General features: G+C 36.9%; 3 protein-coding genes and 2 pseudogenes across 6 annotated transcripts; 2 read left to right on the top strand and 3 right to left on the bottom strand.

Annotated features, from left to right (window-relative positions):
* Positions 1–7,624: 7,624 nt before the first annotated feature.
* On the bottom strand, positions 7,625–9,270 carry LOC115951460 (annotated as a pseudogene).
* A 6,555-nt stretch (positions 9,271–15,825) lies between these two features.
* LOC115952927 (disease resistance-like protein DSC1) lies at positions 15,826–24,172 on the top strand. Of its 4 annotated transcripts, XM_031070287.1 has the most exons (10): positions 15,826–15,886; positions 16,075–16,605; positions 16,869–17,967; positions 18,080–18,355; positions 18,446–19,918; positions 19,983–20,772; positions 23,186–23,259; positions 23,338–23,413; positions 23,509–23,853; positions 23,984–24,156. In XM_031070287.1, exons 5-7 carry the CDS (start codon positions 18,659–18,661, stop codon positions 23,248–23,250), a joined length of 2,115 nt encoding a protein of 704 aa, XP_030926147.1. In that variant the 5' UTR covers positions 15,826–15,886; positions 16,075–16,605; positions 16,869–17,967; positions 18,080–18,355; positions 18,446–18,658; the 3' UTR covers positions 23,251–23,259; positions 23,338–23,413; positions 23,509–23,853; positions 23,984–24,156. The 4 variants fall into 4 exon arrangements, with proteins under 4 accessions (XP_030926147.1, XP_030926149.1, XP_030926146.1 ...); XM_031070289.1 differs by having other exon boundaries at positions 23,536–24,172; XM_031070286.1 differs by having other exon boundaries at positions 23,509–24,172.
* On the top strand, positions 16,097–18,088 carry LOC115951459 (TMV resistance protein N-like). The gene is made up of 4 exons (XM_031068664.1): positions 16,097–16,605; positions 16,869–17,649; positions 17,731–17,967; positions 18,080–18,088. The coding sequence occupies exons 1-4, from the start codon at positions 16,097–16,099 to the stop codon at positions 18,086–18,088; spliced, it is 1,536 nt and encodes a 511-aa protein (XP_030924524.1).
* Positions 24,173–33,307: 9,135 nt separating the features above from the next.
* On the bottom strand, positions 33,308–42,580 carry LOC115951458 (annotated as a pseudogene).
* Positions 42,581–58,363: 15,783 nt separating this feature from the next.
* On the bottom strand, positions 58,364–58,720 carry LOC115951457 (calcium load-activated calcium channel homolog). Its single transcript, XM_031068663.1, has one exon. The coding sequence runs from the start codon at positions 58,718–58,720 to the stop codon at positions 58,364–58,366; it is 357 nt and encodes a 118-aa protein (XP_030924523.1).
* Between the last annotated feature and the right edge of the window lie 2,228 nt (positions 58,721–60,948).

The following is a 60,948-nucleotide window of genomic DNA, read 5'->3' as shown; positions in this document are numbered from 1 at the left end:
CAAGGTGGCCAGGTCTTTGCAAATAGCAAACTTTTCTTCTTCTTTTCTTGTGGTAAATTACATTTTTAAACCCATATTTTATATTGGTTTTAAATTACAATCCTCCAACCAATACCGAAAATTTTACCAATTATTTCACATTTGAGATGGACTGATGTTGCTCAATTGAAACGCCACAAGACAAAAACACAAAGTAGGTTGTAAGAAAATCAATGACACTTTTAAAGTTGACATTTTATTTTTTAGAATCTTTATCCAGTTTTACCATCTCTTTCCGAACTTTTGATTTGCTCAATTATCCCCCAAATTTGAGAGAACTGCCACAATATTCACCCTTTCGTCCAAATTGAGATTATCTTGGACAAAAAGGCATAGTTACAATCACATGCAAAACATATGATTCGTGGACCCACAACACCAATTAAATTGCCCTCATTATTGCAGTTTGTTATCTAATGCGTACAAAATCGATATCATACCCAAATTGAAATTGAAATTGAAATAATCTAATATGATAATATTGTAGGGACTAAATTGTAAAACACACCCCTAAAGTTTAAGGTTATATTTATTTTGTTTCCTAAAGCCTTAACATTTTGATCCTCTCCCCTAACATTAGGGGATCATTTCGATTGGCAACCCCTCCATTAAGAATTATATTAACATCAGGGGATCCTCTTCTAAATCTACTAAAAGTGAGTGTTTTGTACACTAGGTTAAAACCTTTTTGGTTGGAGTAAATTCATCTTTAGTCACTTAGGATTTTAAGGGTGAGTTTGGTTCAGCTTTTAAAATCTGGGCTTTTTGAAAAAGTGGAGTTTTCAAAAAGTGCGGTTATGAAAAAGTGTTTTTAAAAAAAAATGAGTGTTTGGTAAAATCTGTTAAAAAATGCTTTTTGAAAAAATTGAGTGTTTGGCTAGCACTTATAAAAGTGGCAGTTTGAGTGGTAAATTACCAAAAAAGACAATATATATAAAGTATTGTGAAAATACTTTCTAAAAAATTATTCTAAAAAGAACTTTCAAAGTTTCTAAAAAAATTATTTTTTTCTCACCAATATTAACTAATAATAACCTACTACTTAAGATTTATTGTGAAAATATTGTGATAGCATTTCTCAATTTTAATTTCTCATTTTTTATTTTATTTTTCCTTTATTTCTTTACTTTTTTTTCATCCATATTTCCTTCTTCTTTTTTTCTTCTTTTTTTTCCCTCATTTTTTCTCCTCCACACACATACCCTTCTCTTTTTTTTTTCTTTTTTTTTTCCCCCCCCTTTTTCCCTACCACTTCCTCCAGAACGTTCTAGTTGCCGCAGAGCTCTCTTTCTTTTTTCTTTTTTTTTTCTTCTTCCTTTCTCTCTTTTCTCTTACCACTTCGTCTGCAAGTTTCTTTCCCTCTATCCCATCAAAACACACAAACTTATAACTCTGTTTCACCTCCTCTAAACTACTACTTCATCAAAGAGGAGAGAGTGAGAACTGAGAAAGATCAATGTCGACGAAGTTCAACAATGACTAAGAAACCCAAAGAAAATGCCGCTAGGTGAAAGGTCAGGGGAAAAGGAATCCCGCTTCTGCAGCGTAGAGACGGAGTTTAACGATGACATGCCTCTACTCTTGTCTCACAATCTCTCTTTTGTTGGCTTCGACTTTGTCGTCGTTACTCCGGTTCGTATAATCGCCCAAATAGACGAAGTTCAAACTGTTACTGTAAGGGATTGATTTTTTTTTTTTTTTTTCCTTAGCTGATTTGGGAATTTGTTATAGATTTTTTTTGTGTTTGGATTTGGAAATTTGTTATTGAATTGAACCTGGGTTTTCAATAAAATGTGAAGGGCAATTTGGTGATTTCTTTAGCTGATTTCCTCAGCTGAATTGAACTTGGGTTTTCAACAAATTTTTTTTTTTTTTTTTTCCTTAGCTGATCTCTTTTGGGTTTTCAATAAAATGTGAAGCGAAATTTGGTAACTTCACCTAGAGTCCAATGGTAGGATTTATCAACGCGCACAGGTTTTTGGAAAATGCTCCTCACAACTCCATTGGCAGAACACGCATTCTCTTCACATTTGCAAAATGCAACTTTTTCTAAAAAGTTGCTTTTTAGACATCACCAAATGCATATATATTATATTTATAGTTTCAAAAAGTGTTTTTTGGGTTGGGAAAGCTGAAACAAGCAGGCACTAAGTTTGGATGAAAAGTATATTTCCATAATGGCTTTAAAATACTAAAATATAGCAAATACTTTTGATTTATTTTGTAACGGATACAACTATGTAATCTAGTGAAATGATTCACAAAGATCAGATGGTGAAGAAAATTATTTACTGATGTGAGAGGTTCTAGTCCCTAGACATTAGTATGGACTAGTTCTAAAGGTGTAGAAACTTTGAATTCAGAATTGTGAAGGGAATTTTTGCATTTGGCCACTAAGGCAATGTTTACAAAGATGTGGGACATTTTGAGAGTTGAAAAAGGGAAATTTGGGCAACTCTGGTATTGGTAATGCTTATTATAGAACATTTCTCGGGTGACAGCTCTAATTTGGCATTCTATGGCACTTGCATTAGCACCAATTAGTGGTGAATACCATTGAAGGAGCTTCAGTAACTACATTGCCATTGTTAATACTTCCAAATTTGCAAAAATGAACTCAAATAGATTACATCTGAATCCGCTTTACTTCCTTTTACACAATATCTCATTACTGATGAAAAGAGATGGATTATTAGTCCACAATAAGCAACTATTAAAATGCCTTGCGTTACCGAGTGTTGACAACTTCTAGTAGAATTTCTAGTGTCTATGCTCTTCCTGATTCAAAATTCTTTGCGTACTCTTTATTAGATTTAGTTGGACTAAAAGCAACAAAAGAATTCATATTTGAAGCAAACTTGGAAGAATTTTCTTCTACTTCTAAAGTGCCAAATAATTCAATCTCAACTATTTGATTATTGGATAATCTAATTCACATCATCATTAAAAACATTCTTTTTTCTGTTTAGACTAGGTCCCCACCATGATAGTATTTTGAATGTGTTGAGATAGGTTTGGCACATGACATAAACCCAAAGGTTCAGGGTTCAATTCACCACATTATTAATTTATGAGGTTTGAGGGTGTTTCCTAGACAAGTAAGAATAGTTTGGTCAGAGGTTGAGATATTACTTCTTTATATCGAGAGAGAGAGAGAGAGAGAGAGAGAGAGAGAGAGAGAGAGAGAGAGAGAGAGAGAGAGAGAGAGAGAGAGAGAGAGAGAGAGAGAGAGAGAGAGAGATTATGTGTCTCAAAGTAAAACCAGCAAAATCCAGAAGGAAACATCTAATCTTAATTGATGCAGCGTAGGCGTGTAGAAGCAGAATCTGTAACACACAATTACTACAACTCTTCCACAAAACCTAAGTTTCACAAGAACACTAGGCTAGTAGGCAAAATAATAAAGAAAACATCTCTAACAAACTTTTATTAATCAATGCATAACAACAATATTCAACCCCTCTATAAAGAGTATTTATAGGAATAGAATTTTTCCTACTCCTTTTAGGAAAAGAAATAATAAACCTATTTCTACTTGAGAAAGAAAAAACAATGTAACTAGGAAAAGAAAAACAATAAAAATACTAATTCAATTAGGAAAAAGAAAATAACATAAAATATTAAAATATTTTATTCTTCCTTAACCAATCTACATCATTCTCTCGAGGTTGGGGAAAACTCGTCCTCGAGTTTTATGGCAATCTTCCACGATCAATTGGAACCCCGAATAATCCTCACCATCCTATTCTTTTGTGCAAGACGAGACGAATCAATATGCTACTTATCAATCTTTTCTCACTCATAATAAATCTTGATGTACGAATTTTTATTCTTGACCTCTTTTGCCATGGCGGGATATATGAAGCAAGTACTAAAAAAGAATCCATGTACACATCCAAAAACTTCATATTTCCTCCTCCACAAAGATTACTTAAAATCACTCGTTCACACCTCTTGTTGACCTCTATCAATTCTAGTTCAATAAAATCCTCCCAGAAGGGATCAATAACCTTTTGTTTTTGAATGTCGAAAATCTCATCAACGATGTGAGTTATGGGCTCATCTCGTATGTATATGACTTTATTTTTATCAAGCTCAATCTTTTCTCCTTAACTAAAATCTTCAAGATAGTCATTATAAATTGGTGGAGAATCCCAATTTACTACACAGACTCTTTCAATGTATTCATTCTCCTTTTTGATATCGTAGTCCTCCTCCTCGACATCAAAATACTCCTCCTCCTTCACATAACGTGGATTTGGATGGCAGTTTTGAGGTCGATTTTCAACGGCTAAGGCAGTGAGCTGCTTTGAAAGCGCATCAAACCACTCCTCTATTCGTTGAAAGAACGCTTCTAATTGTGCATCGCATGCAACCTTATCGCATTCATACACGTCATCTATGGCAACAAGTTTTCCCCCATGTACTCCTCTTTGCACCATAGTAGGAACCTAGCCTGGCTCTGATACCAACTGATGTAGTGTAGGGGTGTAGAAGCAGAATCTGTAACACACAATTACTACAACTCTTCCACAAAACCTAAGTTCCATAAGAACACTAGGCTAGTAGGCAAAATAATAGAGAAAACATCTCTAACATACTTTTATTAATCAATGCATAACAACAATATTCAACCCCTCTATAAAGAGTATTTATAGGAATAGAATTTCTCCTACTCCTTTTAGGAAAAGAAATAACAAACCTATTTCTACTTGAGAAAGAAAAAACAATGTAACTAGGAAAAGAAAAACAATTAAAATCCTAATTCAATTAGGAAAAAGAAAATAACATAAAATATTAAAATATTTTATTCTTCCTTAACCAATCTGCATCATTAATTATCCATCTCATTTCTCAAAACCATTTTCTATACACAACACAGTTTATTATCTATATTTTATAGAAACTACCTTCCATCTTCAAAAACCACATTTCTCCACACGAGTAAATCTAGCACCACACCAATTTCCACAACTTTGCCACATGACGACTCGAGAGTGGTGGAAATAAAGTGGTGGGTTCATGTGGGTTCATAACTCCACCACTCATGAATTGCCATTTGGCAAAGTTGTGAAAATTGGTGTGGTACTAGACTTGCTTTTCTCCACACACACAACCATTAAACTTGATATTGCAACCGCCAAATAATGAAACAATGACATATCTTCTGGCTCACCAAAACTTAAACATTAAAAGCCCACAAAACATTACACTTCATTAGTAAGAAAACCTTCTTCAGCCTATATGGTTAGTCTGCCAAAAGCTCTGCCTGCTTCGTCACAAAAATTATCAACACATTCCCTTCTGAAATATTCTTTTTTACTTAAAAACCTTGAAATCCAGTACCTCTGATTCCAAGATAGCTCACACAACCCCTTAGTAGCCATTCCTACAACGAACAACCACAAAGACCAGTTAAATGGAAACAAGTGTTCAATACTGACATTGAAAATTTTGATAAACTATAGGGAAAAAAAGTATATTGCATTTTTCAAAAGTGCCAAACATAGACTAAACTCTAAAAGCAAAAGAGATAATTACAATACAAGTCAATCATCAAAGAAAAATGAAGATAAATTTACAAGTCAAAAAAAAAAAAAATTATCTTTTTGCAAAAAATGGTTGTTCTTAAGATTTGAACTTTTACACCTTTGGTTAGCCAATCATACAATTAGGAGTTAAAAGAAACTGAGTTAAGCCCAACTTCCTACTACTCAGACTCGGCTCTTGCAAAAAATTTATAGAACTCAATATTGGCTCGAGCTTCATTCCAGTTTCAATATTCTAGTTACTCTCTTCCAAGCTAATTGCAAGCTCCAAAAAACTTCTAAATGCTAGCTGTTTTGAGTATATAAACTTCAAAAGTTGATGAGCTCTACATCAAGGGTAAGGTTATTGCACAACTTAGGAAGCAACACCTGTGATGGCTTTTTATTACAGGAATGGCTACTCTTTTCATCTTTTGTTTGCAAATGGAGAACTAGAGAGAGCAAAATCCGTCTTATACATGAAAAGCTCATGGCATTTTCGATGTGGTGCTCCAATCCCACAGAGAGATAACAAAATAATGAAAATAACAAAATTAAAAATAAAAAATAAAAAATAAAAAACAGATAAGTTGAGAAGAATGTGATGTACTGCTGTCTATGCATGATTCCTAAAATGAAAGCATCAGATCAGTTTGAGAAGAAGAATATTCCCTCAGATCTATGATGGAGAACCTCTATCAAGCCAGTGCACAAGCTGAGCATAATGATGCTTAAGCTCAAAATTCAGAACATAGTTCAAGCACAGGCCATCTTGCTTAATAAATAAGCCAAGAAAACTTTGATCAAGCAGCTTGGCTTTTTTTTTTTAGCACTACAGTATCTTGAGAACAGCTCTTCACATGTACCTATCACAAGCAAGAAAAGAGTTGGAAGAACAGGTTTTCTAGCATTAGTTAAAATAAAATCAGAAAGATCAAAGGTAAGAGACACTAAACACTTCAGAAAACTGAACCCCAACCAAAGGCTAAAAAAAATCCCTACATCAAATATGGACAAAAATTCCCTAAAAGAGAAACAACTTAAATGAGCTAAGGATAAAAACTACAAAGTGTAACTTCAGTGGCATTTAGTGAAGTTTCAATGAATAAACAGAAAAACCAAAGAAACGTCTGCACTAAATTGCATTTAGTTCTCTTCACTAAAAATGTCACAAAATTTAATTAACAAAGATTTTTAAAAAATAACATAGATATAAATCTCCAGAAACACTTTCCAATTGGTCAACCAAAAATTAGAAACTCATGGGAAAGAAGCTTCAATGAGACAAAGGTTTTACCACTCCCATTTCCCGTTAAAACAAAAGAAGCTAAGGGAAAAGAACAAATGGTCTCCTTAGTTACAGTAGCCACTAACTTTTTCACCAGACATGCCAAAGGAAATCTTTTAGTCCGTGTATGACTTACAAATAAAAAATAAAAAGAGTGAAATGATTAATGTATTATATCTATTGCAAAGACCTAAGGTTTTGTATGAAACAAACAACAAAATTAAGGCTCAAACAGCCGGTGTGGTGAGCATGACAGTCACAATGCTGTAGAATAAATTGAGCATGTCAACATTAGATATTTACATAGAAGAAGGCAAGAAGGCACCACAAAAATAGTTTTAAGGAAAGACATGATTATCATATTGAAAGGATACCTAAGCAAGGCACAAGGACATAATTTTCATGGACAAAATGGTTTTGTAATCCTATTCCATCATATTAAATTGAGCAATGAGATAAATCAAGTGCTCAAGGTTGGGAAAACAAAGGATGACTTTCACAAAAACCTGGAGAAGTTACAAAATAACCATCCAAAATCCTGGAGAAGTATTGGATAATGACTACTTGAATATGTTTCTCTATAATGTTTGATAATAAACTTCACATGAGGATTCATCACCACAAATGACAATAACATTAGTAGCCAAAAAAAAAAAAAAAATCAATAAAAACGCAAACAATTTACACATCACCTACCTGGCTTCATTTCAGAAAAGAAATACAGAAGAATTTTTTGAACAAGGTTCAGATATTAACAGCCACCAGAACCAATGCCAATTACGTAGAAAACTGCAGCAGAACAAGCAACATTCAGTCCACATCCACAAACGAGGTGCAGTCAATGTCTTGAAGGGTGATATTCCCCATATATAAATCGTTTATGTGATGAGAACAGAGCGGGAGGCATTTCTGATTGAGACTTTCATGAATTGCACCCATCCCTGTGACCCACTTGTCCTCAACAGATGGGTTCACATTCAAACGGTTCTGCAGTAACTGTACCCGATAATAAACAGTATCCATTCTGTCACAGAAATGACCGATACAGGAACATGAAGGCTCATCAGAAGCCAACCTGATCAAAGCCAAAGATAAAGCCCCATCAACAGGCCTTGGATCCGAAATATTTTGATCTCCCATCATTTTAACCTCTCTTTCTGTGGGGAAGTACACGTCTTCGTTTCCATTAAAATCAGAGACCTTCAAATCTTTAGTGTAATGCTTAATGGCTTCACGTTTGGTTGACTCATGCTTCTCTGCTAGTGTCAAAATGCAAGAGAACCTCAAGTGATAAGTTACTACAGTTTTAACCATCTTGAAGTTGTGACAGCAGCAGAAGAAATCAAGCCACCTTCTCGCTACTCCTGCATACCACTTGATAATATCAGTATCTTCAAGAGCAATGAGTAACTTGATTGGCCTAGGGCGACACCCGTTATTTGTAAACCAGCCATCTTAACTGCCTTCCTAACAAGTTCTATTGGTCCATATCAACTTTCATACACAGCCTCTTCAAATCCTCAACCATGCTCTTAGCATATTTCTGTTCCTCTTCCTCCTCCACTCTCTTTTCTTCTTTCTTTAAAGCCTTTCTAGATTGGACCGGACTCAAATACTTGTCAACTTGCTCTTGGAACTTATCATAAGCATCAACCAGCTCTTGGGGTAATTGATCTCTAATGTGCCTTAAAGAGAGAAAATCGCCTGCTGTAAGCATCCGATGCCATTCCCAACGCTCTTCCAAGGAACCCAAGAAATCTTGGACCACTTCATCAGTCCAAGTTCTGAAGATTTCACGAACCTCATTGTCAATTTGAAAGTCAAATTTAAACCCTTCACTTTGCTTCAATTCCCACCACCTCACACTCAAACAACCTCTTTATTAAACCAATCAAAGAAACATCTTTTATTTTTTCTTCAATAAACAAACACAACTTATTTACATGCCTATCATCAAACCTGTCTCTATCAAATGTGACACTAAACCACCAACTAGGATTCTCTACCGAGTTCTTAAGGGACATAATGGCGGTGTGGCGTCCCATACCGACACGCCCACCATAAGAAAAAGTTACAAACCGCTCATCATACACAATTTCTAATACCAACCTAATAGCTTCAATCAAAACCTTTAATTTCAAGTTGGGCAAGACCAAGGACTCACCTTTCTTTCTTGAGGGTAGCATTGTGACACAACAAGCCTCAATATCGAACCAATTGACGCAGAGCTGACTGCCCATTTCTTCGATATCGAATCGCTTTGAGACTTAGTGGAGAAGGGATTGCGAGTCAGTCAAGGGAGTTCAGCCTGAAACCATTGTTGGGTTTTGGAGTGGCGATGTTTTGGCAGGCAGTGAGGACACTGGGCAAAGCGATGACGTTTGAGAAGAGGGTGGAGAACTTGCCTTGAGAGCAGGGGTGGAGCCATGCAATGGGGGGGATGCCCCCCAAATTTTGAAAATTTTAAAATATATATATATATATATATAATTATTTTAATGTTTTCAAAATTTAGTCTACAAAAATAAAAGTTGCCGTCCAAATATTTGAATTAATCCAATGATACTCTTATAAAAAATAATTAATTTAATAGTTATAGAAATATAACTTTATTTTTTGCAATTCTATTTTTTATTGTTAAATATGCTCTTATATCTATTAAATATTTGATAAAGTTTGACACTAAACATATTTGAATCTATTTTTTTTAACTTGTTATGTGGCGATTAACAAGTTATTGACTCATTTTAAAAAAAAAAAAAAATCTTGTCACTAAAACTACGTATGAAATGTCTCTTTAGTTAACTTATTCTTCCAAATTTTGGATTATTCATGTTTTTTAAAATTTCATTAGTTCAATTAAAAGATTTTTTTTTTTACTTACTTTAGTATAAAATTTGATAATTTGTACTAAAAATGAAACTTTTTAAGAATTTCACTATGAAAATAATGAAATTGAATTTTATTTTATGAAAGATCACCATCAAACATAATTTTGATTGAAAATACTAAGTTTTTTTTTTGGTTGGGTGTGTGTATATATATATATATAAAACTTATCAAATAAAAAGTGTGTATATATATATGTGTGTGTATATATAATAAAAAAGTGTGTGTATACATATATGTGTACTTAGGGTTGTCTTGATAAATATATTAGTATCACAATTTGACCCTTTAAATAAAAATTCCTAGTTTCGCCCTGCTTGAGAGTATTGGGTGAGAACTAAGGGTGCGTTTGTTTTGGGGGAAAATGATTTCAGGAAATCATTTTCCCCTAAACCTGCGTGTTTGGTAGCAACGGAAAATAAAATTTTCCGGAAAATCACTTCCTGTTGACCGAAATTTACTCCTTTGACCCGGAAATGATTTTACACTCTCATTTTCACTTCAAATCATTTCCAGGTCACGCAAAACACAGAGAGAGCGAGAGAAAGAACAACACAGAGAGAGCAAGAGAAAGAATGCAAAACATAGAGAGAGCGAGAGAAAGAACGAGAGCTCCAATCCAACCACCGAGAGCTCCGATCCAGCCAACGAGCGAGAGAAAGAACGAGAGCTCCGATCCAGCCACCGACACCGATCTACCTCACGCCGGTCACGCCGAGCTCAACTAGACGATCACCATGCAAAAACGCCGTAGACCCACAGTGAGTGATAGCTCAAACTCACACCGATCCAGACCAACGCACCGGTCCAGACCAACGCACCGGAGCCAGCTCAGCCAATTGATCACCGGTCCAACCACTCCGATCACCGAGCCAAACACAGACTCACGGTGAGTTTTCCAGAACTGGTTGACCATCCACACACTCACCTCACCTCCGATCCACTCACCTCACCGGTCCAACCCATCCTCCCGACCCACCTCCCGATCCGATCTCTGCATTATATATATATATTTATTTATTTATATAAATATTTATATAATTATTTATATAATTATTTATATAATTATTTACTTTTTTTTATTTATTAATTTTTTTAATTATCCATTTTTTATTAAACTGTGTATTTATGGGTTATGCATATGAAATTTTGGAGCTTTTCTGGTTGCAGGTTATTCAGGATTGGTTTTTGGTTTGATTTTTTTTTTAGAATTTTGGAGCTTGACTGGTTATGCATGATTGGTTTTTGCTGTGATTTTTTTTAGAATTTGGCTAGTTGGGTTATGTGTAGAACTTTTGCTTTGATTTTTTTTTTTTTTAATTTGGCTAGTTGGGTTATGTGTAGAAATTTTGGAGCTTGACCCATGCTTGGTGTTATTATGTTCTTGCAGTAGAATATGTGTGTGTTTAAACCTTAATTGAAGGTGCTTTGGATATATAGGTGATTGTAAATAGAATGCAATGTGATGGTATTGTGATATATCAATATCCAGTTATCAATGTGATGGTATTGTGATAGTGTAAATAGAATGCAATGTGATGGTATTGTGATATATCAATGTGCAATTGTCAATGTGATGGTATTGTGATAGTGTAAATAGAATGCAATGTGATTTGGTACTCATTATCAATGTGGTTTGGATGTTTTATGTTTATGGCTATTTTTATTTACTGTGTAATCAATAACATGCTTGTTTACATACCTCTTAGACCATAGTATTTGTTATTTTGTTAGATGAAGAAAAAAACCAAAGCCGCAATTCTTGTCTCAGTTGCATCTATCCTCCTTGTGGGGGTTACATTGTTAAGGAAATTGCGACGGAGACGTAGACGTAGACAACTGCTTAGGGCGCCTTATGTTAACCATGCCGCCGAGAGAGAGGAATACATAAATAGTGTTCTGCATGGAACTGAGAGACATTGTGTGAATCAACTTAGGATGAAGTCTATAGCTTTCCACCACTTATGTCACATCCTCACTGAGGGGAAGCACGTACGTCCGACTATTCACATGTCTGTTACGAAACAAGTGTTCATTTTCTTACACATTATTGGTCATAATGTGAGGTTTCGTGTAATGGGTAGTCGGATCTATAGATCAACTGAGATTGTTCATAGATACTTCAAGGTCGTCCTTAGGGGGGTCCTGAAATTATATAGAGCTCTAATAAGTCTACGTAGCAAAGATACACCCCCAGAGATAAGGAATAGCAAAAGGTTTTACCCATATTTTAATATAAATATTGCGACTTGTGTATTTTTGTAAATTGTGAAGATTTATGTAATTTTAAACCATTATGTCTATCGAAAATTAGGATTGTGTTGGAGCAATAAATGGTACACATGTTCGTGCATTTGTGCCACCTGAAATATGAGGAAGATTTCATGGTCGCAAAGATGGAACCATGCAAAATGTATTAGCTGCCATTAGTTTTGACTTAAAGTTCACTTATGTATTGGCTGGATGGGAAGGCAGTGCACATGATTCACGTGTGTTAAATGATGCATTTGCTAGGCCAAAGGGATTTTCAATTCCCGATGGTATTATACGATTATTTCACCTTTTTGGTTTATTAGTTTAATAAATATTGTGTGTTTTCCTAAGCATAATAGTGATTTGGTTTTATTTTTTAATATATGTAAGTAAATATTATCTTGGTGATGCTGGGTATGGTAATAAAAATGGAATATTGTCACCTTATCGGAGTGTGAGATATCACTTGAAAGAGTTTAGTGATTGTCCTCCTGAGAATGTGCAAGAATTGTTCAACCTCCAACACTCTTCATTGAGAACTACCATTGAGCGAGGGTTTGGAGTGTTGAAGAAACGTTTTCGAGTGTTGGATGCAGAACCATTTTGGTCTTTCCCAACCCAAGTGAAAGTAGTGTTAGCGTGTTATGCGGTTCATAATCACATTATAGGGGTTGAACCAAATGACCATATTATGGAAGATGCAATGAACCAAGTAGAGTCTAGTGACCACCAACAAGAAACACAATCACATCGGGAGTCCGTCGAAGATAGTAGATCGTGGAATTCTAAGAAAGATGAGATATGCCAAGCCATGTGGTCTGATTATACCAGGAGTGGAGAGTAGTTCTTTATTTATATTTCTATGATTGTAATGTGTTTTTTCTTTTTGTTTTTTGTAAAGACAATATATTTACTATAGACTTTTGGTGGTGTAATGAAAAAGTATTTTCAGCATTACATAGTTATTTGATGGTATTACATTGTCATTTCCAATGTTAGCATGTTTCATTCTGTTGTGCACATTTATAAGCGTGGTTGTATGTGTGTTTGATTTGTTGTTTATGTTCCGAGCGTAATTACTAAATGCTACTCTCACTATACTATTTTCATATGTAGTAATGTCAAAGGGCAAAGAGAAAGTTAGCAGCAGCAAGCAATTTAGGTGGTTGCCACCCATGCATGAAATGATGCTAAGGATACTTACAAAGGAGGTTGCAAAGGGCAATAAGCCCTCTAATACTTTCAGGGCCGGCTCCTTCGCTCTTGTAGCGAAGGAGATAACGGCCCAATTCGAGGTTGAGTGCCACCCGTCCTATGTTGACAACCGGATGCGAACTCTAAGGACCATATGGTCCACTATTCAAACTCTTAGAAAGAAGAGTGGATTTGGTTGGGACGATAATCTGAAAATGATAACTTGCGACGCTAAAACATACCAAGAAGAAGTTATGGCATGTCTTCCAACTATATTTTCTTAATATAATGATAATATATGTTTTTGCTTTTTATATGAAATTTATAGTGTCATTCTTTTTAAGATTCCATTGCTTTTATAAGGTTTTTCAAATATAACTTTCATGTCACCTTAGCTATGTATTATATCTAGACATACCTATGTGTTTTCATCTATCTTTATTTGTATATGTGTCTGAGCTATAATTTTCTTTGGTTCTCTGTTTGGTTGCTAATAAAATGTTGGAAAAGTAAAGAAAAGATTGATACTTTCTTTTTTCAGCAATGACTTGGGAATAATAGGAAATTAAGGACCCACTGTTTTCTTTGATTTTTCTATTTGGTTGCCAGGAAAAAGTGAAGGAAAGAAAACAAAGTTTTTGACCAAAAGATTTGTGCTTGCTGTTGTAATTTTTTTTTTTTTTTTTAATTGGGCTCTCTCAGCAGTGAAGTGTGCATAATAGTAACACAATGTATTGACTTGTTCAATCCTTATTTGACAGTTTTCTTGCATTACTTGTTTGATTACTGAGAAAATGTAGGAAAAAGTATGGAGTCTTTGCTTTAATTGTTATTTCGTAGCCTTTTATATTGAATTTATGAGTGAAGTTATTATTGCATTGTTATATACGTTCATTTCTCCCTTACAAGTGCATCGAAAGCATGCAGAATATCTAAACAAAAAAATTGACTTTTATGATGAATTAGTGATTGTTGTGGGGAAGGACACAGCCACAGGTGGCTTTTCTAAGTCCTATGTGGATATTGAAAATGAGCCAGACAATGGGGATAGTGCGGAGTTTGTTGCAGACAATGTGGAGGAAGGTGTGGTTGAGAAAGGGAAGAATGTAATTGAGTCATCCACCATTAGGTCGGGAATTTCCAAGTCCCGCAAAAGAGGGCGTGCACTTTCTAATGCTGATGATAGTGTGCTGACTGATTTGTCTGATCAGCTGAAGGAAATAGCTGTGGCTCTGAAAGAAATCAATCGGGGCCCTATGGATTACACAGCTCTGTACAATGAGGTAATGACTATGATGGCGGATGGATATAGCGAAGATATGCTCGCAACTGCCTTCGACCATCTTTGTGAAAATGAGAAGACAGCTCGTGGATTTCTAGCCAAGAATGCTAGGTTGAGGAAGTTGTGGTTAGACGGGTTTTTGTTCTCACAAATTTGATTTGTTTATTTCATTTTGACTGTGATGGTAGATTTAGGAATTAACTTTTGTTGTAGTACTAGTATTGACCTACCATTGTATTATATATGTAGTCTTTTGTATTATTGGGACGATACAATTGCCCAAATTATGTATTTGTACTGTTCAGATACCACAAATAGGTATCATTTTTGTACACCATGGAGGTGTAATGATTTCAGGTGAACGATTGATGTGGCCGTTTTTATATAAATATTATGGGTATATTCAAATGATTATTTTTGATGTTGAAGTCGATGATTATTTTTGTACTGTTAAAGATATGTCTAGTCAATCCAGGTTCTTGAATTTGAATGATTATTTTTGATGTTGAAGTGGATGATTAGTTTTGTACTCTTATAGGTTTGTCTAGATAATGCAGGTGCTTGAATTTGTAACACATTTTATATTTTCTGTAAAATGATCCACAAACCAAACACCGGAATTGATTTTTTATAAAAAACGAATTTCATTTTTCGTAAAATGTTTGACCTAACCAAACATGGGAATTGATTTTCCGTAAAGCATTTTCCGTAAAATGTTTGGACGAACCAAACACTGGAATTGATTTTCCGTAAAACAATTTCCGTAAAATGTTTGGACGAACCAAACATCGGAATTGATTTTCTGTAGAACGATTTCCAAGACAGCCAAACAGCCTGAATACATTTTCCTTTTCTGGAAATTAGCATTTCTGGAAAATGTGTATTTACCAGAAAATATTTTACAGGAACCAAACACACCCTAAGGCTTGGAGCTGGAGGGCTGAATTCAAGTGGCTTTATTCTTCTGAGGTGAATAAGCATGAGACAATGTGAATTGAGAAGAGAGAAGTGGAAATTTTGGATTTTGAAATTGTGCCTGTGTTCGAAATTGGAGATAGTAGCTGGCCAGATTTTCGCAAATAGCAAACTTTTTTATTTGTTTTGTAAATTACGTTTTTATATTGGTTTTATAAATAAACTCTCTAGCCTCTACTGTTCAAAAAGAAATGTAAATGTGAAAAAAGCAATGGGTAATAAAAATTAAAAAGAACTTTTAGCTGATAAAAAAAGCTATGGTGTAGAATAGACTCCTATGATGACTCTCACAGTCACATGGGGTCGGGTCGACAACTGTACATTCTCGAATCTTGAAAAACGAAGAAGTTTCCAGGAAATTTCCCACACCACTTCACAAGTCACATTTCTCAAAAAGAAGGCCACTTCCAAGTAGTAGTAGTCTCTGCGTTCCAAAAGGTATTCCATTTCTCTCATAGATTCAATTCCAACTCTCTCCGATTCGACGAACTTTCAAAATCCACGAGCTCAATTCAGGCTGGGAGTCGAATAGTTTCTTATTTTTTCATATTTATTATTATTATTTTAATCATTCTTCAGTTCTAAACTTCTAATTGATTTTTTTTTTTTTTTTTTGGGACATGTAGATCTATATATCCAGTGGCTTTAATGGGCATGGAAGCTGACTCGTCCTCTTTCCCAAGTTCTTCTTCTTCTTCTTCTACTGCTCAAAGGAAGTATGACGTCTTCCTCAGTTTCAGAGGCGAGGACACCCGCAACAATTTTATGGATCATCTGTTTAATGCTTTGAAAGGCAAAGGCATTCACACTTTTAGAGACGACGAAGAACTTAAGAAAGGGAAAGCCATTGGACCAGAGTTGTTGGAAGCCATAAAAGAATCCAAATTTGCTGTAATCATTCTCTCAAAAGACTACGCATCTTCAACTTGGTGCTTGGATGAACTTGCACACATCATTTTTTGCAAGGAAGAGAAGGGAATGACAGTTTTGCCTGTTTTTCATTATGTCGATCCATCTGATGTACGAAAACAAAGGAAAACTTTTGAACAGCCTTTTGTTGAATATGAAAAAAAGGAGAACAAAGAGAGGGTCGAGAAATGGAGAGTTGCTCTGAGACAAGTGGGCAACCTCGCTGGATGGCATTTAAAGGATACTAGGTAACACAACTTGGCATATTTATTTATTTTAAATATTCAAATGACTCACTTCAAATATATAACTTATTGACTCTATTTGGAACCTTATAAGTAGATCTATTTACATGTTTCGTTGTACATCTTTCGATTTTGTCCTGATCGCATATTTTTTTTCTTTCAGTCAACAGAATTGCACATTAAGTATGTATTTTTTTTGTTTGTTTGTTTTTTTGTTACCTATAGGTGGTTCAAACTCAATGTATATTGAACTTTCTTAATTGCAGGCCTGAGTCACAAGATATCCAAGAAATTGTGGGATGCATATCACTTAACTTGAAATATGATGCATTCCCATATATTACCAAAGACCTAGTAGGAATATACTCTCCAGTGGTGGAATTGGAGTCGTGTTTAGCTGTAGGGTCAAATGATGTTCGCTTCATAGGAATTTGGGCTATGGGGGGAATGGGTAAGACTACTCTTGCTAGAGTTGTTTATCATATGGTTTCTAAAGAATTTGAAGCTCGTGGTTTTATTGAGGATGTTAGGAAAAATTTTGAAAATTATGGTTGTGTTCCACTACAACAGAAAATTATTGATGACATTTTGAAGGATAAGGATTTGAAAATAGAAGAGGAGTATGACGGAGTTCTCAAGATCAAGAGTAGGTTAAGTCGTAAAAAGATTCTTCTTGTTCTTGATGATGTAGATAAATCGAAACAATTAAAAATGTTATCTGGGGAGCATGATTGGTTTGGTCCCGGCACTAGAATTATCATAACAGCAAGAGATAAGCATGTGTTGGAGGCACATGGAGTGGATACAATATATGAAGTTAAAGGATTGAATGATGAAAATGCTCTTCAGCTTTTTTGCTCGAAAGCTTTTAGAAAAAAGCATGTACTTGATGATTATATAGAGCTCTCTAATCATTTTTTGAAGTATGCTGGTGGCCTTCCCTTAGCTCTTGAGGTTTTGGGTTCTTTTTTGTTTGGAAAAAGTAGTGTCGAATGGAAAATTGTGTTAGAGAGACTCAAAGAATTTCCTGAGGAAGTAATTCTCCAAGTACTTCAAATAAGTTTTGATGGACTACAAAAGCCACAAAAGGAAATATTCTTGCATATTGCATGCTTTTTTAATCATTAGAAGAAAGATCATGTAGTAGAAAAACTAGATATTCTTGGCCTTTACCCTGTTCTTGGATTGGAGGAACTCATTGATAAATCTCTCTTAAAAATTATGTATGACGATATGGTGTGGATGCATGACTTACTTGAAGAAATGGGTAGGAACCTAGTTTTTCAAGAGTGCCTTGATGATCCTGGGAAGCGGAGTAGACTATGGGTTTATAACGACATTGACAAAGTGTTAGAAAAAAATAAGGTAGGAGTTTAAGTAGAGAATTTGATCTCTTTCCCCTATCTTTTTGTTCAACAAATTTCAAATTTGAATTGTTATGCTAATAATATATTTTGCAATTTTGCATGATTATTAGGGAACATAAGCAATTCAAGCCATGGATATTTTAAGTACTTATAATGAAGAAAAAGAGGCACGTTGGAACCCTAAGGCCTTTTTGAAGATGGAGAATCTTAAATTTCTTAGAATTTGTGGCATTCACCGTGTCCCCACACATCTTCCTAATGATTTAAGAATTCTTGATTGGATTTCATATCATTCAAAATCTTTGCCATCAAGTTTCCAGCTAGATGAGCTTGTTCAACTTTGTTTACAATAGAGCAAAATTGAACATCTTTGGATAGGAATAAAGGTAAGCTTGTTAACAACTTTGCTTTTAAATCACAATAAACGAACACTAGGAAACTAATTATTCTAACTTTTTTTCTTCTTCTTTTATCAGAATTTTGACAAGTTGAAGTTCATTGATTTGGCTAGCTCCTTAAACCTAATCATAACCCCTGACTTCACCAGAGTGCCAAATCTTGAGAAATTAGTTTTGTCAAATTGCACAAAGTTACACGAGCTTCACTCATCCATTGGGATTCTAAAAAAACTTATTCTTCTTGATCTAAGACGTTGTCGAAAACTAAGTTGTCTTCCAAGAAAGTTTGAAATGGAGTCACTCGTGACTCTTGAACTTTCTGGTTGCTTTGACATCGAGAAAATTTCAGAATTTGTTGGAAACATGGGATGCTTGCAAGAGCTGAAATTGGATGGCACTGGTATTAAGGAACTACCTTCATCAATTGAAGGCTTGATTGGCTTGACTTCACTATCTCTAGCATATTGTGATGATCTTGTGTGTCTTCCTAGCGCCATTTGTAGTTTGAAATCGCTTGAATCTCTTGATCTTTCTTGGTGCTTAAAAATTGACAAATTGCCAAAGAACCTAGGGAATGTCAAAGGTCTAAAGGTGCTTAAGTTGAGTGGAACAGCTATAAAAGAGCTCCCTTCATCAATTGAACATATGACAAGCCTTACTTTACTAACTTTTAATAAATGTAAAAATCTTGTGTGTCTTCCTAACTCCATTTTTAGTTTGAAGTTGGGTAATTCTCTTGATCTTGTCGGATGCTCAAAATTTGACAACTTGCCAGAGAACCTAGGGAATGTTGAAGGTTTGGAGAAGCTTGATTTGAGTGGAACAGCTATTAAAGAGCTGCCTTCATCGATTGAACATTTGACAAGCCTTACTTTATTGTCTCTAAAAAATTGTAAAAACCTTGTGTGTCTTCCTAGCACCATTTGTTGTTTGAAGTTGCTTAATTCTCTTGATCTTTCTGGATGCTCAAAATTTGACAGGTTGCCAGAGAATTTGGGGAATGTTGAAGGTTTGGAGTTCCTTGATTTGAGTGGAACTTCTATAAAAGAAGTTCCTTCCTCCATTGTTCTCCTTAAAAATCTCAAAGAACTTCTTGTCCATGGATTGAAAGAAACATTATTTTCATTTAATTCCATGCCAACGAGTCATATTGCTGTGGGCTTGTTATTGCCTTCATTATCAGGTCTGCATTCCTTAATATACTTAGATCTTTGTGACTGCGATCTTTCGTCAATCCCCAATGATATTGGCAACTTGTCTTCTTTAGCACGCTTAAATCTATGTGGAAATAATTTTGTTTCCCTTCCTAAAGGCATCTCTCAACTCTCTAACCTTCAAACACTCCATTTAGAGGGTTGCAAAAGGCTTCAATCATTGGAAAATGTTCCATCAACTATTGTATTCGTAATTGCAAACAATTGTACTTCACTGGAGAGATTGCCAGAACTACAAAATCATCCTCTTAGGTCATGTCCCTCCCGTTTGCTTTTCACGTATCTCAACTGCTTCAAATTGGTTGACAATATTCAAAGTGGAAGTAACATGCTTCAGGTCTCTCTCTCTCTCTCTCTATCTCTTTGTCTCACTCACAAACATTATGCTTTGTTTTTTTCAGGGACAAAGTGGTAGACTACCAAACATGTTAGAGATTATTATTCCTGGAGGTGAAATTCCAAAAGGGTTTAGCCCTGCAAGGTTTATTTTGAAAAGTCCCCCTCGAAGTAAGCTTCAAGTGTTGACAGGTCATACATGGAAGATACAACTACAAGTGCCGTCTTGTGGGTGTGATGAGCTGATGGGAATTGCGTTGTGCATTGTTTTTGTACCCAACGGGTCATATCAAAGCAGTTGTGCCTTTGAGGTACATGGATTTCGAGGGGCAGTTCCAGTAAAATCTGATTTTGCAATAAATTATGGTAAATTTGAGTCACCTACCATGCTAGACTCTGGATTTATGACAAATTATGGTAAAGTTGAATCACCTCACCTTTGGTTGCTCTATTTGTCCACTCACTATTCTGGCTCCAATTGGGGAGAAACATTTAGTCAAATTGATGTGAATGGAGCTCATCAATTTGAGATTGAAATATCTTTCCCAGAATATGAGGTGGAAAAAGTTGGGTTCCATTTGGTATACAAGCAAGACATCGAGGATCCCAATCAAACTATGGCACAATGTAGCAGCAACAGTATGCTCTATGAGGATCTGGGTGATCTCCATAATGATCATTCCAATTCAGCTGCAGAAGGTTTCAGAAATAAGCGAAGCAATGACGGGGATGATGGGGCTGGACCTAGCAGAAAAGGCTACTCTGATGAGGAACCACAGCCAGAGAGGATTCATAGACTCGGAAGATTTATGGCTGATTCTGAGGATTCTAGTCAAAGGGAAATTTTTTACTTCAGTAAGTCATCATCTTTCTTGTTACTATTACAATTTACAAGTCATCATTTTGGGACATATATTAGCATTTTTTCAAAATGTTAACTTCAAAGCATTGTGCTTTCCTCATATTATCAGTGAACTTAGAAAAACATAAAATGCATGTTTGGTTTAACATATATTCTTCCAAATGTCAAAGACAATTATGCCTTTCCAAAAGGAATACATTTCAACAACTAAAGGAGACAGTTTCCAATAAACTTGTTGGTTGGATGGATAAGTTATTGTCTAAGGAATTTTTGGCAGGGTAAAAAAAAAGGATGAAAAGAGAATGACTTGGCATAGTTGAGACCAGTTATGTGCTCCTTAGGAGAGAGGAGGGATGGGGTTTAAAGATTTACATGCCTTTAACTTGGCTTTGTTGGCTAAGCAAGGGTGGAAACTCCCAAAAAAAAAAAAATGAACTCATTTTTCTATAAAGTATTCTGAGGAAAGTACTTTCGGAATGGTGATTTTCTGTATGCTAATTTGGGTCATAATGAGCGATGCATTAGCATGTGGCATGATAAATGGATTCCCATCCCGATATAATGTAATCCTCCAACCCCACACAACCCCATCCCCCAAACAACCCCCCCCCCCCCCAAAAAAAAAAAAAAAAAAGAGAAGAAAAAAACCTCCCAGTGGATGCTAAGGTTTGTGATCTAATTAATGGGGAGGATGGAACATAGAAGAGTAAAGTGGTGAGAAGATCTTTCATGGATCATGAGGATGATACCATTTTAGGAATCTGCCTATGCCCTGTATATGACAGAGGACAAGTTGATATAGGCTGCTACCACCAGCTGAAAATTCACTATGAATAGTGCATATAAAGTGGCCATGGATGCACTATTCCACTAACAGAGGCAAGAGCTCTTACAAGGTGAACACAATGAAGCTGTGGAAGCGAGTTTGGAAAGCTGAAGTATCTCTGTATCTGGGAAAGTTAAGAATTTCATGCGACATTCATGCAAGAACATTCTTCCTACAAAACTAAACCATTTACAGCATCATTTATCTACTGATGGGGTCTGAGAGGGATGTGGGAAGGCTCAGGAGTCTACTGGTCATGTCTTTTGTTGTTGCAGAATGGCTAGAGAAATATGGACCAGCTGTAATCTTGGCCACATAATGATTTCTGATGAAGAGGATTTTACTAATGTGTTTTGGAGAGTGGTTCAGGATGATAAGATCAAAGCCCATGTGATCGAATTAATTATGATGACTAACTGGGCTATTTGGATGCATAGAAATTAATTGAGGCTGGAGGGGATCTGACATTGCTAGAGGCACTTCATTGTTATTGGAGTTCCGTTCAGCCAGGGAATGCAATATTATGGCAACAGCAGCAGAAGAAGTGAAGGTCTCCACCCGAACCTGGGATGAATAAAACCAATGTGGATGGTGCAGTGTTCACAGAGGAAAAGACAGCAGGGGTGGGTGTACTGATTCGAGATGAAATGGGTAACATTGTTGCAGCTATGTGTATGAAGATTAATGCCCCCTGTCCTGTTTGGAGAATGAGTCTTATGGCATGGCTTAGTCAGTTATTCTCACAGTTCAAATAAGATTTGGACCACTGGTTGCACTGGAAATTGAAGCCAAAGCTATGGAAGTCGTTGCCCACTTTGCAAGAGATATAGGTGTCCAAGAGGTTATTTTTGAAGGGGACTCTGTTAGTCTGGAATGCTTTATCTGGGAAGATTGGAAAACCAGAATGTTATCAGTGGAACCCGTGTGTGGATGCAAGAGTTTCGATGAGCTGAGATTTCTCAAACACAAAGCATAATGACAATAAACCAGCTCATTCGCTAGCTCAACAGTCAACACACTTAGCATGTTCAGGATTACTTGACTTGGTTTGAGGAGACCCCAAATTTTATAGAAAGCTTTTTGTGATTCAATAAAATTTCAAGTTTCCAATAAATAAATAAATAAATAAAAGAATAGATTGAGAACATACTTCTGTTTGTTTAAATATCTATTCACTAGAGAATGAAGGTCTTATCAAATAACAGTGAGTTGGTTGGCTTCATGAGCATGTTGGTTGAAATAGTTTTGATTGCGTAATTTGGAAATTGATTTTATACATTAAGATTATAATGTTTGTTGTATCATTTCCTTTTCTTTGTAAATCCTCTTTAATTCATTTTTCTTGTTATATAGGAATATCAAAGAGTGTTCTTTAGTTAATGAGGGTAAAATTAATATTGAACTTCGTATTTTATTTTCGATTGGGCATATTGTTTAACACATACTGGCGTTTAAAAAGGCAGTCTTTTTTCAACAATAGAACCAATCACATCTGACAGAGATATCATCACGGACCATGACATTTTCTTCTCTATCATGCGAAGTCCTTATTTTAATATCTCCCTTTAATCAAAATGCAGGAGAATGGATATTTCGGTTACTTTGTTGGTGTGCAAGAGACAAAGACAATAGAGATGATGAGTAGTATAAATGGGTATGGGACAACCATAGAGTCAATTTCTCATTTGTACTCTTATTTTCAATATTGGTTTTTAATTTTTATGTTGTCCAGATATGCTCTTATAAACGTTTGGAGAAACTTCTGCATTTCCAACATCTTATACTACTGGGACCGTGTAGACTTTCAGGTCAGTCAATTAATGATTTACAAAAGGGGTTTTGCTATAAATGTGATTTAATTGAGGGGTATATTTGTTAAATTCCTTCATTAACAACTTTTCAGATACTGAGTCCAGTAAGTATACTACAGCATGGATGCAAAAGTTGGGAATCTCATTAATAGTCCCAGCCAAATCGAAATACTTCCTTCGGAGGACTCTGATCAATTCACTGTCCGTGTGATGAGCAATCTATTTTGCCATAGAAGGAGACTGGTTGGTGGTTATCAATGCAATATGCTGAGCAAGCGAAATGCACATCACCAGCAGGGCACATTGTTGAAGACGTGAAATGGCTTGCAACAGACATGAGAGCATGCAAATTTTAACATACCAGAAGAGAGGCAAACATTGCTCTGCACATTCTCTGGCACGCCCCAACCTCAAGCCCAGTTTTTAGAAGCTCCTATGTATATGGCTTCCGGATATACCAGCCTCCATTGCAAATGTTATTTTAATTTTTTAAATGAGTCATTGTTATGTTGGTTTTTGATGCAGCAATAAATTATTCATGCTCTTCTTTTTTTGTTTTTTTAAAAGGTAAGCAAAAGAATAGGATTGAAGTTCCAAGAAGTGAAGAACATAGAAAAAGGGGTGGAATTTGTCTCTCTTTCAGGGGCATTTTGTAAGCGCAATGTTAGATTTTGTAATAACCTGCGCATCACGTGGGATACCGGACATGTTATCAAAGACAATATTAGCCTAAATATTCAGGAATTTTTAGGAGTTTTTTAGATCTCCTTAGGTTTTCATTTTATTTTTTTAAATTTCTATAATATTTACTACTTTGAATAAGAATGGCCAGAAGAAGAAAACAGACCACATAAAATTGTGGAAAAAAACAGAAGATGAGTATCAGGGTGTTACAAATCAGTTCAAAACGGATTTGAAAAAAAAAAAAAAAAAAAAAAGGTTTACAAAGATACCCATTTGAAATCTCCAATAAGAGACTAAAATTTTAGCCTGTTGATGCTTTTCTGATTGTGTCGAACAATTAAAAACTAAAAAAGACCAATAAATTGCGCACTTCAGCAATGAAACCAATCTCGGAGATCCCAATTGAGAGAAGTTGGATCAGCAAGACAAATTGACAATATTTAGTTGTTTCTTTATTTCAATGGTGGAGTCCTTTTTTTTTTTTTTTTTTTTTTTTTTTTGGTGGGGTAATGTAACGATATCATCTCATTTTAACATAAATTGAAAATGGATAACCATATAGGTGGATATTGTAAAACAAGTATTGTTATAGCTACACGAAATAATTCTTTAAAACAGCTCTTAGAAAACAACATTAATAATATGATCCTTAAATTACCTATTATATAAAATAAAATAAAAAACAAAAACAAAAACAAAAGACACCATTATATGGCATTCAACCCATGTACTAAAAGTAAGTCAATAAAACTAAAATTTTGTAGTTGAATCAGGAAGAGAAATTTAAAATTTTAGCTTTAGAAACTCATGCATTCACATGCAAAGGGCCTAATATGTTTCTTCTCCACTCTTGTCCTTTAATCTAGGAATAAACAAACATAGAAAAGCCACAGAAACACTATGATCGAATTACACAACTTTTTTATTATTTTTACTTATACCCAAAAAAATGTAAAAGCTGTCAACTCAAATCATACCCAAAATTGATTGCAAACAATTGTACCTCACTGGAGAGATTGCTAGAACTGAATTTTATCTTTTTAGGTTAGATCGCACCTATTTGCGATTCATGTTTCTCAACTACTTCAAATTGGTCGACAATATTCAAAGCGTTAATAACATGCTTCAGGTTGCTCTCTCTCTCTCTCTCTCATCAAGTTCTAAATTGCTTTGTATATTTCAGGGACAAAGTGGTACACAACCAGGGAAGTTAAGCATTATTCTTCCTGGAAGTGAAATTCCAAAATATTTTAACCATGAATGTATGGGCCATGAATTGAAAGTACAAGTGCCTTCTAATTGGTATAGTGTGGGAATTGCAATTTGCGTTGTTTTTGTACCCAACAAGTGGCATTTTGCCCTAGTGATTGGAGACTTTCATTTTATATCAATGGACAGAAAATTTTTTTTTTATGGGAATGGACAACAAATTAATAATGGAGAAAAATCTCTGTCTAGGAAAGAATATGGTACAATTTAATGGTTTTTAGACCCCTTAAAAACACAATTGGATTAACCTACGTAACAAGCCAAGTTGTTACTTAGTCCAAATTCCAAATCTAGATTATCACAATCAAACAATCATATCATGCAAAGCATCGGAAAGATAAATAACACAATGATATGATCATCCAGGAAACCAAACCGGTAAAAACCTGGAGAGGATTTAACCTAGCTATCCTCAAGGTAAACCTGAATCCACTATCTTGAAAGAATCGAAATTCATACAATAAGACTTACAAGCCCCCACACTCGACTTCTTATTACTACCCACCAGTAGAACTTACTAACACGACTATGTGCAAGTTCCGAATCCACGGACTCCTTCTTTTTTGGATTCTCCAGCAAGTACAAGCACACCCACTTGTGTTTCTTTAAGTTCTTATGGCAACAACTGAATGATCATCAAGCTCTTGAGCAAATCTCCTTCTTGATAATCCTAAGCTTGTGTAAAGGAAAGCTTCTCATAGATCTCACTAGAGATTTACATAAACAGCAATATGAGCGACACTAAAATGTGGTTAGGATTTGCTTTTAATACCTAAGGAAAATTAGAAAACCCTAAACGTTTTAAACAAACTAGGGCTGAGTTGGAATTCTGCAGAAAAACGCCTCTGACCGATTTTCGATAGATCGAGCCTAAGTTTCGATCGATCGAACCATGCCGAGAAGCTTAAATAACTTCTGCAACAGCTTATTCTAACTTTACATAAATGAACCAACTTTGAGCAAGCCTAAATACGACTAAACAACTTCTTTTCATCACGGTTTGCCAACAATACACATTAGGGTTCTAAATACATAAAATCCTAAGTCTTTAGAACCTAACAAACTCCCCATTTGGTAATCCGTGACAAAACATAACTAGAAGCTCAAAGTTTACAAAGAAAAGCCCTTTACAAAAATAATGCTCATAAAAACAAATTCAATCCTAACTACTATCCTTCAGTTGCAAGTGTAGACAGCGGCTCAATTGAATCAACTTGTATATTTCCTGAAACACTAAACAAAATGCATAACCGCATGTGTGGAAAATACAAGTAAACAAAATAAATTCTTGATTTCAAACAACACACAATAAAGACATATATATCAATGAAAAACTCATAAATATAAATCAATAAGCAGTTGAAACAAGAAACATATAAAGCAAAACAATATCTCCCCCTAACATGAATATCCCAACAAAAATATGGCAAGAGCTAAAAAGATAAAATACAATATGAAGTACCTAGATACAATCTAAACTCCACAAGCTCCAACCAACAAAAATGTTCTCCTCCTGGAGACAAAACTCTACAAGTGCTCAAATATGTACACCCTTTTTTTGTGACAGAATGCCAAAGGGCAATCAAAATCCATCATCACAAGGAGGTGGCAGTGAAGATCGTCGAAACTGTGCCAACTCTGCACGCAAAGCACAGATCTCATCGAGCACGTCCACCAAAATCTGTCCATGAGCCGTTTGAACGGTCAAAACATGATCCAACGTACTTCGAATGTCTGAATCATCCGAAGTAGTCGGTGGAGGAACATCAGCATCAGCAGCATCAACACCAGACATCTCAGCGGCATCAGCGACTGTAGAAGAGGGAGGAGGGGGAATGACACCAGATGACGCACCTCTAGGATGCGTAGGATCAACTCTCAAGTGAGTAGCTCTCTGCCTAAGAAAGGTGGCACCTATGGGAGCTACAACATGAACGGGCTCACTAGAAGGAAAACTATCTAAACCAAGATACAACAAAATCCTGTGAATGAAAATAGGATGAATAAGTGCATGCCTTACGGCAAAACTCCTATGAACCTAGTTCAAAGAACGAAGGAATAGATGTGAAAAGCTGATAGACGCACTAGAAACAAAAGCGTACAAAAACACACATCATTCAAGAGGGATGGTGTGGAAATGAGAAATAGGCCACAAAGAATGACACGCTATCCTAAAGAAAAGATAGGTAGTCTTAGTAAATTCAGCAGACGTGATCCGAGGATCAGAACCCCACTGGATAGAAGACCCGGTGATGTATGACATGATGACATCTAAGGGTGGAGACTCATCATAAGGATAGTCAGGCTCCCTGACGGTCGGAACCCCAAGAGCATCGGCCACTACCCGAGGAGTAATGGTGAACTCAATACCTCGTATCCAACTCCGAACAAGGGTATTGGAATCATAGACGTGGCAAGAGAGATTCGAGAAGAACTCTCTAATTAAGGCAATCGGGGGTGGATGATCTATCTCTAATAGGGACAACCAACCTCTAGACTCAAGGTTTGCCCTAATGGCCGGATCAACCTCATCTAAAACCACAGAACGCTCAGCCCATATCTTACGCTTACAGTTCAGTTTCTCAAAGGCCTTTCTGCTTTTGTCATTCCTAATTACCTCACTCCTAGAGAGAGACTTAGAGGAAGTGGAGCGGGTCCTATGGGCTCTAGTTTTCCTAGGCATGGTGCTAGGATAAGGACCAAGACACAAAGCAAAAAAAAAAAACAAAAACCAAGGACAGACTGCAAGTTAGCACAACAAAAATATAGAACAAAAATCTATATAATGCATGAACAAATTAAATGACATGATGCATGCCCTAATGCAATGAAATTAAGTTCAAATTTAGATCAAGTTCACAAAATTTGGCTTGAGCATAGAGTTTCTAACAAAAACCCCAAAATATTTGAAAAACCACTTGATTAATTTGTACAAATTGACCAATTGATCATCATACAAGATAGATTTCAGAAAATAATGACCAATTTCATCAATTCAACAAGCCAATTTCATCAATTGAAACCAATTGGAACAAAATCCCCAATTCGGGTTCAATACAAGCCCTAGAATTTTTGATTTTTCATAAATCCCCAAATTGATCAAATTAACCAACATAGATCATGAATATATCATTGTAGCAACAACACCCATTGATCAAATTCATAAAACAAGGCTTGATTAATCGAAAAACCCAAAAAGTGCATAGTTCGAAAATTACCCAAAAACCATGAGATAATGCATGAAAATGTGAAAATCAATGCAAAAGGAAGGGTAATATAGACATACCAGCTTAGAGAGAGAGAAACTTAGCAAAAAATTTGGAGGAAAATGACAAAAAATTCTCTGTGGAGCCTTGCCAAGTCGGAGAGAGAGAGAGAAAGTTTTGAAAAACTGATTTGAACAAGTCAAATTTGATTTTTTAAAAACGTAATTCACGAGTTTCGATTGATCGAAATAGACAGAGACTTCTCAAAAATTTTAAAACAATTTCAAAACAATTTCGATTGACCTAAAAACAGATTGGATCAATCGAAACAAACAGTGGCTTCCTTGAACAATTTTAAAAGAATTTCGATTGATAAAAAAAAAAAATAGATTAGATCAATCGAAACTGGCAGAGGCTCACAAAATTTGAGGAAAAGAACACAGTTTTTGAAAAAAAATTTAGGAACAACTCAAAGCATTGAAATTGATGAACAAAATGCATGAGTATGTGATGATATGATTTTCAAAAACAAGGATTTAAGCCCAATTTTCCAAAAGTTAAAATTTTTACGTTCTCCAAAAATTTTCAATCATCAAATCAGTTTTGCATAAAACTCAAGGTGTTTGCAAACTTGGTTGGTCAGACTAAAGACACACACAATAACATGTACAATGTTTAGCAAAGAGTAACTTGTGTAGTATGTGCAACTAGCAAAAGCTTAAGTTACATGTGAGGTGATATGAGTATAGCAATTAAACACAAAGTCTACAAAATTCATCACATAGAATTTGAAAGATACTATTACCAAAAGAGTTACATCATATAACTCCCAAATCTCCTAGATCATAAGCTTGCAATCATGTAAGGTTCTTGATTTTTGCCTCATAATATACACACCAGTTTTAATTTTTCAAAAACTTATTAAAATAGCCGGGATAATGTACACACCAATTTTATTTGATAGATTTAACATTAAGTCCAATAATGTATACACCAATTTTAGCATTTAAACCGAGGCTACACCTTATTTTATTTTTTTATTTTTTTATGCATGTGCTACACTTTCTTGAGCATAAAATCTTACGATATGCACTAAGGTGTTCATGATTGGCTAGTGAACAGTGGTGAGATGGTTATTTATGCCTTTCTCTAAAGATTCAAGTCCGACAGTCAAAGACATGTGACTTCAAGATCAAGACAAAGTGATCAAAACCATAAACATCTTTCCCGCACAACATGCACTACAAAGCTCAAACTAGTAAAATGCAATAAATAAGCTCATCCAAGCTAAACAAGGTACAAAAGACATGTTATGTGAAAATAAATTGACTAACTTTGTTTTCAAAAACCAAGAAAAAATAGTGCAAAACACAATTTGCTTCCTTTTTCTTCCTTTTTTTTTTAATTAAAAAAAAAACACTTAGAATGAAATGCATGAATGTTATGCAATGAAAATCCTAGAAACAAAAAAAAAAAAAAACACAAAACCAAAGAACAATAGTCACAAAGGGTAGAGCAATAAAGTATAAGGACTATGTCAGAAAGACTCAATTAGTTCGAGTTTTTTGCATCCAAAACCTTTTAGATGCATGATGAGCATTGGAGTTCTTATTCACATGAGAATGATTACCAACTCCTGGATTGGAATAAAGATTTAAAGCTTTTACCAATTCACCAATGAGTACCATAGGATCTTGTGCTTAAGGCACAGGTACTTTTGGTTTGTTTGCTCTCTTAGCAGCTTGCAGCTTGTAATAGTTTGGATGAATGTGTCTATAGACTTTCCATAAAAATGACAAACCCATGCAGGCTTATCATGTGACTTGTCCTTAGAAAGGGTAGGCTGCTTAGGTTTAGACCCTTTCAGATCAACCCTAATCTTCCTAGATAGTGAAACTTCTATAGGTTTAACAACCTCACTGACAGGAGATTTGACAGTTTCACTCACAATTTCATTCACAGAAGGTTCAGAAGAAGATGAAGGGACAAAGTTTGTGGAATGGGGAGCACATACAGAGATGCTTTCAACAAAACCTAATCCAGATTTGTCAGAAGGAGACTTTTGAACACTCAGTATTTGATCAAGTTTAGAATTAGTAGATCTAGCAACAGATAAATCTAGTTCCAAAGATTTAACTTTATCAAGCAATAACATATTCTCAGTTTTCATATTGTTCAAAAGTTCATTAGCATCAAATAGTTTTACAAGAAAATTCTTTTTATCAGGCTTAAGAGATTCAATTTTCTTCAGGCCAAGTTCAACATTCATAGCATCCTTTGCAGCAACTTTGCAAAGTTTATTGTAGGCCTTTTGAAGATCTGCATCCTCAGAGAGTTCCCTAGCAGAAGGGTTCTCTTCAACAGATATGCTCTCATTGACTACAGTAGTAGTAGTGAAAGCAATGAAGTTTCCATCCTCGTCACAACTAGACTCATCATCAGAAACTTCACCATCACTAAAGGTTATAGCCATAGCCTTACTCTTAGACTTCAAATAGGTAGAACATTTAGATTTCATGTGACCATACCTTTGACATCCAAAACACTGAGGACCCATAGAATTATTTGTAGATTGTCCTACTTTTTCTCTAGGTTTATCATTATTGTTAACCTTAGTGAGATCATTCTTCCTAAAGTTTCTAGGTTCAGCAATGTTCGTATCTCTTGCCCTTCTGTTACTACTCTTGAGAAAGTTTCTAAAGTTCTTGGTAAGTTAAGCAATCTCTGTAGCAGAGAGCTCATCATCAAATCCACCAACCTTAACATCATTAACTGACTTAAGAGCCATTGATTTGGATTTGCTAGTTTTGGGTAGGTCTAACTCATAGGATTGAAGTGATCCTACAAGTTCATCAACAGGGATGGAGTCCACATCCTTGCTCTCAGTGATGGCAATCACCTTGGGTCTAAAGTCTTCAGTTAAAGATCTAAGAATCTTCCTAACAATTTTAGGTTGATCATAAATTTCACCCAAGTTATATGCAGAATTAAAAATATCATTAAGTTTAGCATAGAATTCATCAAAATATTCATCATTAGACATCCTAATGCTTTCAAATTTAGAAGTTAACTACTGCAATTTGTTGATTTTGACAGCCTTTGTGCCATCATGCACAGTCTGGAAGATATTCCAAGCAGTATGAGCAACCTCAACATTAGAGATTCTCTTAAATTCCTCCATAGAAATAGCATTAAAGATAGCATTCATAGTCTTGCTATTGAACGCGGCTGCTTCATTTTGAGAAGTTTCCCACTCACTAATAGGAGTAGTGGCCTTCTCCCATCCGTATTCAACGGAGTTCCAAACTCTCTCATCAATCGATTTCAGGAATGCTTTCATCCTTAATTTCCAATAAGCATAATATTCCCATCAAAATGAGGAGGAATAACAAGAGAGTGTCCGTGTTTCATGACAACAGGGGTCAAGGATCAGCTCAGTAATCAAAAGATTAACAACAAGAGAGTAACCTGCTCTAATACCACTTGATGGTTTTTAGACCCCTTAAAAACACAATTGGATTAACCTAGGTAATTAGCCAAATTGTTACTTAGTCCAAATTCCAAATCTAGGTTATCACAATCAAACAATCATATCATGCAAAGCAGCAGAAAGATAAATAATATAATGATATGATCACCTAGGAAACCAAACTGGTAAAAACCTGGGGAGGATTTAACCTAGCTATCCTCAAGGTAAACCTGAATCCATTATCTTGAAAGAATCAAAGTTCATACAATAAGACTTACAAGCCCTCACGCTCAACTTCTTATTGCTACCCACTAGTAGAACTTACTGACACGACCACGTGCAAACTTCGAATCTAAGGTCTCCTTCTTTCTTGGATTCTTTAGCAAGTACAAGCACACCCGCTTGTGTTTCTTTAAGTTCGTATGGAAGCAACTGAATGATCATCAAACTCTTGAACAAATCTCCTTCTTGATAATCCTAAGCTTATGTAAAGGAAAGCTCCTCACAAATCTCACAAGAGATTTACACAAACAGCAATATGAGCGACACTAAAACGTTGCTAGGGTTTGCCTTTTATACTTAGGGCAAATTAGAAAACCCTAAACGTTTTAAATAAACTAGGGCTGAGTTGGAATTCTACAGAAAACGCCTCTGACTTGATTTTCAATTGATTGAGCCTAAGTTTCAATCAATCGAACCAAGCCGAGAAGCTTAAATAACTTCTGCAACAGCTTATTCCAACTTTACATAAATGAACCAACTTTGAGCAAGTCTAAACACGAGTAAAAAACTTGTTTTGATCATGGTTTGCCAACAATATATATTAGAGTTCTAAATACATAAAATCCTAAGTCTTTAGAACCTAACACAATTGAAACACGTCACCTTTGGCTTGAAGCCTATAAAGGCAATAAGAGGTATAGTTAGCAGAGCCACGTTGAAGAATTAGCCAAGTAGGGTCCCACCTTTCGCATCCACCTGGGCTCTTGCTAGAATGGTCAAGGACTCAAAATGGTTAGCTATTTAAATTAACTGTCAAATGGCTCTTATTATTGAATAGATCTTTTTTTTTTCTTTTTTGGTCCTGCAAATGTAATGATCTGTTGAACTTCTTTTCCTGTACAAATATATATTGAAATCTAATTATTTTCAAATTCCTAGTGAAAAAGCACTCAAAGAACAAGTGTGCTCTACATTCCAAGATCTTCCTGCATAGTACACATTTTAGATCACTAGTATAACCCCAATGTAGCATTCTGCCCATTAGGAGCATGAAGGCTCATCAGAAGCCAACCTGATCAAAGCCAAAGATAAAGCCCCGTCAACAGGCCTTGGATCCAAAAGATTTTGATCTCCCATCATGTTAACCTCTCTTTCTGTGGAGAAAAACACTTCTTCTTTTCCATTAAAATTAGAGACCTTCATATCTTTAGTGTAATGCTTAGTGGCTTCACAATAGGTTGATTCATGCTTCTCTGCTAGTGTCAAAATGCAAGAGAACCTCAAGTGATAAGTTACTACAGTTTTACTACTCTTAAAGTTGTGACAGCAACAGAAGAAATCAAGCCACCTTCTCCCTACACCTGCATACCACTTGATAATATCAGTATGTTAAAGAGTAATGAGTAACTTAATTGGCCTAGGGTGACCCATCTTATTTGTAAAACCAACCATCTTAACTGCCTTCCTAACAAGTTCAATTGGTGCATCAACTTTCATACACCGTCTTTGTAGGGAATTAACACGAAATTCTCAACCTCTAAGAAACAAAAATAGAGAAAACACACGCCAAAGAAAAATAATCACACTCATAAGACAATATTTACAGGGTTCGACAATTTGCCTATGTCCACGGAGATGCAAAGATTTCACCATTATCAGGAAAAAAAATATAAAGTGTGGCAATACAATGTTTCCTGTCTCTCAAAAACTACAACAACGAACCCTAATCACCAAAAATGCGTTTTCTACATCCTGCACATAGGATTTACAATGGGCTACAAAACGGGCCAAAAAAAATTTTCCTGAGGGTATTGCCCCCATACTCCTAGGAGGCTTGTCCATGAGTGCTACAACTTGGGCCTAATGGCCCAAGCCTCTGCTCCATGGACTAAGCCTCAAAAAAATATTCCATTAAAAACCACACAACATTATTCAAGTCAGGTCGGGTTAGGTTGTCAACTGGATCAAACATAACTAGGCTCTATAAAGCCCAACAGCCTCGTCAAATCCTCAGCCGTACTTTTAGCATATTTATGTTCCTCTTCCTCCTCCACTCTCTTTTCTTCTTTCTCCAATGCCTTTCTAGCTTATACCAGACTCAAATACTTGTCAACTTGCTCTTGGAACTTATCATAAGGATTAACCAGCTCTTGGGGTAATTGATCTCTAATGTGCCTTAAAGAGAGAAAATCGCCTGTTGTATGCATCCGATGTCATTCCCAATGCTCTTCCAAGAAAACCAAGAAATTTTGGACCACTTCTTCAATCCAAGTTCTGAAGATTTCTTGAACCTCATTTTCAATTTGAAAGTCAAATTTAAACCCATCACTTTGCTTCAACTTCTTAAAAACATGCTGCAACATCTTTGACCGTTTTTAGACCCCTTAAACAATTGATTAAACCTGGGTAATTAGCCAAGTTGTTACTTAGTCCAATTAAACAAGTCTAGGTTATCATAATAATAAAGATCAAATCATGCAAAGCAGCAGAAAATAAATAACACAAGATATGATCACCCAGGAAACCAAACCGGTAAAAACCTGGGGAGGATTTGACCTAACTATCCTCAAGGTAAACTTGAATCCATTATCTTGAAAGAATCGAAATTCATACAATAAGACTTACAAGCCCCCACGCTCCCTTCTTATTGTTACCAACCAGTAGAACTTACTGACACGACCACGTGCAAGCTTCAAATCTACGGACTCCTTCTTCCTTGGATTCACCACCAGCTACAAGCACACCCGCTTGTGTTTTCTTTAAACTTCAATGGCAGCAACAGAATTGATCATCAAGGCGTAGAAAATATCTCCTCCTTGAAAACCCTAAGTTTGTGTAAAGGAAAGCTCCTCTAGATCTCACAAGAGATTTACACAAACCGCAAATATGAGCAACATTAAAACATGGCTAGGGTTTGCCTTTTATACTTAGGACAAATAAGAAACCCTAAAAATGTTTTAGAATCAATAGGGCTGAGTTGGAAGAATCTGCAGAAAAGCATTCTACCCGAGCTTCGATCGGTCGAGCCTAAGCTTCGATCGATCGAGCCAGGCTGAAAGGCACAATGCTTCCTGCTTCAACTCGATTCCCACTTTACATTGACACACAACTTTGAGCTAGCTTTAAACACTTTTAAACATATTGTTTTGATCATGGTTTACCAACAATACATTAGAGTTCTAAATACATAAAGTCTTAAACTTTAGAACCTAAAAAACTCCCCCTTTGGCAATGCGTGACAAAACACAACTTAGAAGCTCAAAGTTTACAAAATGAAAAGCACTTTACAAAATAATGCTCATAAACCAAATTCAATCCTAAGTAATATCCATCAGTTGCAAGTGTAGACAGCAGCTCAATTGAATTAACCTGTATATTTCCTGAAACACTAAACAAAATGCATAACCGCATGTGTGGAAACAATACAAGTAAACAAAATAACTTCTTAATTTCAAATAACACACAAATAAAGACATATATCAATGAATAACTCATAAATATAAATCAATAAGCAGTTTGAAACAAGAAACAAATAAGGTACCAACAAAACATAAAACTCCCCCTAACATGAATATCCCATAAAAAACAAGGTAAGAGCTAAAAATGCATAAGTACAAAGTGAAGCACCTAGATACAATCTAAACTCCACAAGCTCCAACCAAAAACAAATAAACTCCCCCTGAAAACAAAAAACCTACAAAGTACTCCCCCTTTTTGTGACAGAATGCCAAAGGGCAAACAAGCCATCCATCATCAAAAGGGAGGTGGTCTAAACTGCACCAACTCCGCACGCAAGGCATAGATCTCATCAAGCACGTCCACCAAAATCTGTCCTTGAGCCGCCTGAACGGTCAAGACATGATCCAACGTGCGACGAATGTCGGAAGCATCCGAAGTAGTCGGTGGAGGAACATCAGCATCAGCAGCAGCACCTGAAGTCTCAGCAACAGCAGTACCTGTAGAAGAGGGAGGAGGGGGAACACCACTAGATGACACACCTCTAGGACGAGAAGGAGCAACTCTCAACTGAGCAGCCCTCTGACAAAGAAATGTGGTACCTATGGGAGCAATCACATGAACAGGCTCACTAGACGGAAAACCATCTAGACCTAAGTAGAGCAAAATCCTATAAATGAAAATAGGATAAATCAGTGCATGCCTTACGGCAGAACTCCTATGAACCTCGTTCCAAGAACAAAGGAACAAGTGAGGAAAACTGATAGACGCTCTAGAAGCAAAGGCGTACAAAAACACACATCGCTTTAAAGGGATGGTGTGGAAGTGAAAGATAGGCCACAAGGAATGACATGCAATCCTAAAGAAGAGATAGGTTGTCTCGGTAAACTCAGCGGACGTGATCCGAGGATCAAAACCCCACTGGATAGAAGACCGAATGATGTAAGACATGACAACGTCTAATGAGGGTGACTCATCATAGGGATAGTCAGCATCCCGAACAACTGACACCCCAAGAGCCTCAGCCACTACCCGAGGGGTAATGGTGAACTCTACACCTCGCATCCAACTCCTAACTAGGGTGTTGGAATTATAGATGTGGCAAGAGAGGTTCAAGTAGAACTCTCTAATCAGGGCGGTTCGGGGTGGATGATCTATCTCTATGAGAGGCAACCAATCCCTAGACTTAAAATTGGTCCTAATGGCCGGATGAAGCGCATGTAACACAACAGCTCGCTCAGACCAGATCTTAGTCTTACAGTTCAAAGTGTCATAGGCTTCTCTACACTTATCATTCTTAAACAGCGCAACCCTAGTGGGAAACTCAGAGAAGTGGAAGTGGTCCTATGGGCTCTAGTTTTCCTAGGCATGGTGCTAAGATAAGGATCAAAACACAGAGCGAAAGAACAAAAACACAAAACCAAAACCAAGGGCAGACTGCAAGTTAGCACAAAAACAAAATATAGAATCAAAATCTATATGATGCATGAACAAGTTTAAATGTCATGATGCATGTTCTAATGCAGTGAATTCAGTCCAAAAAGTTCAAATTACAAAATTGGCTTAAACATTAAGATTTTTAACACAAAAACCCCAAAATTTGGAAAACCACTTGCAATTTGAAAAATATTGACGAATTGATCATTACACATGATATAATAACAAAAATAATGACCAAATACATCAATTGGATAAGCCAATTTCATCAATTTAAGCCAATTTGACAAAATCCCCAATTCGGATCAAATTCAAAACCCTAGAATTTTCAATTTTTCAAAAACCACAAAATTGATCAAATTAAACTATAGGGAACATCATTATAATATCATAGCAAAAAAACCCATTGATCAATTTCACAAGAATAGGTTCGAATCATCAAAAACCCCAATATGTTTGATAGTGCCGAAAATACCCATGATAATGCATGAAAAATGCATGAAATAAAGAAATAAACTTGAAAAAGAAGGGCAAAAGGGACTTACCGGCTTCCAAGGACAAAAACCTTGCAAAAATCTTGAAGGAAAATGACAAAAAAATGGATGGTGGAGCCTAGAGCCAATGCGAAGAGAGAGAAAAGCTAAGAACTATTTGAAAAGTGCCTTTGAAAAAGTCTAATTCTGCTTTTTAAAAAACCTGATTCACGAGTTTCAATCAGTCGAAAATTAGCCTCGACCGGTCGAAACAGACAGAGACTCCCTCTCTCAAATTTTAAAAATTTTAAAAAATTTTGATCGGTCGAAAAACAGAATGGACCAATCGAATCAGGCAGAGGCTCACCATATTTTTGAGGAAAAACACAATTTTTGAAAAACAAGATGATTTAACTTAAAGCAATAAAAAATGCGTGAGTATGAGATGATATGATTTTCAAATCAAGGATTTTAAGCCCAATATTCCCAAAAACAAAATTTCTTGCATTTGCCACAAATTTTCAAGCAACAAATTAAGTTTGCACAATAATTCAAAGTATTTGCAAAAACTTGGTTGGTCAGACCATAAACACACACAATAACATGTACAATGTTTAGCAAAGAGTAACTCGTGTAGTGTGTGCAACTAGCAAAAACTTGAGATACATGTGAGGTGATATGTGAATAGCAATCAATCACAAAGTCTACAAAATTCATCACAAAGAATTTAAAAGAGACTATCACCTAAAGAGTTACATCATATAACTCCCACATCTCCTAAATCATAAGCTTGCAATCATGTAAGTTTCTTGCATTCATGCCTCATAATATACATTCCAATTTTAAGTTATGTGAGTTTGGCATCAAGCCTAATAGTACACACCAATTTTGATTTTAAGAATTAAGCACTTTAACCGAGGCGTCACCTTATGTTCTTTTGGTGCATGTGCTACACTTTCTCGAGTACAAAATCTTACGATGTGCACTAAGGTGTTCATGATTGGCTAGTGAACAGTGGTGAGATGGTTATTTATGCCTTTCTCTAAAAGTTCAAGTCCAACATTTAAAAACATGTGACTTCAAGATTAAGACATAGTAATCAAAAACCATACACATCTTTCCCACACAACATGCACTACAAATCTTCAACTAGTAAAGTGTAACAAATAAGCTCATCAAAACTAAACAAGGTACAAAAAACATGTTATGTGAAATAAATTGACCAACCTTGTTCTCAAAAACCAAGAAGAATAGTGCAAAACAAAATGTGCTTCCTTTTTCTTCCTTTTTTTTTTTAATAAAAATAAAAAACATCTAGAATGAAATGCATGAATGTTATGCTATGCAAATCCTAGAAACACAAAAAAAACAAAAAACAAAACCAAAGAACAATGGTCACAAAGGGTAGAGCAATGAAACACAAGGACCATGTCAGAAAGACTCAATTAGGTCGAGTCTTTTGCATCCAAAACCTTTTAGATGCACCACGAGCATTGGAGTTTTTATTCACTTGAAAACGATTACCAACTCCAGGATTGGAATAAAAGTTTAAAACCTTTACCAAATCACCAATAAGTACCATAGAATCAAGTGCTTGAGGCACATGTACTTTTGGTTTGTTTGCTCTCTTAGCAGCTTACAGCTTGTAGCAATTTGGACGGATGTGTCCAGTCTTTCCACAAAAGTGACAAACCCATGCAGGTTTATCATGTGTCTTGTCCTTAGATAGGGTAGGCTTCTTAGGCTTAGATTCTTTCAGATCAACCCTAATCTTCCTAGATGATGAACCTTCTAAGGGTTTAGCAACCTCACTCATAGAGGGCTTAACAGATTCACTCACTATCTCACTCACTGAAGGTTCAGAAGAAGAAGATGAAGGAACAAACTTAGTGGAATGGGGAGCGGACACACAGATGCTATCAACATAACCTAAACCAGTTTTGTCAGAAGACGACTTTTAAACACTCAGCATTTGATCAAGTTTAGAACTAGCAGATCTAGCAATAGATAAATCAAGTTCCAAAAATTTAACTTTATCAAGCAAAAGCATGTTTTCAGTTTTCACATTGTTCAAAAGATCATTAGCATCAAACAATTTAACAAGCAAATTTTTCTTTTCAAGCTCAAGAGATTCAATTTTCTTCAGGCCAAGTTTAACATTCATAGCATCCTTTGCAGCAACTTTGCAAAGTTTGTTATAGGCCTCTTGAAGATCTGCATCTTTAGAGAGTTCCCCATCAAAAGGGTTCTCTTCAACAGATATGCTCTTATCAACTACAACAGTAGCAGTGAAAATAATGAAGTTTCCATCCTCATCACAATCAGACTCATAATCAGAAACTTCACCATCACTAAGGGTTACAGCCATAGCCTTACCCTTAGACTTCAAATAGGTTGGACATTCAGATTTCATGTGTCCATACCCTTGACATCCAAAACACTGAGAGCTAAAGGAATTATTAGAAGCTTGACCTACTCTTTCTCTAGGCTTATCATTGTTGTTAACCTTAGTGAGATCATGCTTCCTAAAATTTCTAGGTTCAGCAGTGTTTGTGCCTCTTGCCTTTCTATTGATATTCCTGAGAAAGTTTCTAAAGTTCTTGGCAAGATAGGCAATCTCTGTAGCAGAGAGCTCATCATCAAATCCACCACCTTCAATATCATCAACTGACTTAAGAGCCATTAATTTGGATTTGGTAGTTTTTGGTAGATCCAACTCATAGGATTGAAGAGATCTTACAAGCTCATCAACAGGGATGGAGTCCACATCCTTGCTTTTAGTAATGGCAGTCACCTTAGATCTAAAGTTTTCAGTCAAGGATCTAAGAATCTTCCTAACAATTTTAGGTTGATTATAGATTTCACCCAAGTTAAAAGCAGAATTAACAATATCATTCAGTTTAGCATAGAATTCATCAAAAGATTCATCATCAGACATCCTAATACTTTCAAATTTAGAAGTCAATTGCTACAATTTGTTTATTTTGACAGCCTTTGTGCCTTCATGCACAGTCTGGATGATATTCCAAGCAGTATGAGCAATCTTAACATTCGAGATTCTCTTAAATTCCTCCATAGAAATAGCGATAAAAATCGCATTCATAACCTTACTATTAAACGAAGCTGCTTCTTTTTGAGAAGTTTCCCACTCACTAACAGGAGTAGTGGGCTTCTCCCATCCGTATTCAACGGAGTTCCACACCTTCTCATCAATGGATTTCAGGAATGCTTTCATCCTTACTTTCAAGTAAGCATCATTATTCCTATCAAAGTGAGGAGGAATAACTAGAGAGTGTCTGTGTTTCATGACAACAGGGGTCAAGGATCAGCTCAGTGATCAAAGGATCAACAACAAAAGAGCTACCCGCTCTGATACCACTTGACAGTTTTTAGACCCCTTAAACAATTGATTAAACCTAGTTAATTAGCCAAGTTGTAACTTAGTCCAATTAAACAAGTCTAGGTTATCACAATAATAAAGATCAAATCATGCAAAGCAACGGAAAATAAATAACACAAGATATGATCACCCAGGAAACCAAACCGGTAAAAACCTGGGGAGGATTTAACCTAGCTATCCTCAAGGTAAACTTGAATCCACTATCTTGAAAGAATCGAAGTTCATACAATAAGATTTACAAGCTCTCACGCTCGACTTCTTATTGCTACCAACCAGTAGAACTTACTAACACAACCACGTGCATGCTCCGAATCCACGAACTCCTTCTTTCTTGGATTCACCACCAGCTACAAGCACACTCGCTTGTGTTTTCTTTAAACTTCAATGGCAGCAACAGAATTGATCATCAAGGCGTAGAAAATATCTCCTCCTTGAAAATCCTAAGTTTGTGTAAAAGAAAGCTCCTCTAGATCTCACAAGAGATTTACACAAATCGCAAATATGAGCAACACTAAAACGTGGCTAGGGTTTGCCTTTTATACTTAGGACAAATAAGAAACCCTAAAAACGTTTTAAAACCAATAGGGCTGAGTTGGACGAATCTGCAGAAAAGCATTCTGCCCAAGCTTCGATCGGTCGAGCCTAAGCTTCGATCGATCGAGCCAGGCCGAAAGGCACAATGCTTCCTGCTTTAACTCGATTCCCACTTTACATTGACACACAACTTTGAGCTAGTTTATACACTTCTAATCACATTGTTTTGATCATGGTTTGCGAACAATACATTAAAGTTCTAAATACATAAAGTTCTAAACTTTAGAACCTAACAATCTTCATCCCCATTATCTTTCTTTTCCTCTCTCTGGCATTTTTAAATTCTAAAGCTATAACTTCATTCTACCTAAGGTACTTCTTCCATGGCCTATTGCTTTCTCTGTCATGAGAGGATGCGAAACTGAAGGTGGAACCACCTTTAGTTCCATTCTAGAAAACTAATGTTCTCAAATACCGCACTATGAATTGCCATCTTCATTTTATCCACACTTAAATCCAACTTGCCTTCTAAATATTTCAAAACCCAATTCTTAAATTCCATGGTCAACATCTTCAACCCCAACTTTATCACTAATATTTCATCCAAATCCTGACCTCATACATCTTTACTGGCTTATAAAACAGGCCAAACATCTAAACAAGCTGCTCCAATTTAAACTTTGGATTCTCTTGACTTTTCTGAAGGTTCATATCTTGAATTTATTTATCAAATCCATTAAAGTAAATATTAATCAAAATCAAACACAACCCGTTTTCTTAAGGAAACGCCCTACCTAAGTAACAACCACGTAATTCAATTCCCACCACCTCACACTCAAACAATCACTTTATAATACCAATAAATAAACCATTTTTTGTTTTCTCTTCAATAAACAAATGCAACTTATTTACATGCCTATCATCAAACCTTTCTCTATCAAATGTGACACTAAACCACCAACTAGGATTCTCTACTAAGTTCTTAGGGTACCTCATGGCAGTGTGGAATCCCATACCTAACACACTATCATAGGGTTAAAAATTCACTCAATTTTCTACCTGTGATGACCCTAAGTCCCTAACTTAGTCTTAGCCAACACCACACACACATCGTAGGAAACACTTAGAACAGATTATATAGGAACTCACACACACAGCACACATTATCTTTAGAGGAAACCCACCCCCATTCTTTATTACTTAATCTTGAGTACAAAGGAAACCCTTTACAAGTCTGGAGAAAATACATAGAAATATCCTTATGGCAAATACACTGCTATTAACACCCCCAACAACATTAGAGTCATATACACAGAAATAATTGCTATGGCAGTTATTGCTTAGTAATTGCCTAGGTCTTGGACAATCTACCACTTAGGTCTGACTTAGAACACCTTGAATTGATGTTGTCTTGTTTTGCTCTCCACATTTTCAGCCTCTACACAACAAGGAACTACTTGATAACTACTTATAATTGCCACTACACACAGTGCACATGCACAGCCCATGTCTCAGTAGATCATGGGGCTTTTGCCCATCCTCTAGCAATCCACATAGCATGTTTCCCCACGTTTTGGGAGGCTTGGCCCGTGCCCAAGCCCTCCCCCCATTAGACAACATAGCCCACATAGCATGCCCACATGTAGCATACATCAAGTAACTACCATCAGCCTACTAACATCTGTCCATGCATTTAGTTAGCACCCACCAGCCCAATACCTTGCACACAACATCTGTTGCACATCCTCATGCTGCCTAGTCTTGCCTTACACACAAGCAACCAAGCCCACACACAAGCAACTAGCAACTAAGCCACCAATACCATGCACTACCACATAGGGTTAACACCACCTACTGCCACCCATCATGAAATCCAACTTTGCCCACCATGGCCTCACTCTGCCTTGGCCTTGGGGTATCATGTGGAGCAAGGTGCCTCCACATGTAACCCCGTCACACTACTCATCAATCCAACTCAAGTAGGGAGACTCAACATGTCCCACTTAAAGAGCCTTTAGGAGTATTACTAATCTGGCATAAGTAGCCATCAATGTGTTGAAAAAACATGAAGCCAAGTGATTAGCCTAATGCTGCCCTAGCACCCTTATTCCTTATGACATCATCAACAACAAGTAAAGCTCTTAGCAAAGCACCCCCACCAGAAGAAACTAACGTTCTCATCAGTAGAGTATCTTCAAATGCCTTCACTTCCTTTTCAAAATGCCATAAATTCGATGTCTTCTCCCAACTTGCTTCTGATTCAACTACCCCGTTCCACTTCACTAGGTAATAAGCTATCATATTTCCTCTTTCTTGATAAACCGTTACTTTCTTGTCAAGAATTTTGTCTACCTCACGATCAAACTACACCATAACAATAGGTAGGTATGCCTTGCCTCATTCCTTGCAAGATCTTCACCATCCTCATGATAAGGCTTTAGAAAGCTCACATTAATTGTTGGGTGTATCTGCAAACTTTCAGGTAGTTTCAACTTGTAAGCAATATAACCAACTCTCTTCAAAATTTCAAAAGGACCATCATACTTTGGAATTAAGCCTCGGTGCACACTTTTACTTCTAAACTTCCTCCAAATTTGTAGAGTTAGCTTCAACAACACTTTGTCTCAAGCCTGGAACTCAAGAGGCCTTCTCACTTTATCAGCATACTTTTTTATTCCCAGCTGTACTTTCAACAAACTGTCTTGTGCTTCTTGCATCAGCTCTTGCTTAGCCATGGCAAATCTATATGCTGAAGGACATATGCCCCCTAAATGCTATTTTGCAATCTCATAAGGGGTCAAGGGCTACTGCCCTATTGCCAACTCAAATGGACTCAGCCTTGCTGAAAAAGACTTGTGCAGATTATAAGCAAATTGTGTTGAATCCAACAAGTCCAGCTAGTTTTTTTAACTTGCAATCACATAGTGCCTCAAGTAATCTTCCAACATAGCATTGATTCTCTCGATCTGACCATCTGTTTGTGGGTGATTAGTAGTAGAAAACTTCAACTGTGAACCCAGCAACCCAAAAAAAAATGTCCAAAATCGACCACTGAAATGAGAGTCTTTATTACTCACAATATCTTTAAGCAAAACGAAGCACTTCAGCACATTTCTATAAAACAGATTAGTAGCCACCTCCACTGTACAAATACTTGGTGCGGCAATGAACACTACATACTTTGAAAATCAATCGACCACTACAAAAACTAAACCCATCCCCTTCACTTTGGGCAAACCAGTATTGAAATCCATTGAAACAGAAATCAATGGACTCTTCGGTATAGGAAGAGGTTGCAACTGACCAGCTTCCTTTTGAGTTAATCTCTTATCTTGTTGACAAACAAGACAAGTTTTGACATAAAACTCAATGTCTAACTCCATTTTAGGCCAATAGTAAGAACGGGATAGTAAAGCATACATTCTTTCCTTACTAGGATGACATGCCCGTTGGGGATCATGAGTCTCTTTTAGCAACTCCCTACAGATCCTCCCACTAGGAACATACAACTTGCCATCCTTTGCATACAACAACCCATCCTCAAGCCAGTAGTGATACACTAGGCTTGCAGTCACATCTTGCACCAATTTCTAGTAGGTAGCATCAAGCCTTGAACTTTCCTTGATCCTTTCCACAAAATCTAGCTCAACTCTAGTCAAGGCAGTAACATATTCTTGCACTTGTTTATGACTTAACGCATCTACCACTTGGTTGTCCTTACCAAGTTTGTGTTCTCACACAAAACCATATTCCTACAATAACTCTTACCATCTTGCTTGCTTAGGGGACAGTTTCTTTTTTGTGTTGAAGAAGGTGTTCGCAACATTATCCGTCAACACCACAAACTTAGGCCCCCAGTAGATACACTCTTCATGCTAGCAAACAATACACCACTGCAATCATCTATTTCTCATGTGCTGAACATTTCTGTTCTACCTCATTTAGTTTCCTACTTTCATAGGCAACTAGATGCTTTTCTTGCACCAACACACCACCAATTGCTTTGTCAAAAGCATCAGTATGGACTTCAAAAGGCAACTTAAAATCTGGCAAACTCAGCACTGACTCACTTGACATAGCAACTTTAAGCTTCTCAAAAGCTTCTTGGCACACATCTATCCACACACTTTTCTTGTCCTTCTTCAGTAAATCTGTAAAAGGAACAACTTTCTTGGAATATCCTTAAACAAACTTCCCGTAATAGTTAGCCAATCCAAGAAAAGATCGTAACTCAGCCACTTTGTTTGGTGGAGGCCAATCATGGATGGCCTGCACCTTCCTCTCATCCATCTTCACAAGACCTTTACTAACCTTATGCCCTAGGAACATAATCTCTTACTGAGCAAACTCACACTTCTCTTTCTTGACATACAATTGATGTCCCATTAATCTAGATAGCACCTTCCTAAGGTGCTCTAAGTGATCCTCCAAGGACTCACTATATATTACTATGTCATCTAAGTAAACCACAACAAATCGATCTTCAAACTCATAGAATACATTATTAATCAAATTCTAGAAATTCATAGGAACCATACCAAGTTACACAAATCGTTTTTGGTTTAACCCTTTCAGCAATCCTCACTTGCCAATAGCCTGACCTCAAGTCCAGTTTGGTGAAGTAAGTAGCCTTGCACAATCTGTCAAACAGATCCTGAATCAAAGGGATTAGATACTTGTTCTTCACTGTTACTTTGTTCAATGCTCTATAGTCTACACACATTCGCAATGAGCCATCTTGCTTCTTTTGAAACAAAATTGGAGCACCATAAGGAGCTTTGGAGGGCTGAATGTAACCTGCATTAAGCAACTCAAACAATTGCTTTCTATCTCAGCCAACTCCATAGGGGACATTATATATGGAACCTTCGAGGGAGGCTTCAAACTAGGAACCAACTTGATCTTGTGATCAACAAAACGCCTTGGTGGAAGGGTTTTAGGAAACTCTGGAGGTATCACATCAACAAATTCCTCCAGTAGTCCAGTAACAGCATCTAGAACTTCAACAAACTTGTCTTCCTTGACCTTAATCATTACAGTCAAGTAAGTCATCTCCCCTTACTTCAGCCCATGCTCAACTTGCATGGCTGACACCATTGGCCCTTTCCCCTTCCTAGTCTTGTTATTTCCTATCACACGTCTAGCAAGAACATAGCATGGTTGCTTCTCATAAAAAATCAGCATCACCCCAATGAATGGCAATAGGGTAGCCCTTGCTGCCACAAAGAACTCATCACCCAGAATTACATTAAAATCATTTAACTGCATGATTAGGAAATTCACATTTCTTGTCCACTCGCCAACCTTAAACTTCACACCAATGGAAATTCCAGAAATAGGATCTGCCTCTAAGTTTACTGCCTTGATCTTACTTGGACACCTGCTCACTTTCAGACCAAGTTGTTGGACCATAATCAGCAACAAAATTGTGGGTAGCACCAATATCAAGCATTACCTCAGCCCTATTTCTGTACATCTCCACTTGAACATAAGACAACACCTTAGAAGTACCTTTTAAACTAAGTGCATTCAACAATTGTAAGGAGTTCACACGACTAGAACTTCTTAATCAAACTGCCCCCTATCATCTTCAGCAACCAAGACATTAAGCTTCTCACACTTAGGGTAGTCTCTTACTCGATGAGGGCCATTGCAGATGAAGCAACCTGCATTTAGTTTAGGCTTTTCTTTGCTTTGTTGAGAGGTAAAACTCTCCCCCTTGCTCTTGTTATCACAATTTTCCTTTTGCTTATCCTTATTCTTCTTGCCATCTTTCTTTTGCTTGTTTTTGCCTTTGTCCCTGGACTTTGTTTTTCATTATCTGCATTTGACTTAATGTATTTGTAGTCCACTAAGGCATCTATAGTAGACAAAGCAACATGCAGATCACACATAAACTGCCTCTTTAATTCCAACTGTGCCCAAGGCTGTAACCCAGACATGGAATTGAATAGCTTGTCCTCCTCAGACATGTTCTTGATATTTAGTATCAAATAACTGAATGTCTTGACATACTCTTGCATAGTACCAGTGTGGTTTCAATTTCTTCAAGGAGTCTCTTGCAACCCAGATAGTATCGTTGGGCAAGAACTGGTCCTTCAATTCTTTCTATAAGGCATCCCACAAGTCAATCTTCCCTCTATTAGCATCTGCATCATCTTCCACATGGGTTCTCCACTATAACTTGGCATCCCCTAAAAGATACATACTAGTAATAGTCACCTTCTCTTGATCAGGCACCCTAGTAGCCTTGAAATACTGCTCCATGTCCTAAAGGAAATTCTCCAAATCCTTGGAACTCCTAGCACCATTAAAGGGATTTAGTTCAAGCACCTTCACTTTTGTGGCTACTTCCCCCTCCCTAAGAAGTCCACTGACTGCCATTTTCAACAAGGCAATCTCGATCTCAAGTTGGCTTGTTGTCTTCTTGTTGCACTATTTTGGGCATCCCATGCAACAACCTACTCTTCAACATGAATCAACACAACATTTCTCTGTTCAGAAGGTTCATTCCTTATCACATAATCATAATTTTCTGCAGAAAGTGCATCCAATTTGTCACATGCAGAAAGTTGTTCTCCCTTTACAGAAACCCCAAGTATGGTTCCTAAGACAGTCACTCTTGTCTTGGTGTTTGAAGACATTGCAGTTAGGCTTTGATACCAATTGTCACATGGTCAAAAATTTTCACTCAATTTTCTACCTTTGATGGCCCTAAGTCCCTGACTTAGTCTCAACCAACACCACACACACACACTATAGGAAACACTTAGAATAGCTTATATAGGGACTCGCACACACACACACAACACACACTATCTTTACAAGGAACCCACCCCCAATATTTATTACTTAATCTCAAGTACAAAGGAAACCCTTTACAAGCTTGGAAAAAACACGTAGAAATCTCCCTAAGGCAAATAAACTTTGCTATTGACACCGTCAATAGCATTAGGGTCTTATACACAAAAATAGTGGCTATGATAGTTACTGCCTAGTAATTGCCTGGTTTTTGGACAATCTGCCACTTGGGTTTGACTTAGGACACCTTGAACTAATGTTGTCTTGTTTTGCTCTCCACGTTTTCAGCCTCTACATAACAAGTCTGATCATTAGGAAAACTAGAAACTAGTTGTAACGACCACTGCCCATACTACACATGCACAGCCCATGCCTCAGCAAATCATGGGGCTTTTGCCCATCCTCCAGCAACCCACATAGTATGTTTCCCCACGTTTTGGGAGGCTTGGCCCATGCCCAAGCCCTCCCTCATTAGAAAACACAACCCACACAACATGCCCACATGCAGCACACAGCAAGTAACTGTTATTAGCCCACTAGTATATGTCCATGCATTTAGCTAGCATCCACCAGCCCAATGCCTTGCACACAGCATTTGTTTGCACATCCTCATGCAACCTTACCCTACATTGCACATAAGCAACCAAGCCTACACACAAGCAACTAGCAACTAAGCCATTAATGCCACGCACCACCACATAGGGTCGACACCACGTGCTGCTGCCCATCATGAAAATCAACTCTACCACCATGGCCCTACTCTACCATGGCCTTGGGGTATCATATGGAGTAGGGTGTCTCCACATGTTGCCCCCTCACATTGCTCATCGATCCAACTCAAGTAGGGAGACTGAGCATGTCCCCCTCAAAGAGTCCTTAGGAGCCTAATCAATCTAGCATGAGTAGCCATCAATGTATTGAGAAAACATGAAGCCAAATGACTGGTTTAATGCTACCTAAGCACCCTCATTCCTCATGCCCTTCATGCCATCATTAGTGAAAGTTCAAAAACGTGTAAAAACACCTTTGAACGTTTAGACCCCCAAAATACAACTTAATCAATTCAAGCAATATGTCAAACAACTAGTGTGCGGAAACTTAACATATGCTATAATACGAAATTGATTAAATACTATCTAAGCCATAACAGATTAAAAACCACAACAGATAAAAGAAAAGGCAAAGATAGAGAGGAAGGAAGATGCAAACACAAAGACAACACGTGATGTGTTATCGAAGAGGAAACCGAAGCCCTCGGCGTAAAACCTCTCCGCCGCCCTCCAAGCGGTAAGCAATCCACTAGAAAATACAGTTGGGATACAAGGACAGCAATAGACCCTCCAAGCCTAATCTACCCAGTGCACCTAAGCCCTCCAAGCTTCTTGCTCCAACGAGGTTGCGCCGAACCTTTTTCTTTTCTAGCTTCCCGGATTCGGCTACTAGATCATAGCATCAACCAATGAAGATTGGTTCCTTCCTAACTGCTTCCCAGAAATCCAAACGACTGTCTCACAGTGATGATGATGGTGAGAACCAGGTTTGGTATAATGCCTCTCAAGGATTTAACAATGGAGAGGAAGAGAGTTGAGGAATTTGAAGAGATTCTAAGGTAGAGATTGTGGGTGGAACAATCTGGTTTTTCTTTAGGGTTTCTCTCTCAAAATTCTCTCTGGAAGCTCCCTTTCAATCGTGGGTAAAGGGGTATTTATACTGGAGTGGAGAGGAATGTGAAACGTCAGGTTTTTACAAAACAGGGGTGGCTCGCGGCTTGACCTCGCGGCTTGACCAAGTCGCGAGATAACCGTATGGCTAGTTGTCCTGTTTTGTCCTGTAGTGCTCCAGCTAGCATGACTGTTCATCTTCCAGCATGTTTGGCACGTGTGCTGCTTCTGGCGGCTTGTAGCCGCGAGTCACCCGCGAGTCCCAGCCGCGAGTCTCTGTTTTCTTGCACACTCTTGAGCAATCTTCACTCTATCTCACTCACTACCCTTACATCAAACCCACCTAAATACAGGGTTACTAAATGCTGAATTACAAGCAAATTTGGCACGGAATAAAGCCAATTAGATGGTTGAATAAATTCAACCTTACAATCTCCCCCTTTGGCTATTCCGTGACAAAACCCTAAAACAGACTCTAGACTTAACATGTGAGTTGGGAACAGTTGAACAAAACTCACTCACACCTAACTCTAGAAGCTGTGAAGCACTTGAATCATATGAACATAATACTCCTGAAACACAACAATACACCATGATCATTGTAAGCAGAAAATTATAAAATGCATATGAAACAGGCAATATGTGATCAAGCAAAGATGGAGTTATGAAACAAACCATGGCTTGATCAACCAAGTGAACACCACAAGATAGTGATCACAGTGCTCATTCACACTTGGAATGAACACAAGGACATACAAGTCAACAAGCACAAGGCAAAACACTTGTATGTTCAACACTCAACCAATGCATAACTCACAAGGTATATGCATCTAGGAACAATCCTACAAGGGCACAAGAGTGACAGTACATAAACCAAAATGCAGAACATTTAGATTAAAGTACTGATTTCAACATAGCATAAAGGCTGCATTAAGCAAGGTACATACCATAAAGCCTACAAACTATGCATAAAACATAAACCCTAAAAGCTTACAAAAGCACATGGGTACAAACACTAAACATCCTGAATAACATCATCAAAATATATTAAAGTTTAAACCAAGAGTATATGATAAGAGTTAGAAACAACTATACACCAAAACACAGTGTATCAAAACCAAAAAAAAATAAATAGTACTTAAAACATAAACATAAAGTCTTTGAATTTGACAACTCCCCCTCAACACATTACTCCCCCTTAAGAGCTGCTTTTCTGCTTCTCAGTCATCAATGACATTATCAACAGAAACATTCTCCCCCTTTTTGACAGGAATGGCCAAAGGGTCAGTGTTCAGGCTGAGTGGTGAAGCTATCAAGTTTTGCAGACAACACATCAATCTGATCCTGCATAGCTCTCATCCTCTCAGAGTGCTCAGTCTGGACTTCTCTGATCCTATCAAGTCTTTCCAGAATGATTTGGAAAGCATCTGGAGGTGTATCTGAAGAAGTTGATGCTCTAGGTCTTTTGCCACTCCTTCTTGGTGTTGAGGTTGATGCATGCCCTGCTGCCTCTGCTTCAGTCTCCATTGGAACACCCTCTCCTTCATCACCTTCATCTTCTTCTCCTGGAAGCCTAACACTTATCCTTTTGCAGGTAAGATTGTTAATTGCAGAAGGTGTGGACATGGGACTGATGTCTTGAGGAATTGGAATCCCCTTCCTTCTGAAAATCCTCATCAGCAAACTGGGAAAGATCAATTTTGGCCTAGAGGTTGTTCTTGTCTCACCCACAATGGTGTCATATATGTGGGAACTTATGTCGATGAAGTTCTTTTCTTTGAGATCCATCAGAAAGATTGCTCTAGCACAATTGATTGTAGTTAACTTCTTAATGGGATAGAGGTTAAACATCATGATGATTGTTAGACACCTCATGTCCACTGGAAAGGCAGTGGTATTCAAACATTTTCCCTCTCTCTGCCCACCTATCCTTTGTTGAACTGTTTCAATAGATACACTCCTATCCTTGTAGTTGATAAATTCCTCATCTTCTAATCCTTCAAGCCCTAATGCATCATCTATGACATGAGCATCCAAAATGAATTCTTTACCCCTAACCCAGCAATTTAACTCATTCTCCTTTATCACAGCATTTGAGTAAAATTCCCTAATCAGGGGTTCACACACTACAGGGAAATCACTCAGAAGTTTCTCCCACCCTCTTCCTTCAAAACAGCTGGGGATAAAGGTTTGTCTCAGATCCTCCAATCTACAAATCTTTCTTGAATAATTCCTGCTTGCATGAAGTTATCCCTGTATCTCTCAAAATGATGGACTGACCTAAATAGTTTAGAATCCATTTTCAATCTTTTGTCAGTCTTCTTTGCAGGAGTTTTCTTCTTAGGAGGTGAGGGAGCCATCTGTGAACAATCAGAAGAGGCCACAACAATATAGAGCAATATATGTGTAGAACTAGTCAGTCCCAAGTAATTAACAAAGAGATTACATTCATACAAATGAACTTGGAACATTTAAACACAAGCTACTTAGATTAAACACATGGATAAACAAGCCTAAGATAGGAAACACATATAAAAGCAACAGATATAGAAACTATCCTAAAGGCAGTTATAAGTCAATGAGACAGATTAATGGAAAATGATATGTCTCATAAACAGCATTGTGAAGTTCACAAATGCTCTCAAAAGATTTACACCAAAGAGCATGCATATTAAGCATAGTAAAAACTCACAGCCTCAAAAGGAACAATTTGAAACAAACTCAACAGCTCAAAGATCAGATAAAATCAAAGAATCACTTAGCCAAGCACAGGATGAAGAGCAATAAGGAAACAACTAAGATCAAATCATATTCTAGCAGCAGCATTCGCAAGTGAGGCATGAATAAGAAACAAAAACCGAAACACAAACCCATATCTAAAACACAAACATATGCGAGAAATCAAAGGGAAAAGCACAAAATCAAGTAGAAAAGAGTGCAAAACTGAAAACCCATACCTGTGATTTGAAGATTTTGAGCTACAAGTATGCAACAATGGAGATTGAAGATGAGAGCACGGAGTGTTTGGGAGGGAGATGGTTTAGAGAGAAGATGAACAGTCACAAATATTCGAGGGAAAACTGAAAAAGATTTAAAAACTGCTCTTATTTCTGCAAAACACGTGTTTTTCGCGACTGGATTAAGTCGCCACACAGTCGCCAGCTCAAGCCGCCAAAGCACACAAGAACAAAAATTTGAAAAATTTTTCTAAGTGTTTTTCGCAACTGGAAGGTCTACCCGCGAGTGAGTCGCGAGCTGAGCCGCGAAAATCTCTGAGTGAACCTCGCGACTGGACCTTCCACTCACGAACAAGTCGCCAAAAATGACCAGCGAAGATGCGACTGCGTCTCGCGACTTGACATACCCGCGACTGAGCCGCCAAAACAGGGCAAAAACTGGATTTTTGAGATTTTCAGATTTTTCAAACAAAATACTTTCCAAAAACACCTAAAACACTCAAAAACCTTTTTGTGCTTGAATTAACAAAGATTGAGCATGTGAAAACACATTTCATCAAGTACAATCACACAAATGAATATGGCATTTATTGAGCATAAACTTGTGTGTTGTGTGTGGATATCAACAATGAGATAGTCCTTAGTCTAATGTGAAGCTTCAATGATCAATTCAACCAAGACATACACAATTAGCACTAGATCATGTGACCCATCTCACTTATAGAAGTATGAATATATGACCTCCCACAAAAACTTGATAACATAATTTGGAGCTTTACATTTGACTCCACTTTCAATCATATCATTTGATCTTTTTGATCTTTTGAGACAATCTCCTCTCATTGTGAGAGTGATATTTGATATTTCACTTTCATGAATAAGCCTTTGACTTTTTGAAAAATCATTCACTTTAATATAAGGTCGCTTACCCTTTTTCCTAGTCAAATACTAGAATGTGCGACAGGCTTTTGCAGCTCAATATCTCTTTTCATTTGGAGATTTACATTTGGAGAGCTCTTTTTAGCAAAACAAAAATAAAGAGTGGGAAGATATATAGACACAAGTCTATGCATGTCTCAAGATCAACATAACCATTCACTAATCATTCATGACGAGATTGAAGATCTATTTACAACAATCACATAGATTTCAAGATTTTTCCCACAGTAATATAAGTGCATGAAAACAAGCAATGCTCGAAAATGCACAAAGCCATTAGCACAAAGGTACAAGGCAAAACAAGTTTTGAGACAAAACTCAACAAAATCAATCAAGCTTTTTGATTTTCTAATTTTTATGTGATTTTTGGATTTTTGACACAAGAAACAAAAAGATTGATACGACAAAATTAAAGATATTCACAAGTAGACAAGCAAACAATCAACAGCAAAAATAGCAAGCAAACCAAACAATCATTGTCACAAAGCATAGGAAATATTAATGCATGGACATGTTGTAATGCTTATGCATGAGTACCCTTTTTCACCCACACGTCACTTGCGTTTGGGGTGATTTCCTTATAGGATTGGGTACGGGAGTTAGGGCTTTCAAACCTTCGTGAGAAGCTTTCCAAGCAGTTGGTGAATGCACCAATCATCTTCATCACGTTCATCATTCCGGGATCACCATTCTGATCTCTAGATTGATCTCCAGCCCAAATTCTTCTATCATTTCTAGGTCCTCCTGACCTTTGAGGAGTTGCACTGTTCTTTGCTCTCAGCTTTTGGCAATTTGGTCGAGTATGCCCTTGAAGTCCGCAATAATGGCACACATAGGTTCCTCTAGGACCTCTTTGTGGTCGTGGACGTGACTTGGCACGAGATTCAGACCTGCCCACAGACTGATTACGGGGATTTAACATCTGTTGGTTCACCACATTCTTCTTCTCCTCCACCTCGAGCCTCTCACCAGTAGGGTCAGCTACAATTGGATCTTTAGCCTTTACAAACTTTACTTCTTTAGTGACATTTCCAGATGACCCACTTCCTCCGGTATATCCCAATCCGGATTTTTCTGAAAAGCTCTTTTGAGATGAGATAACATCATCTAGCTTCTTGGTGGTGACCCTCTCTACTTTAGCATTTGCTTGCACAACCTCACTCTCAAGAAATCTTACTTTTGTGTAAGTTTCGGACAACTCACCATTCAGAGTTTCTATCTCACATTTGGCCTCCCTATATCGGATTAGGAGACTTTTGTAGTCCTCCTCAGCCTTCTTCATTTTTCTCACAGCAGCCTTGGCCACCCTTGTGTACTCCCCGGACTTCTCCAAGAGTGAGTTATAATTCTCCTGAAGATTTGCTGTGCTTCCATCTTCTTCAGCATCCGATTCTTCAACAATTCCTAGTGAGTCATCATCACTATGTTCTCCAAGGTCTCGCACAAGCAGATTCAGCTCATCTGAAGACTCAACATGAGCAATAGTCATAAAAGCCGAATAGTTCCCCTCTCCATCACAGCTCTCTTCAGATTCTGAGTCAGACGAATCCGAATCACTCAAGGTCGTGGCATACACTTTACCTTTTGATTTCAAATAATTTGGACATTCCTTCTTAAAGTGTCCGTGTCCGTTACATTCGAAACAAGTGACACCTTGTGTGGATTGGGATTCTTTTCCATCTTTCTTTTTGAATTCCCTCTTTTCCCTTCCAGAACTTTGGAATTTTCTTTTATCATCAAATTTGCCATTATTTTTGAATTTCAAGAACTTTCTGAAATTTTTGACAAGGTATGCAACATCTTTGTCAACCACATCTTCTCCCGATGAGTCTTGATCTTCCACCTTCTCACTAATGGTCTTTAGAGCAAGAGATTTACTCTTCCGTTGATTGGGCAGCGACATCTCATAAGTCTGAAGAGAACCAACCAGCTCCTGCACTTTGATGTCATCGAGGTCCTTGCTCTCTTCAATTGCTGTCACTTTAGCACGAAAACTTTCCGGCAATGATCGAAGGATCTTCCTTACAATCTTTGAGCCCTCCGTTTTCTCCCCCAAGTTGAATTTGCTGACAACCACTTCATTTAGCTTCCCATAGAAAGAGTCAAAAGACTCATCCTCACTCATTTTGAGCTCCTCAAACCGAGTGGTCAGCATTTGTAACTTGGTGTCTTTCACTTTCTTTGTGCCTTCATAGGTGGTTTCCAAAATCTCCCATGCTTCTTTGGCAACGGTAATATGAGAAATCCTGTGAAATTCATTTGGAGACACACCACAGAAAATAGCATTGAGTGCTTTACTGTTAGCATTAGATGCAGCAAGTGCTGCCTTATCCCATGTGGATTTGGTTGCCTCAGGTTTGGTCCATCCAATCTCAACAGCATCCCAAACTGATTCATCAATAGAACATAGAAAAGCTCTCATGCGAACCTTCCAAAAAGCATAATTACTACCATCAAAATATGGAGGTGCATTTAGGGATTGAGACCTATCCATCTCAAAAGGGAGTCAAGGATCACACAATGGTAATGAAACCAATATCAGTGTACCCGCTCTGATACCAATTGAAAGTTCAAAAACGTGTAAAAACACCTTTGAACGTTTAGACCCCCAAAATACAACTTAATCAATTCAAGCAATATGTCAAACAACTAGTGTGCGGAAACTTAACATATGCTATAATACAAAATTGATTAAATACTATCTAAGCCATAACAGATTAAAAACCACAGCAGATAAAAGAAAAGGCAAAGATAGAGAGGAAGGAAGATGCAAACACAAAGACAACACGCGATGTGTTATCGAAGAGGAAACCGAAGCCCTCGTCGTAAAACCTCTCCGCCGCCCTCCAAGCGGTAAGCAATCCACTAGAAAATACAGTTGGGATACAAGGACAGCAATAGACCCTCCAAGCCTAATCTACCCAGTGCACCTAAACCCTCCAAGCTTCTTGCTCCAACGAGGTTGCGCCGAACCTTTTTCTTTTCTAACTTCCCGGATTCCGCTACTAGATCATAGCATCAACCAATGAAGATTGGTTCCTTCCTAACTGCTTCCCAGAAATCCAAACGACTGTCTCACAGTGATGATGATGGTGAGAACCAGGTTTGGTATAATGCCTCTCAAGGATTTAACAATGGAGAGGAAGAGAGTTGAGGAATTTGAAGAGATTCTAAGGTAGAGATTGTGGGTGAAACAATCTGGTTTTTCTTTAGGGTTTCTCTCTCAAAATTCTCTCTGGAAGCTCTCTTTCAATCGTGGGTAAAAGGGGTATTTATACTGGAGTGTAGAGGAATGTGAAACGTCAGGTTTTTACAAAACAGGGGTGGCTCGCGGCTTGACCTCGCGGCTTGACCAAGTCGCGAGTTCCAGTCGCGAGATAACCGTATGGCCAGTTGTCCTGTTTTGTCCTGTAGTGCTCCAGCTAGCATGACTGTTCATCTTCCAGCATGCTTGGCACGTGTGCTGCTTCTGGCGGCTTGCAGCCGCGAGTCACCCGTGAGTCCCAGCCGCGAGTCTCTGTTTTCTTGCACACTCTTGAGCAATCTTCACTCTATCTCACTCACTACCCTTACATCAAACCCACCTAAATACAGAGTTACTAAATGCTGAATTACAAGCAAATTTGGCACGGAATAAAGTCAATTATATGGTTGAATAAATTCAACCTTACAATTAGTAATAAGTAAAGCTCCTAACACACGCCCACCATAAGAAAATGTTAGAAAGTTAGAAACGCTCTTTCTTGATGGTAGCGTTACACACAAAGTGATGTGTAAGAGTGTTTATTTGGATATCAAAATTGAGAATAGATGGCCAGTGGCCACATCTTTGCAAATAGCAAAAAAAAAATTTGGGTATATTTTAAATTGGTTGCAAATTATGTCCACCTATAGACACTGCAAAATTCACCAAATTTTTCACATCTTAAATTTATACATTTTTTTCCTTTTAATATAAGGGGCAAATTACATTTTTTTTTTCCATTTTAATCTTTCACCTGTTTTACAATCTACTTCCAAACTTTGATTTGCTCAATTAATAATAGTAATAAAAAATAAATATCGGTAAGACAACAACCCTTGAATGCATAAACAAATAGAATTAAATAACTAATCATACATTTTTGTCAAATTATTAATAACTTACAACCCTAAAAAAATAACTTATAATATTTATATGTAATATCAATTAAATAAAAATATATGATAAATAAAAGGCAAAAATGCAAAACTAACCCTCTAACTTTCACCGTTTTTCATTTTAGTCCTCTAACTTTCAGTTTTGTCAATTCAGTCCTCTAACTTTTAATTTTTGTCAATACAGGGCTCCGTTACAACTCAGTTAGTGGCTGCCGTTAGAACTCCTAAAATGACGCCATTTTGCATTTTTTTTAAATTTAGAATTAAAAGAAAATAAGAAAAATCTGGAAAAAAAAAAATCAAGGGGGAACGACGACGTCGTTCTCCTCCCCCTGAAACAAAAATGGCTTCGAACAATTGGTGACATCATCGCCATGTAATCCTTTATCGCTCATCTTCATGACAATCCCGAAGGGCTTGAACGGTAATTTGGCCACAACCTTGCCGTCAAACAAGGAGTTGAGGAGCCCAAAAACGATGAAGAGAACAAGCGCAACCACCGCACCGAACTTGAACTTGATGGGAGAAAGGTCGCGGTTGGATTCCTTGAGACTCGTCTCGATGTGATCAATCTTCTTGTTCTTGGATTTCTTGTTGCTGATTTTGACTTTTGCGACGGAGGAGGAAGATGAGGAATTTGGGGTTTCGATTTTCATGGTTTCGAGTTTTTTGGCGGCTTTGTCAATTGAAGAAAGGAGGGATTTATAGGAGTTGGTGTAGTAGATTGAGGAGCCCGGTGATGTTTCTTTGTTTTGTTTTGATTCAGGGGAACGACGTTCCCCTTAATATATATATATATATATATATATATATTTTTTCTTATTTTCTTTTAATTCTGAATTTATAAAAAAAAATAAAAAATAAAAAATAAAAAAAGCAAAACAGCGTTGTATTAGGAGTTCTAACTGCAGCCACTAACTGAGTTGTAACAGAATCCTATATTGACAAAAATTAAAAGTCAGAGGACTGAATTGACAAAACTGAAAGTTAGAGGACTGAAATGAAAAACAGTGAAAGTTAGAGGATCAATTTTGCATTTTTGCCTTAAATAAAAATAGTAAAATGCTCAAGAGTACAACGGGAAGTAAACGGGAAATTAAGAAAAAAAATAGTAATTAAAATAGGTTTTTGCTTTTAAAGTGTATATATAGGATATTCTGGCATTTTACCCTTAATTTTTAAAAAATTTGGCAATATGCCCCTATTTTAAAACTATATAGGGGCGTGCCCCTGTTTTGATACTCGATTATTGTAAAATTGAATTTCAATTAAATACTCGATTTGTAGAAAATCGAGTTATGCCCGATCAAACTAAAAAATTAAAAATTAAAAAAAAAAATTGCATGGAACTCGAGTTCCTACAAATCGAGTTACATGCAAAAAAAATTTTAGTGTGATCGCCCCATAGCAGGTTGAGGGAGCCCTATAATGGCGTTTTTACCCCTATAGTGGCGTTTTAAAGCCCTATAGTGGCATTTTGGAACTCGATCTCCCTAAAATCGAGTTCTATGCAATTTTTTTTTTTTTTTTTTAAGTTTGTTTGGGCATAACTCGATTTTTAGATAATCGAGTTTCGAAACAGGGGCACGCACCTATATAGTTTGCAAACAAGGGCATCTTGCCAAAATTTTTAAAAATTAAGGGTAAAAGGCTAGATTCTCCCAATTTATATATATATATATATATTTGAGAAAAAAAGTTTATAGCTTTTTAATCAATACATATGGTTATTCTCTTGGAATTGGAGTAAGCACTAAAAGATGTGTCCATTTGATTGGACTTTTTGGGCCCAAAAAGCTGTTCTCTAGTGAAAACTTGATCTTTATGTGCTTGGCAAAATTTTACCATCATGCATTTAAGGCTCCAAACTGTGATTTTTTGCGTTTTGTTTGGCACCTATTGAGCTGCAATTGCATAACACGAAAGTCACGTTGAATGGGTTAATTGGACGTTAAAATATTACCGTTGCTTTCTCCATAAATTTCCCTCAGATTTTTTTCAAATATCTAATTTTACTCCTCTAATCTATATATATATATATATATATATATATATAACCAAAACTTTTGAAGCTTTCACAATTTTCCACATCAGCATTTTTTTTCTATTTTTTTAAATTTTTTAAATTTGATTTAAAATATATAAAACCGAAACTTTTGAAGCTTCCACAATTTTTCACATCAGCATTTTTTTTTCTATTTTTTAAATTTTTTAAATTTGATTTAAAATAAATCTAATTTTTCATAATCAAATACATGTTACAAAACCTTACAAAAACCGATACCTCTCTCTTCTCTTCTCAGACGCAAACTTCTCCTTCCCCTAAACCTAAAACTCACCCTTTCCTTCCTCCAAAATCAAAACCCAAAACTCAGATTCTCCCATCGTCGCCGCCGCCGCCACAGATTGCCGCCACCACGGAAAGGCAGTCTACTGAGGATTTGAACGATGTTGGCTTTGTTGAACCTAGGGAAACCCTATGGAAGATCAAATTCTACATGGGCTTCATCTCTTGGCATTTTAAAGAATGGTTAGTGATGTTTTTATTTTAATTTTAGGTTTTCCCCCTTACCTATTCTCTTTATCTGGAGTAAATTTGTGGTTTTGATTTTGGGTTTTGTTCTATTGGTTCTGGCTGTTAAGTATGATTTAGGGCTACGTTTGGGTTTTTATTTTAATTTTAGGTTTTCCCACTTACCTATTTTCTTTATCTGGAGTAAATTTGTGGTTTTGATTTTGGGTTTTGTTCTATTGGTTTTGGCTGTTAAGTATGATTTAGGGCTACGTTTGAGAGTGATTAGCATAGATTGATGGGTTTGGAGCCGGTAGTGCTATTTTCAATTATTGGCTACATTGCTCTCTCTTTCATATTTTAGCAAATTCA

This window comes from Quercus lobata, chromosome 7 (genome assembly GCF_001633185.2).
Source record: "Quercus lobata isolate SW786 chromosome 7, ValleyOak3.0 Primary Assembly, whole genome shotgun sequence".
Classification (NCBI taxonomy): Eukaryota; Viridiplantae; Streptophyta; class Magnoliopsida; order Fagales; family Fagaceae; genus Quercus; species Quercus lobata.
Note: the sequence above shows the minus strand (reverse complement) of the source record. Positions and strands in the feature narration are given on the sequence as shown.

Excerpts from the sequence above, each read along its gene's own strand:
- LOC115952927 (XM_031070288.1), top strand. The coding sequence starts at position 18,659 with ATGGAGTCACTCGTGACTCTTGAACTTTCTGGTTGCTTTGACATCGAG. Across the intron at positions 19,919-19,982 it reads GTGGAAGTAACATGCTTCAG|GGACAAAGTGGTAGACTACC; the intron begins GTCTCTCTCTCT and ends TGTTTTTTTCAG. Across the intron at positions 20,773-23,185 it reads AAGGGAAATTTTTTACTTCA|GAGAATGGATATTTCGGTTA; the intron begins GTAAGTCATCAT and ends ATCAAAATGCAG.
- LOC115951459 (XM_031068664.1), top strand. The coding sequence starts at position 16,097 with ATGGGCATGGAAGCTGACTCGTCCTCTTTCCCAAGTTCTTCTTCTTCT. Across the intron at positions 16,606-16,868 it reads TGGCATTTAAAGGATACTAG|GCCTGAGTCACAAGATATCC; the intron begins GTAACACAACTT and ends TCTTAATTGCAG. Across the intron at positions 17,650-17,730 it reads CTGAGGAAGTAATTCTCCAA|AAGAAAGATCATGTAGTAGA; the intron begins GTACTTCAAATA and ends TTTAATCATTAG.
- LOC115951457 (XM_031068663.1), bottom strand. The coding sequence starts at position 58,720 with ATGAAAATCGAAACCCCAAATTCCTCATCTTCCTCCTCCGTCGCAAAA.